Here is a 72,089-nt window from a genome sequence, read left to right on the forward strand (position 1 = left end):
GCTTGTCCCCAAGCAAGAACTAGACTCGATCTAATGACCTAATGGAACGAGTTCAATCTCAGAGCGAATTACAACATGTAAAGCCTAAACCAATTTAATGCACTAACCAACAATCAATTAGCAATGCGAAATATGCAAACGAGTTATGGAGTCGTTAAAACTACTGAACCGTCAACTGTAGAGACTCATCAAATTGGACTCTCACGGGTCGCTCATATCACTCAAACAAGCACAGGTGAATAATGTAAAGATAGAAAGAATTGGTTTTATAAAGACTCTCACCTAACTACGACCTATAAGAACATGCCTACAATCTAATATGAAAGCAATCTCTACAACCGTACATACGCATTCCAACCAACAAGAGACCATGACACATACCGGGGTATATATGTGAATATGTGAGGTATGGGTAAGAAGAGGCAAAACATTTATGGAAAAGTGGAGGTACAGGTGATCAAGCTAGTACCGAAACGGAACCATATAGCAACATCCAACTTCTTGCTCAAAAACAAATGGAACGGTGCTATAGCAAGCACAAATCTCTCAATCTCCAGGTATAAAAGTAATCAACTAACTCCCCACAAAATATGAATAATACATGGGAGCAAAAATCGCCAAAAGATAAGGATTTTGAATTATGCGAATCGATTCTCTCTCGAACCTCAGTCGATCGACCAAAAGAGGCAGTCGATCGACTGCATGAACAGTACATAACTCTTTTTTTTTTCCTTTTCGAATCATTTTTTCATCTTTTTTTTTCATCTTTTCTATTTCTTTCTTCCCTCCTTTTCATCTTTCCAACAATATCTCAAACATGAGCATATGCTACCAAAAACTAAGTAACAATCCCCAGGACACAGACTACTAGCTTGACAAGGGCAGGCTAAATGTAGGATGTAGTAATGGGACAAAAAGGATATTTTTGGCAGTGTGGAGCTTATGGGTGAAACGAGAAAAGGGAAACCTCTACCACATGTGTCAACTAACCACAGACCGAATGCGTATAGGTATTAAGCAGATTAAGTTCATATTTATGCACATTTATGTGACATGCCTCATAAGGAGTACTACTCACATTCCTAAATAAACTGGTCATAGATGTCACCAGTTATAGGCTCTAAATCTCTGAAATATGATGTAGCTTGCCAATTTTCAAAGTCAAGTCTCAAGTCCAGCGAATAATTAACGAAAACTCGTAGGTATGCATTTACGATTCTACTAATAACTTGTTAATCAAGCCAGGCTCAGGCAAAACAGGTGCAAAATGCAATATCATCCTTGAAATACTACCGTTCCGACTCGACCTATATGCTAAAATAAACGTGCAATTTTTTTTTGGGATTTTTGAAATTTTTCAATTTTTTTTTTTTTGAATTTCGTATATATATAAAATGAAATGAACAATGCAAAACAGAATGTAAACGTGAATGCAAGCAAATGATATGCGACGCAAAACCCTTCCCCAAACCAAATCGCACAATGTCCCCTTTGTGCAAAATCATGTAATGAAGAAAAGAGAAATGGGAATTTGCGGGAAAATAAATAAAAATGACATGAAGTGGAAATTGGGAACTTACAAGACTTTAAACGTAGCAAAGGAAACCTCCCCAAACCAGCGTGAGCTAGGAGGTTTCAGTAGCCAGCAGTGCTACTAATAAGTACCTGAAAGACAAATAAAACCCACGCATAAAATCGAGAAGACAATTTTGAAGCGGTAAATATGTGCACAAATGAGAAAATTAGAAGAAATAAATAATTTGACGGAAAGTAAAGTGGAGTAGAAAACTCCCTTAAGTCCGCATATCGACCAAACACAGCAGGGGAGAGGCCGTGAACAGGTACAACAGCGTCCTTGGTCGATCGAATAGGGACGGTAGTCGATCGACCAATGTGTCAGGAACAGTAGCTCCTGGAAAGTACAACTCAGTCGATCGACCAATGTAGCCAGTCGATCGACTGAGAATACTGATGTACTCCTTATTTCTTCGTATTTGCTCAATTACTTGAGCTAATGAGGTCTAAAAACCTGCAAGTGCACAATAATACGCGCCCAAAATTGCGGAAGAACCCAAAGCAAAGTCTCAAACGCATAAAATCCTAAGCAAGCAAAATAAAATGCGAAATTTCGCGCACACAAAAGCAATAAAAAGTGTCTAACAAAAGCAAATAAAATGTTTGGAAAACATGTGATCAACTAGTAGTTGATCAAGAACGGCCACAGAATGGCCCACTTTGTCGGCTTTTGGCTACTAGAGGTAGCCTCAACGGTGGTTATCTTAGCAGCTGCACCCTTCTTAGCTTCAACGTCCGTATGGCTCAACGGATCAACACTTTCATCATCTCCCCAGTCAATGACCTCTTCTTGCTTATCAAAGTCCAAGTCGGACTTTCGTGCCTTGACCGGTTCGTCATCAACTTCCTCATCAATGCCATAGCTAAGGCAACCAAGACCTCCTCTTTGAATGATCGGCCTCTTTACAGCTAGAGTGACCTGCAGCTCTTCGTTCCCCAAACCAGCTCCTGCATTATCAGAAATAGACAAATCTTCCTCCAATTTGCTCCCAGTCTGGGGCGGAGGGGTTACAACAGGAATAGAGATAGGTAAATCAGGAAGCACAAAGTACGATTTCTTGTCAGAAACCGTGTTACAAGTCACATGCCACATGGGGTCCTTTTTCTTAGATGGCTGGGCAAAAACGATAGAATGCTTGCCTACTTTAAAAGTCAGGGTTCCTAGACCGACATCTATGACTGCACCAGCAGTGTGCAGAAATGGCCTACCCAAAATAATGGGAATATGGGCATCCTCAGGCATGTCAAGTACCACGAAGTCGACGGGGAAGAAGAACTTCCCTATTTGGACAGGGATGTCCTCTAGGACTCCTATTGGCTGGACCGCAGATCGGTCAGCCATCTGTACTATCATATCTGTCACTGCGACCTAGTCAATTTGAGCTTCCTAGCTAGACTCAAAGGCATGACGCTTATACTAGCTCCTAAGTCACATAATGCCTTCTCAATAGAGAAGGTACCTATATTGCAAGGAACAGAAAAGCTACCCGAGTCCTCTAGCTTGTGAGGTGCAGTGTGAGACAAGTAAGAGCATGACTCTTTAGTTAATGCGACACTATGAACATGTTCAAGTGACTTTTTCTTAGACAAGAGTTTTTTCATGAATTTAGTGTAGGATGGCACTTGATTAACTAACTCAAGGAAGGGTACTTGTACATTCAAGCTACGAATAACTTTTTCAAACTTACTGAAAGATACATGCTCCTTTGTCGGCACTAGTCGCTCTGGATATGGGGCTGAGAGAAGTACCTTAGCCCTCTCCTCTAAATCGCGCGTGCCGGTATCCGTGGACTTAGGCTGAAAGTCCACCACCTTCTCCTTGTTGAAGCTCGAACCCTCCTCAGACCGTCTCAAATGTGAGCCATTAACCGTTATCGGATCGAACTTCGAAATTGGGACGGACCCATCAGCACCCGGGTCTGGCCCTAACACTTTCGGAGTTGTCGTGCCCCGAAACAAATGGTCCCTCAAGTTATCGGGCATCGGAGGACGAAAAATCTCGCTATCAGCAGTGATCTTGGTCGATCGACCACTATCCTCGATCGATCGACCGAGGTGTACGATTCGAGAAAATTTCTTTGTAACCAGCGTATCGATCGATCGGCCAAGGTGTATCGATCGATCGACCGATATACCTGTAGACGCCTTTTTCTTTGAATTATTTGTTCTGACTTTCTTTTGACTCGATCCGCCCGATTCTTTTCAACAGCGTCCTCGACCATGGCAGGCCCCTCCAGGGTGGACCCACTCCTCAACGTGATGGCGTTTAGGGTCTCCTTTTGGTCGGTTTGAGTCGGTAAGTGTCCCGGAGCTCGAGTGGTACTCTTACTAGCCAATTGAGCAATTTGGCTCTCTAGTAGCTTCATCCCTACCTTTCTTGCTTGGGACTCCTTCAAAGAACAAGTTCTTGAACTCAAGAAAAATCGAGAACCATGGGGTTGTTGTTGCTGCTGCGGCACATAAGGAGGTTTTTGATATTGTTGTTGCTTTTGATGAGGGGGCACATAGGGTTGCTGCTGCGGAGGTGGAGTTGGATTTAGGACATTCTGGCTACTCCACCTCAGGTTGGGATGAACATTAGGCTCATAGTAGGTGTTTGTCTGCCTATAATGTTGAAAGGCAGCACAAGACTCAAAGGGACTAGGACTATTCTTCAAAACGTGTCCCTCAGCTCCGCACTTTTCACAGACGAAAGGACCGTCTGACACAACATTTACTTGGTAAATACCCCCCTTTGAAGCTCCTCCTAGTTGATACATGTCAAATCTTGCAGTGAGAGCTTCAAGTGCAGCTATAGAAGGAGATTCAGCGCCCCTCATTTGATTCCCTATGGAATTCCCATACTCAGCCTTGTGGGTGGCTAGATCATCAATGATATTCCACCCCTTGGTTTCTCCCACATTCTCGAAGAATCGGCCACTTGCCGCTGCAAAGATCCAAAATAGCCCTCGATCGTCATACAGCCCATTATAGAACTGATTGCACAAGCTCTATTTTTCGAACCCATTGTGCGGTATGGTTCGCACCAACTTCTTAAAACGGACCCATGCTTCGTGGAAGTTCTCGTCTGGCCCTTGTTTAAAGCTCGTGATTTGAGCTCTAATTGCATTGGTCTTTGAGGCAGAAAAATATTTCTTGTAGAATGCCAAAGCCAATGAATTCCAATCGGTGATCCCATGAACGGCTCGGTCCAGATCTCTATACCACTCCCTTGCAGCATCACGAAGGGAGAAGATAAACATAGTCTCCTTGATCTGGTCTTGGGTCACGCCGGCTGGTGGGGGTATGGAACAATGATGGTCAATAAATGTCTCCATATGCTTAGCCGCATCTTCATTTGCGCTCCCCGAACTGTTTCTCTCAACCATATTAATGTATGAAGGCTTTGGTTCGAACTTCCTGTCATCTCACGTAATTCGAACCCCTTATATAAATTTGCATTTGTCGGCTCGAATGACTAGCTATACTTGCTTCCTCAGCCATGACTGGAATTTCTGGAGAAGTGACTATCTCGGCTGAAGAAGTGGAAACGGGTGAAGAATGTGGGTCTTCCTCGAACAGCTCATTCTCGTAATAGCTTGACAGAGTACTCAGCTCTTCCTCTGTCGGTAATACCCTTTGTGATCGTCTCAACTCACGCAAAGATTTCTCAATCTCAGGATTGAATGGTACTAGTTCACCACCCTGTGACCTGCGCATAAGAAGAAACTACAAAAAGAATATAAGAAAAGTTTAAGGAACAGAAGTCCCTTAAACTAACAAAGACTAAAAATAAAACAACTAAAAATAAGAACTATTTCCTCCCCATCAACGGCGCCAAAATTTGGTACCCGTCGTTGTGAGTACCAAAAATAAGATTTATAATTTCCTATTAAGACTAACCTAGGCTAGTGGTAACAGGGTCGAACCACAAGGAGGCAGACGTAATTTCTAGCTGTCTAATTCTAGTCTAAGGTAACGAGTGCAGGGGTTGAGTTGAATTGGTCTATAGCTAAGAATAAATAAAGACAGTAAACTAAAAAGACGGATTAAACAGATAAAGAAGGGGTACTAGGATGGTCGGTTCATTACAGCTTCGGCGGCAGCATACTAAGTCGGTCTGAATCAAACACAAGTGAGGCGGGAAAACAAGAGGTCCTCTCGGTCCACTCTTAACAGATAGCATCTTTCGATCTCGCTATAAGTCCCTAATATCACTAATACTGACTCTCGTCCTGAAAAGTGACTAACGGTCTAAACTATACCTATCTTTCGATCTAATGGGTCAGTTATAAATTAAGCATCTAACTAGTCGCATGCATTCGATTCGTTAACTACAATATTAAAATCAATTAAAATGAAAGGTAACCTCACGTGGTCAGTCGATCGACCAGGTATGGCGATCGATCGACTGACACGCGAATTCAGTCCAAAATAATACTACGCCGCCTATGCTATAATTCGCCTACATCCTAGCACAATTAATTTAGCTACTCATGCTGAAGGTGATAACAACAATAAAACTAGGGCATAAAAGTACTGAATTCATAATTAAAGCGGTAAGACAAACAATTAACATGCAATGATAAAATGATTTCGGGAATCTAACTAGCAATTCTATACTAATAACGGAATAGAAGTGAATTGAAATAGGGCAGAAGAATACCGAGAATAGCAGAAGAATGGTTAAGAATAAGAGCGAAAATTCCAATGCTAGACAATATTCCAAACCCTAATTATTTCGAAGAACCTTATGTAAAACTTAATGCAAAAACTTGATCAAAAACCGGATGCCAAAACTGATGTTTCTATAGGTTACGTTATATAGCAGCTAACGTAACTTTATTTCCTAAACCTAACATAACTTTGGGCTTTCAAGATTCACGGTATTTTAATGCTCGTCTGGAATAGCAGTTTGGTCGATCGACTGCTTGGACTGGTCGATCGACTGAATAGCAATGAACAGTAGCTTCTGAAACCCGATGGTTGGTCGATCGACTGATGCTAGTGGTCGATCGACTGCTTGAGCTGCTACTTGACTTCTATAATCTCGTGGATTTGTCTTTTGGGCCTTGAATTGCGCACCAAGCTCGTTCCTTAAGCGAATAATTCACGTCAAATGCAATGCAAGATACTCGGCGATGGATTTAGCTCGATTTCCGCTGGATTCTTCACATTTCTGCAATAATGTACAAAAATACGAAAGTAGACGGAAATAGGGAGAAATGTAGCATAAACTACATGAATGAGCTCTGAAATGCGTGTAAAATGGGATGTAAAACATCATATAAAAGACACGCATCACCCAACATGGTAAAATCCTCAATCAAAGATCTTAATTCCAAGCCCTAGGTTCCCCGAAAAGGTTCCTCAAATTTCCCTATAAACTAGTGTTACAACCACATTACTTCCAAGGATTTCCTAAATCAACTTGCGCCACTTTACTTCTAAGCTATTCTACGAAACAAAGTACTTCACCACACTTGTGATTCAACAGCTCCCAATCATTAGACATCCACAAACGACTTCCACAAGGACAAGATCAAAACTACTAACAAAGCTATACTCACACCTAACAAATGTCAAAAGACAACACCAATCTATGTGGATGTCTTCCTAAAGGTGTCTTCCTCCAAACTCACGTCACAAACTTTACTCCGTATCTACTCCTAAAGTAGCAACGCTCAACCTACTAAGCTTTTAACTCCCAAATACGATTAACAAAGTCAAGTTCCATAACCCTAGAAAGATATGCAACTCACGCTCTACACAAAGAATTCCACAAATAAATCACACCCACTTGATGTCAAGAAATTAGGTATAAGAATCACCAAGGTATGTCTCACTACACTACCTAAGTCTTTCCCTCAACACAACTTCTCAAAACAGGGGTTATGGGTCAACCACAAACAACCTCCTTAAAAGCCAAATTATCCGACCAAGGTTAACATTCTATGAGACAAAAATGAAGGTGTCCAGGAGGGGTCTTATAAGAAGGAAAGATACGACGGCAGCTTCCAACATATGAGAGAAGAGTAGCGAAAGGTGAAGAAGTACAAGGAAAAAAAGGATATGACAAGGTACTCTAAGAGAGGGAGGAATCTTCGGGAAGGGTAGAAACGTTCTTCAAGAGAAAGAGATCTATATACAAGGTGTTATGGAAGAAGAAACAAGAAACGAAGGATAGGTCGGGTGGGTACCCAACTAGTTCCAAAGGTATCGCGAAAGAGAGTTTAGAAAAGAAATTGAATCAAGTAGTAAAAATATGGCGAGGTTGGTCAAGGATGGAAGACACACCCGAAACGATATTGGAAGGAGGAGCACTCTTTTTCTCAGGGCAAACATTGATGCGATGTCCGAGCTTCTTGAAATAGTAGCATGTCAATCAAGGGTGTATTAAAGCATCTAATTCCCGGGTGGAAAGCTTGCCTACACTTGAAGCACTTGCGAGTTTTATCAAGGTTGTTGTCCGATGGGGGAGTTTGTCCACTTTGCACTTTTTCACTTGACTTTTGGCCTCTAGGTATGAATGTGACACCCTCATTCATTGCGGAAAAGTAAACACGTAAATTCTAGAATAAAACTGCATGGATATGTTTGTAATAGGTTCATTTGGGTAAAAACCTGTAATTTTAAAAAACACCTGAACCTGTTATAAAAATATCCAAATGGGAAGGTGTCAAACATGCAAGGTCCAAAATAAATCTCATAAATAAAACATCGCTAAAGTCGCGAAACAAAGTTATACAACCCAAATGTGAAAAAGGGAGACATATGTCCCTAAAAAGTATATGACATAAAAGGTTTTTAAGGGTCACAATAAAATAAAGCCAATCTAGGTCCCAAGGTTACTTTGCTCTCTAGCTCGTCCAGGTACCCCATATATGCATCACCTACCTGTCAATCGCATTTTATACAAATACGAAAGCCACAGTCAGTGGGGAGTAACTCCGAGTTCTCCCAGCCACGAAATATCATAATTAATATAACATGTAAACATAAGAATATGAATATGAATAACACATAGCCTTAGCATATAGATGCTAGACAATCGTGCCCATCATGTGAACAACAATATAACAACACATAGTCCTAGCATGTGAATACTAGATTGACTCATACTACACTATCATGTGAATCACATAACATCCGGGAATCCAAACTCTATCAACCATAGCCGGCTTGCATCTCACCTTCTATGATTCATAGAATTATCAAACAAGAAAGGACAATATGTTGGAGCTTGTGTCCTCCACAAATTAGTGTGATAACAATTGTAAATCTCTTACAGGTTCACAAGGGTATACTTCGTATTTTAATCAGTTGATTAACGATTACCTAATAACGGTTGGCTTGCTAGAAAGTTTGACGTTATTATCATACAGATGGCGGTGATCAAATGGTCCCTAAAGGTCACACCTATAGGATGTGTTTGAGAGATGTAGTTATAGAAATATAATCACATTGATGCCTTATATGACTAAACAGTTAGTCAATGTGTTGATGAGACAATTATTTAATGAAGATTAAATAATATTAGTTGAGATGAATTAACTGTCAATTCGTAAATTGAATATAATAAGTTATATTTAATTAAATGTATGTAATGTTAGCTTGGACAAATTAATCATTAATTAAGTAATTAAATGTAATCGGTTATATTTAATATCAACAAGATAAATGTGTCATAGTGGTAATAGTGAGGGTACTCAAACCAAGAGGTCATGGGTTCGATCGTCACTAGATGACAATTTACACATTTTATACATTTTTGGAATAACTGAAAAAAAGAGAAATTAACTCTCCTAATTTCGGTAAATGGGCCGAGAATATTAGGAAGAAAAATTCTACCCTAATCTCCTCCTCATACACGGTTAAAGGGGAAGGGGAGTGAATTTTTCTTAACCTAAATTTTCTCACTCATTCTCTTGCCTCTCATCTCTACGAAAAACACAAAAAAAACCTAAAAATTAATCAGTTAATTTTTGGATCGATTCTAGCATAATCAAAGGGCATTTCTCATATCGTCTTGGGTGCAACTGATAGGCGAATATCAACTTTGATATTGTTCTTAGGCCGTTTTTGCTAGGACCGAAGGTTATTTCTTAATCCTTTATGTTTTTGTTTATGCAATTTAATTTTATGACTAGTATTCATCACTTTATGATTCGTTATAATCCTTAAATTAAAGGGATGCATACAGATAAATCCCACAAGTGGTATCAGAGCCAAGGCCACGAATTTTAATTTTGATGATTTTCATAAAATTGTTTGTAAACAATAATTAGGGTTTGCGAAAAAAAAATATAATCGGCTGGAATTTTTTTTGTGCCGTGAAATTTTTTTTTTCGTTTCCGTTACTGTTCATGGATGAACAGTATTTAAAAAAAAAATATCTTCTGTTTTTTTTCTTTCTTTCGGTTTCTCCTGAAAAACCGATTAAAGTTTTTTGCGGCTGTTTTTGTTTATGCCGATTTGAAAAGCATCCGAGAAAAGAATTTTTTTTTTTCATGTTATTGTTCACGTGGTTACTGTTCACAGAGGACATATTTAAAAAAAAAAAACTGTCTTGTTTCGGTTTTTACAGATAAAACCGTGTACAAAATAAGGAAAGTTGTTTTCTGTTTTTAGTTTAGCCGTGCTGAAATTATAAAAAAAAAGTATTTTTTTACTGTTCAGCCGAGACCAAAAAGAAAAAAAAGGATTTTGTTTTTTTTGTTTTGGCCAATTTTGTTTATACATTAAATTTATAATGTATGATAATTTTTGTGAAGCGGTTCACAAATTTTAAAGATACCTAATTATTTTAAAGCAGTTTAAAATATTGATGGATTAAATTCATACTACAAGTTTAATATGAATTAAGTTTGAAATTACTGTGATTAATTGAGGAATTGTCACTTAATTTATTAATTTAAATAGGTGGTTTGGATAAAATTAATCAATATAATTAAGGAATTGTGTCATGTATGTTTAATTTATTTTTAGTTGATGCATTTTATTTTTGTTGAATGAATCGTTAAATGAATTTATTTACGTATTTTTTTTTTGCAATCGGTTGTAATTTGTAATACTTAGTGTGGCCTTAGTTAATTATGTTTTCGTAATGAAGGAAACATAATTTTTATGTAATTATGAGATCTCGAATCTCCTTTATTTTTCTTTAGTTTTGGGTTTTGAAATTAGAATGTAATAAATAGGTTTATTATGTAAATTTTATTTATTGTATTTTTCAAAAGAAGACTAAAGATGGAGATTGAAGCTCATTCCCGCTACATGGATCAAGATGGAACATCAAGACAAGCTTCTCGGGTCCAAGGATGGATTCCAAACTTGTATTTAATGTTCATTTTGATAGGATAGGCCACACTAGGACTTTTATTGTTTTACGTTTTCATTCATATTGCTTTTCATTCACATGATAGTTTATGCATCATATTCCGCCTAAAACCAATCCACCTACTACAAAAATGCATGAAAATTGACTCATATAGGTTGTATGTTAGTTTTCATGGACATACAGATGTCACAGACTTATTAAGCCATCACCTTAGTTTATTCATTCTCGCATGCTAGATATTAGTTCACTTAAAATGAATTAAAATAAAGTTGATGGGATCTTCCTCTAAAACGGAAATTGAGACTAGTCTTTATAAGGGCAAACAACTATGAATCCCTTCTTCGTCGGTAGGCATAATATGACCCCTTCTACGTTGGGTAAGTAGTTTGTGTTGACTTAGTTTACCTCAACATCATAGTCCGAAGAGTTTCTCGTGATTATGATGGACTAAAGATAGAATTTACAGAAATTTATCGACCAAGAATTCTAACGGTAGAATTAGCTAAAAGGTTAGCTTATCAATTTACAGAGAATTGAGTCTTAAGATCATTTATATAATTCTTGAGAGAGGTCAATTGTATAAATGTTTTGAGTCTTCGCGTTATGACAGTAGTTCATTAGACTTAAAAATTATAAACCATGCACATGCTTATTATTTTTATTCTTCTTCTCGCAGTGTAGACCACGTTTATTTTGATAATACTGTTACAACAAAATGTCTGGAAGTATTGCAATCCAAATACCCAGTGCCACACTTGGACGCGAGTCCTGGCTGAAAATATTCATGGACCAAATGAATCAGTTCACACGTCTGAAAAACGACGGGTCCAACTTTGCGGACTGGGAGGCGGCACTACGGAATGCTGCCATTGCTGACGGTAAGCTCAAGTACTTAACTGAGCCAATACCGGTCAACCCAGGTCCCAATGCAGGAGTCAACGAGTCACTCGCCTATAGTGACTTCGTTATGGAAGCGGGTGCGATAAAGAACGTACTCATCTTTGCAATGGAAACCAATTTTCAGAGACGCTTCATTGCTCAGGGTGCAAACAAGATTTTCATCACACTCACTAACGAGTTCTCAAAGGCATCGAGAATCGTTACTTATGAGCATACCTGTCGCTTCTTTGATGCGAAACTCCAGAAGGGCCAACCGGTTAGCCCACACATTCTTCACATGATTGAGAATGTCGAGAAGCTTGAGGCTCTTGATTGCAAAATCAGTGAGAGCATTGTCATAGACTGAATGCTTCATTCTCTTCACAATGGTTTTGCCCTTTTCAGGGCGAACTACTACATGAATGACTTGAAAAAGAGTTCTCATGAGCTACACTCCCTTCTCGTACAGACCAAGAAGGATATGAAATTGAGTGGGAGCATGAAGCAAGATGTTCTCACGATTTCCAACAAGGGTAAAGGTAAGGGCAAGGCTCATTGCGACCTAGCTGTAGGTAAGCCAAAGTTTAAAAAGCCAGGAAACGGTAAGAGTGCGCCTGGTGAGACTAGTGGCTCACAGGGCAAGGCTAAGAGCAAGGGCGGTGACATTGAGTGCCACCATTGTCACAAGGCTGGACATTGGAGGAGGAACTGTCCTGTCTACCGTGAGGACATCAAAGCAGGCCACGTCGTTCCTGTTGGCATGTCTTCTTAAATTCATATGATTGAGATTAACCATGCAAGTTTCGGAACTTGGGTACTAGATACTGGTTGTGGTTCTCATCTGTGTAATCATTTGCAGGGCCAAAAGAACATCATACCTCTCGAAAAAGATGATGTGGACATGCGAGTCGGGAATGGAGCACGAGTTGCTGTTGTCTCGAAGGGAACATATGTAATCCAACTCCCTAGTGGTTTTGAGTTATTTTTAAATAACTGTTACTATGTACCCAGTTTTTCTAAGAACATTATTTCTGTTTTCGTACTTGCTAAAGACGGTTTTGCATTTTCAATAAAGGATAATAGCTGTATTTTCTCTTTCAGTGAAATGATTTATGGTAAAGCGGTTTCCATGAATGAAATTTACATCTTAGATCAAACCACGGAACTATTACATATGAATAATAAGAAGTTAAAGGTTGGTGACAAAGATCAAACCTATATATGGCATTGTCGAATGGGACACATAAATGAGAAACGCGTGAAGAAACTCGTCGATAATGGGACTATTCCCGCATTCGATTTTTCTACATAAGGCACGTGTGAATCATGTCTCATTGGCAAAATGACTCGAATTTCCTTCAAAGGTGTTGGAATGCGCGCTAGTGACCTAGTAGGACTCATACATACTGATGTGTGTAGACCTATGTCAATTACCGCTAGAGATGGCTATAGATATTTTATCACTTTCACAGACGATTTAAGTAGATACGGATATGTCTACTTAATGAAGCATAAAAGTGAGTCCTTTGAAAAATTCAAGGAATACCAGAACAGGGTGCAGAACCAAATGGGTAGAAAGGTTAAAGCACTTCGTTCAGATCGGGGTGGCGAATATCTTTCAAATGATTTTGATCAACACCTTAAAGACTGTGGAATCGTTATACAGTTAACTCCACCTGGAACACCTCAATTAAATGGTGTGTCCGAACGGAGAAATCGAACCTTACTTGATATGGTTCGATCAATGATGAGTCACACGGTAGTGCCTGATTCATTATGGGGTTTTGCTCTTTTGTCAGCTGCTCTTATACTTAACCGAAGTCCGACTAAAGTTGTCGACAAGACTCCATATGAAATGTGGAAGGGAACGGTCCCTAACTTGTCCTTTATTCGGGCTTGGGGCTGCGAGGCTTATGCCAAGTGGAGACACGGGGATAAGCTCGGCCCGCGATCAGTCAAGACATACTTTATAGGTTATCCAAAAGGAACATTTGGTCATTACTTCTATTTGCCTACCGAACATCGGGTTTTTGTTGCGGCTAGTGCGACGTTCTTAGAGAAAGAATTTCTCGAGAACAAGACGAGTAATAGAACCTTCGAGCTGTCAGAGATTCCAGAACCAACAACCGAGGAACGGATGGAGGAAGTTGTTCCTCCAACTGATGATACGGTTAATATTCCTGAGGAACCTAGGAGGTCTGGTAGAGTCTCTCATCCTCCAGACAGTTACATTGGTATGGTCTAGGAGAATGACGTTTTACTCCTAGAGAGTAATGAACCCGCTACCTATAAAGGTGCTATGGCCTGTTCCGACTCAAAGTTATGGCTCGAAACCATGCAATCCGAGATGGACTCCATGTATGAGAATGACGTATGAGATCTAGTTGATTTGCCTAATAAGGTAAAACCTCTACAGTGCAAGTGGCTTTACAAAATAAAGCGTTCTGTAGACGCGTAACCAGATATCTATAAGGCACGACTAGTGGCAAAAGGTTTCACTCAAGTGCACGGATTGCATTATGATGAGATTTTTGCACCTGTAGTCATGCTACGTTCCATTTGGATAATCTTAGCGATTGCCGCTTTTCATGATTATGAAATTTGGCAAATGGATGTGAAAACCGCCTTCTTAAACGGTTATTTGGAGGAAGAGTTGTACATGGTGCAACCCGAAGGTTTCATAGATCCTGAACATCCTAAGAAAGTATGCAAGCTTAAGCGCTCCATTTATGGACTTAAGCAAGCTTCTCGGAGTTGGAATCATCGTTTCAACCAGGTGATAAAAGAGTATGGTTTCACTCGATCGGTCGAAGAACCATGCTTATACATCAAGTCGAGTGGGAGCAAGATTATATTCTTGATATTGTATGTCGATGACATACTCCTGATTGGGAATGACATTCCTCTCCTATCTTCGGTTAAAGAATGGTTGAAGAACCATTTCCAGATGAAAGATCTGGGTGAGGCACAGCGCATTTTGGGAATCCGTATCTACCGAGATAGATCATGACGGACGTTATCACTTAGTCCGGAGTCTTATTTGGATAAAATTCTTGAGAGGTTCAGCATGACCAACTCCAAGAAGGGGAACCTTCCCATGACGTCTGGGATGAAGTTGAGCAAGTCTCAGTCACCCACGACGCCTGAAGGGGTTGAACGCATGAGTCGTATTCCTTATGCATCTACAACAGGATCGATCATGTATGCCATGATATGCACAAGTCCAGACGTGGCATATGCATTGAGTATGACGAGTTGGTACCAAGGCAATCCAGGTTAAACACACTGGATTACTGTTAAGAATATCCTCAAGTACCTACAGAGGACTAAGGATTGGGTATTGACTTATGGAGGAGATACTAAGCTATGCGCAATCGGTTACGCAGATGCTAGCTTCCAAACGGATCGAGATGATTCAAAATATCAGTCCGGGTTCGTCTTCACTCTTAATGGTGTTGTGGTCAGCTGGAAGAGTTCCAAACAAAGTGTTGTAGCAGATTCTACTACTGAATCCGAGTATTATGCCGCTTCGGAAGCAGCTAAGGAAGCGATATGGATGCGTCAATTCTTACAAGGACTTACGATAGTTCCTAGTTCGAATGACCCGATCACCATCTATTGTGACAATAGAGGTGCCATCTTCCAGGCTAAGGAGCCAAAGTCTAGCAACAAATCTAGACATGTACATTGGAAAGCTCACCTGATCCGTGATTATGTGGAGCAAGAGGAGATAGTGATAGCCAAGATTGCGACGGATAATAACATCGCGGATCCTCTCACTAAACCGTTGAATTATGATAAGCATGTAGAGCACGTCATTTCCATGGGAATTAAATGTGTTCCTGAGTTGTAGTAGTCGATTATGGATTTGATACATTATATTTTTCATATACTATTTATAACTTCATCGTTTTATTATAATATTTTGTTTTTCATGTGGATTGTACTGACAACTTTGAACGCCACAAAGTGAACTGAATTACATTATATTTTGTTTTGGTCCGTAATCGCCTACAAGAGCTGATAACTCTGGCTATTATATTGTGCAGTCGATTGATGGTGGGTTCAACGAGCCATAAGTCAAACTGTTGACTGATCGATCACAAATGCGAGATTATGACGATACCTCGTAGGACAAATTTTTGTGACAACGTAATGGAGTCCTGAATGTTTAAAAACATTTGGTGCCAGGTCGTGGATAGGACATCCATTGTGTTCCTAGAGTCGATTCTTTTGACTATCGACTGTCTCTTGAGATTAAGGCAGTTTTTGGGTGACTTTGGTTTCTTTCTCACGATCTGCCGTAACTTGAGGCTAAGTAGATTTTTTCTGGGTCATTTCATACTGTGCTTACATCTTCAGGATTCAAGTTGAGGAAAATATCCAACCCTTATCAGGTATAGTTATTTTTCAGGGCCACTCGAGGAGTTGTAACTGAAATGCATGCCCATGCTCGAATGTTGATTCGTTTATCAGTTAAGTTACTCTCTAGTCGGGGAAACCACTCTTGATGATGATCGCTTGTAAAACACGACCTTTGTGAATACGGATTTGCAAATTGTTTTACATTGAGTGGGAGAAATTTTAGGATATGAGAATCGGTTATCACACATACACTTGTGAGGACAAGTGGGTGTTTGTTGGAGCTTGTGTCCTCCACAAATTAGTTTGATAACAATTGTAAATCTCTTACAGGTTCACAAGGGTATACTTCGTATTTTAATCACTTGATTAACGATTACCTAATAACGGTTGGCTTGCTAGAAAGTTTGACGTTATTATCATACAGATGGCGGTGATCAACTGGTCCCTAAAGGTCACACCTATAGGATGTGTTTGAGAGATGTAGTTATAGAAATATAATCACATTGATGCCTTATATGACTAAACAGTTAGTCAATGTGTTGATGAGACACTTATTTAATGAAGATTAAATATTATTATTTGAGACGAATTAAATGTCAATTCGTAAATTGAATATAATAAGTTATATTTAATTAAATGTATGTAATGTTAGCTTGGACGAATTAATCTGTTAATTCGTAATTAAATGTAATCGGTTATATTTAATATCAACAAGATAAATGTGTCATAGTGGTAATAGTGAGGGTACTCAAACCAAGAGGTCATGGGTTCGATCGTCACTAGATGACAATTTACACATTTTATACATTTTTGGAATAACCGAAAAAAAGAGAAATTAACTCTCCTAATTTCGGTAAATGGGCCGAGAATATTAGGAAGAAAAATTCAACCCTAATCTCCTCCTCATACACGGTTAAAGGGGAAGGGGAGTGAATTTTTCTTAACCTAATTTTTCTCACTCATTCTCTTGCCTCTCATCTCTACGAAAAACACAAAAAAAAAACCTAAAAATTAATCAGTTAATTTTTGGATCGATTCTAGCATAATCAAAGGGCGTTTCTCATATCGTCTTGGGTGCAACTGATAGGCGAATATCAACTTTGATATTGTTCTTAGGCCGTTATTGCTAGGACCGAAGGTTATTTCTTAATCCTTTATGTTTTTGTTTATGCAATTTAATTTTATGACTAGTATTCATCACTTTATGATTCGTTATAATCCTTAAATTAAAGGGATGCATACAGATAAATCCCACACAATATATCTAGAGACAGGCATAAGTTCTTAGGACAGTCAATAATCACTTTGTAACTCGAGTCTATACCACGAGGTAAGGTAAACACCCTAGTCCTGAACCTGCGCAGACCTAGCGACATGCGGAAAGTACCGCATCCAAGACCCATGATCACACACATGAGTACCCCTAAGGAGTCCACCAAAGGGTTGGCTAGTACTTAAGCTGACCACATGCTTCTAAGAGTACGTCAGGAGGTCATGCCCTAACTTGGATATAAACCCACCAAGCTAAGACACAAGGGCTTTTAAGCGGTGAACATATACTCGTCAAAGACTATAATGGCCTATCTATGGCGAAGGCCGAAATACTCACCTAGGACCTAGTCCCAGCTTGAATACTTTAGCCCACACCACACAAGCTAAGACAAGTAGGACACCCACTTAACCAGCAGAGACGCAAAGAGTCTAAACTTGCACACACAAATGATCATACACACCCTAGCATATGAAAGGCTACGCAAGAGCATATTCAGCTGACAAACCAACAATATCTTCAATATCAATAATAATCCAAGTTCCAGCTAACCAATAGTACCGTAATCCATGAGAACAAGCTAAAATGGCAAAGAGGCAACAAGACTCAAGCATAAGGCATCCAAAGCATCCAACAACCAACATGTGAAATGATAATCACAAATATCAAGGCATCAATATAAAACATCCAATACAACCAATCTCACCTCAAAGACAAACCCTCGACCCGAGTCCCGCGACGGGTCATTGGTCAAATCGAGGCTGACCGGTTTAAACCTAGTTTGACCAAACTCATTCGGTCAAACTGGCCCAACTCAGAATCTTGGCCCATTTTGGCCCACATCACGGTAAATTAGTACTCCCATGATAAAAGAGTCTCAACACACCATACACAAGTGTTAGGACCAAGGTTAAGATGCATACCCAATAAGAAACTTAAAACCCAATCTATAACAACAAGTTTAGTACTTGACTATAACAAGGGTCAACTTCAAACGGTCATAACTTGAGTTCTAAATATCTAAATAAGGTGAAACTAACTGGAGATGATAGCTTATCCTCTTACGGTTCTAACGGTAGGTGATAAGCCTCAAACAAACAAGTAACGAAGAAGTTATGGCCATTTTACGAAAACTGGTCAGGCTTAAACCGCAGCCTGCGATAGTGGCCGGAGCCTGCGGTGGGTGCCGGAGCCTGCGGTTTTCCCCTGCGACCGGACTGTTTGCACGACAATTTCCTGATCTTTCCCAAAGTCGATTTCTACCAATTTTTCATCCCAAATTCCTCTTAAATATACATGTTACAACAATAATGCCTAATAGAAACCACAAGAATGTAATTATCACACATCTTGATGGATTCAAGCACTAGATTTTGACCCAAAATCGAACAATTAATTCATCCAAACATCACAACTTTACCCAATTGAAAATCAATGTAACAACATGCTTAAAACTCTTCAACCAACCATGAGATGGTTTCTCATACAAACTCATTCAACAACAAACATGTGAAAAACGAAACTAACACATTATCAATCACCTAAACACTTAACAAACAACAAACACAACATCTATGTGACATTAAATCGTCGAGTAACTCGGAATAGTTACCTTAAGCTAGCAAATTGACAAGTAATAACTTGAGAAAGCTTCTAAAACCCAAAATTACTCTTCATCTTCAACAACATATGAGTCACCTAACTCATCTTCAAATTCTTCACCTATCAGAATAACAAAAAACACAATTATTAAGCTTAAAATCGAAACCCTAGAAAGATGAGCCTTAAAACAAAACTGGAAGAAATGAGAATAAAGCTTACTAGCAGATGAGGATTGAAGAGAGGATTCCAAATATATAATTTTTATGAGATTTTGTGGAGAAATGAAGGATTTATGGTAGATTTAGGGATTGTAAGGAGGATTTTTGAGATGAATTTGGTGTTTGAGAGAAGGAGGAGATAGATTGAGAATGGAGGAAATGAAAGATGAAGAGGAGACCCATGGAGGATGGAGGGTGCATGGTTTGGGGTAGGGTGTTTGGGTGAGTTTCAATTGTTTACGTTGTGGACAAGGCCCTCGGGAACTGCGTCCGCGGGATCCACACTAGGCATAATCGACTCGAGGTTCCTTCGAATCGAATTAAGACAAATTAGAGTCGCCACCAAGTTTTATGGGAACTTGAAACCGTTCAAGTCAACTTTACACCTTTCATCGAAAAGCATAAAGCCAATCGACTACGAGTGATTAAAGATAAAGACTTGTACCCTATATCACTCGATTTGAATGACTCTCGTAATCCAATGGTATTTAGACGGATCCACAAACCATAGATCTTGAGTAAGGGGTGAGGGTACGTGTTAGGAAGCCCATAAGGACACCTAACCCCGCCCGTCGATAACGGCCTCTACTAAGTCATGTACCGGATTTCAAACAAGGTCGTAGCTACTGCGATATATGATATGCAAACATCGTTTTAAAACCCTAACATGTGACAACAATTTCTATGTCGTTTTAGATGCAACTAAACTAACTTTGTCAAAGTTGTAATTTAGCATGTGGGTTGATTGATCTAACAACATACAAAGCAAACAAGGCTTAAGGGGAATGGGGGAGCCGTTGGGATCTACCCTATTACAACCCAGGCATTTCATGCCGACACAACAAGAAATTAAAGATACAACTCGATCTAAAATACAACGCTATACGCAAAACCATACACGACACACTACACGACCAATTCGGCCTAGGGAAACGTGCACAAGGGGGTGGCCCACGGCTTACATGACTCACGGCCTTGGGTCACTCCTCGTAATGCGTGCTTTCACTTAATCTTATCGAATTAGACATAGGGCCACACACCAAAGCATGCATTAGCATAAATCGGGCCATGTTGCTTTAAACAACATGCGATAGACTACGCTCTTACATGCATTGGGGCACAACCATCTAACCAAACAAGACTAAGGTTTTTGAAGAATTTTTGACTCGATAAAAGTAAAACAAACTTGAAAATTACAACTCGATGAACAAACTATAAATTACAATCTACGAAACGACAAAGAACAAATGATATAAAACAAACGAAGCAAGAAAAGGCACGGCCACCCTCACGGCCTAAAGCCACGTCCACCCTAGTTCCTAGGTTAAATTCATTAGGTTAGATAGATTTGTGAAGCGATGCGGGATGTACATTAGAAAACGATGATAAAAGAGGTCAGAAAGCTTTGCCTAAAACCGGGTGCTCTACACGGCCTAAAGGGTCAAATTAGGTCAAGTTCGCTAATTAATTTAACTCATCGAGTGTTAATAAGAAGGTGCTAATCACGCACTCTTATACTAGCGAGAAACCACGTGGAAAGAGAGATGCATTCAATTAGATTAGAGAATTGTTGATCGATTTTAAAAGCTATGTCGATGCACCCTAACATGTCTAATTAGGTTATTAAAGTGATCTAATGTCGTCTAAATAAGTCATATGTTAACAATCAGAGGTCGAACTAACATGCAACGGGTCCTAGGGTAGTTCGAATTCGTCGAAACAAACGCGGGATCAAAAGCGAGGAACGAAGTTAGAAATCGTTTTATTAATGCCCTACCATGAACACGAGGATATGTAAGTGAGACGGGGTGTACGACCGACCGATGTGGCGGATTTCTTTCCCATCTCAAGTCAACACGGGTGTTCATGGTGGTACTTTAACTCATACTCGGACTAAACTAGTTTCATAGTTAATGATATTAAACGATAAACAAAACGATAAACAATAAAAAAAACAAACATAAAAGAACGAAATAAAAAGGAGAAGAGGAGGATTTGATGCACCCTCAACCTACATGTATCGTTGACACCGTCTTGGGTCGTAATCTCTCGTAGATTTTATCTCGAGAGGCCGTCGTCGACGAAGGAACAAAGTAAACAACACGTTTTTTGCAAATCTGGACAGCAACTTTCAAACTGCAATTTCTCACTCGTTTCACGGTAAAAGTTAGATTTAAAAGATGTTTTGAAAACTAGAAAGAGAGGAGAACAAAGATATTAAAACAAGCCCTGCTCGTTTTGGATTATTGGGCACGAAAAACGAGCACAAACAGAACTGGACAGACAGGAAAAGCCGCGAAAACAGAGTGTATGTCACTCTGTTTTTCGAGGGGATTCGTGTACTCTCAAGGGCAATTTGGCTCGTGAATCTTTGTCTGAGATGTAGATGGATGTTGTGTGGTTAATTAGGAACAAGAAACTCGAATTTTGATGGAGGTTTGAGGGTTGAACGAAGGGTTCCAAAGAGGACACACAAACTGATTCTCAGTTTTGTATGTCGGTTTTGTCGAGGGTTTTTGAGAGGCAATTAGGGTTTGTTTCTGGAGTTTAAAGCTTGTAAGTGACGGTAGTATGTATGGAGAACTTAGAGTAATGAAAGTATGGCAGAGGGGAGGTATTTATAGGGAGTTAAAGTAGGGTAAAAGAGAGCAACAAGCAGTCGGGCTGCTCTGTTTTGCTGCTCCTGTCCAGCAGCTATTGTGAGCTCGTGTAGGGTTTTGGAGGGGTGTTTCTTGGTGGTTAAGCTAGGGTAATATGGGTAAGATACTAGATTATGGATTAGGGTTAATGGAAACGGGTTTAAGTGGTGTTTGGAGCGGGTTTGGGGCTGTTTAGTGGACTCGGGTTGAAGGGTGACGGACTGGTTTGTGCTGCTGTTTGGGGCTCGAAAATAAGGAGGTATGGACGTGTGTTTGCATAGTATTAGGGCCTGGTTATGAGGGTGAGTGATGGTTTGGGTTATGGGTCAGGAATTGGTTCGAGTTTGCTTCGAAAATCGTGCCCAAATCAAGTTGAAAACGAGCTCAAAATCGCGTATAAAATCGTCGTAAAAAACGAGTTCTTCAAATACGATTTATAAAACGATTTATAAAACGATTTAAATTGATTTTTCAAATCAATTAACTAAAGAATGATTTTTCAAATCAAAAAATATATTTTATTTTCAATAAAATAAATTTAAGAAAATAAATTTAAGTTAAAACAATAAAATGAATTCACTCAAAAAAACATTTAATTTAAATATCATTTAAATTAATAAAATACTTCGTCGACAACGCTCATTCTACATCGTAAAACGAGCCCAAATAATGACAATGAAAACTAAAGAATACATGTGTCCTATCATCATCGGGTGTTTGTCGGGTTCTCTATAAATTCCAATATCGACGGATACGGGTATCTACAGAGCCCCCACTTTGACTGAGGCTTGGACAAGGCGAAAGTCAAAGTATACCCCAGTCCCTCTCGACCCGAGGATTCTCAAGGGGTCGTTTATAGTCCATTAGACTTGCGTATATAAGCTCACCAGCCATAAGAAGAGATCATACCTGAAACTTCGTTGGGGATTAACTCTTACTTCTGTTGTGTCAAATTATCGTTGTTGGTCGTCGACCCACAAAGTTGCATATATGATGGATTGAGCCTTATCCTTAGGCGCCTACGTATCCGTTTCTGACGGAATCAAACCCGCGTCGTAGTTCGGCCACCGCTGACGCATGCCCAAAGTTTATCATCTCGTCAGGCGTTTGTCCAAAATTCATCATCTCACCGACCTTTGCCCAAAATTTATCATCTGCTGGCGTTTGTCCAAAATGGGACGGGACTTTCCGAGGAGGTTGCCGCCGCTTTCATCATTTGCTTTCAGCTACGGAATTCTTCCATTTATTACTCTTGTAATTGAATTGAATTCCTGGTGGATGTCATCTTTTACATCTTGATAATGGTCTCTGAAGCCAACGGCTTCAGAGCCCCCAGTTTGTGATGGCTCTAAAGTCGAAGACTTTAGAGCCCCCAGTTGAAGCATATCCTGCTATATTTGAAACATAGAAAATGTACGAGCAATAATCATCACATAAGCACATTTGGATCATCGATCCTAAAATTAGATCATTTGAAAGATTGGGTCATCGACCCGAAAATTGAATTTGAAAATTTTGAATAATTGGGTCATCGACCCGAATTTTGAATTTATCATCACTTAGAAATGTTGGGCCATCGACCCGAGGTTTGAAGTTGAAGTGTTGGAATGCTGGGTTGTCGACCTGAAATTGAATTTGAAAGACTGGGTCATCGACCCAAAATTTGAACCTGTTGAAGATTTTGAATAATTGGGCCATCGGCTCAAATTTTGAATTTGACATCCCTTACGATGTTGGGCCATCGACCCGAAATTTGAATTTGAAACGAATCATTTGGATGTTGGGTCGTCGACCCAAAATTTGATTTTGAACTTTCAGATTTGAACCTTGACTTGAAATGTACCACTACTTGGATAATCTATCCATAATTCGCAAAAAGTTTTGAAATTTCGGAACTCTGAAATATTTGGCACTTTGAAATCGAACCTTGACGGGTGAGCAGGAAATACGACTCAGACATTCTGTATGACCCGTAAATAACGTGGGCGTAGCCCGCTACCGCAAAACAAAAAAGAAAATAAAACCGTAAGTGTGCACGAGTTTAAATTCAATTATTGACTTGTTGGGGGTAGAAATGTAAATTGGCCAATCCGGCGCACCAAAATGGCAAATGAGAATCACAAGGTCGTCAACTTGGGATTGAGACATCGTATAACGTAGGCGTTCTCCCGAGGGCACCCGGGAATCAAGATGATCACTTGGTATTGACAAGGTGGATTAAACCCACGGAGCAAAAACATTGGCTTCGCCCAGACACTAAACACAGACTGATTTTATGAGAACACTTAGACATCACACATCACTCTTGTTGGGAACATTTTGTCACTCTTCTCCTCGCCTCCTTTCTTTTCAGCGAGTATTCATCATTTCTTGCCACCGCCTTCTTTCTTTTCAGCGGGCTTTTACTATTTTTGTTCCACGCCTTCTTTCTTTTCAGTGGGTTTTTCATATTTTATGTTCCCAACACAAACCTACATCTATATGACTCGGCATCTTTGCCTAAACCGTTCGATAAAGCTCAATCTGAGACTTGATACTATTCATCTGAACCTATATCCTCATCCTAGCCTACATCGAGTGCTAAGACCGACTCAAACAAAGGTGGCTTCATTTGGACTTTGTTAGGACCCGTAAGAAACCGACAAGATGACAACTTGGTTGATGAGTGGATTGAATCCCTTATTCTGAAGGATTGCCTACGTATTCCGCGTGGAGCGAAATCAAATCCGACGTAGTTCGATCTTGGTGCATAAACATGGCATTTTGATTGTGTGTACACACTCAAAAGTTTCACCTAAGGTATCATGTCATATCCTATTCTAGCTTGTACGGTATCGTTGTATTCCGTGTCTAGGGTTGGTACAAAAGGTTTTGATTCTTTGGGATGTGGAGCTTGGTAAAAATAGGTTCGTAAGTTAAACCATCATTCTGAAGGTTCGCTTTGTGGTGCTAAGGCCAACGGCTATGGCTTATAACGTGGTTGGAAATGGTGTCTCAGGTTTGATGAAACCCGAGTACAAATCGGTTGGGAATCGATGTGGGTTCAAATTTCCATATCTGGACCCTAAAGGCTGGGTGTAACAGCACAAGCGGAATGATTCTCAAAATTCCTGACTATCCCCTTGTAACAGTCTCAGGAAGGACTTAGAGGATAAAGAGGTCACTACTTACGCTTTTGGGCTTCGCCCATTGAACCTCAACTATGGGTACTTGACTTAAATTCTGGCTTCTGTAATTTCAACATCTTTTTTCCTTTTTTCTTTTTCTTTCATCTTTTTTTCATTTTTCTTTTTTGTTTTTTCATTTTTTTTTTTCATTTTTCCAATTTTTCTCTTTTTCTCATTTTTCATTCTTTTTCATCTTTTTTCTCTCTTTGAAAATGATCTTCTATTCATTCTCTTAGTCATAAATGGATACACCTTGAAAACTGGGCTTCGCCAACTAATTTGGGTAGGAACTAACAATTCCTTGTTAGAACGGGTTTATATCTTCTCTCTTCGAGATGGGATGATTTTGTTGGGGAAAAGGCTTGCCTTCCATCATCGATAGGGGAAACAAGGAGCTAGTCCGGGTTTGTCATAGAATCATCTAAAAGCTTGTCACAAACATTGGTTCAGATGGAGGTTTTCTACCACCAGACATGGAATAGGTAAAGGAAACAGACACGGGATCCTAAAGTATCCTTACATTTTGAAACGGGACATATTTCTACCCCAGGGATGCCTTTGAGTGTGTTGTGCATTTAATCATGTTTTCGGAATGATTGAGGATTGAAAACAAGAGATATTTGGAATTGAAACTGTAACTTTTTATTGGAAAGGCAATTGCTTAACAGACTCAAAGGAACGATTCCTAGGACACACCCTAGGTCATCGCGGGACAAATGACTCAACTTCAAGAAAAGAAAGTCCAAGACTCGACTCGACTAAGAAAAGAAAACAGATCCCAACTCATAATTTTTCAAATCTGGTCTTGAGCTTTCGCTTGTTCAGCCGTCAGCTTAGATGCTCGGTTCTAGTCCTTGATCCCTTCGATGGTCTGCCTCCATCCCGAGGTAGTCCTCTGAGGATCTACGCCAATGATGAAGGTTGGTGAATCGAATTGTCTTTTATTAACTTTGTTAACGAGAGGAGTACATTCTAGAGCAAGACTCCCGACTTGAATTTCATTCTTCGGGTTTGGCAAGAATTCAAAGCAATCCATAAATATTTTCCCGATAAACACTCCTTTCAAGTGACATGGGTGGATAAGATGGGAATAATCGACATTGTCTTCGACAGAAACAAAGTTGGCGTGATCGCCCAATGGATTCGTGATGTTATTGGGTTTAACAGTTGGGATCGGGAGTGTTCCATTCTCAATCATGTCCTGGATTTCGTGCTTCAGTCGATAGCACCTTTCAGTATCATGGCCTTTCCCTTGATGAAAGACACAGTAGGCATTTGGTTTATACCATTTACCTTGTTGATCAGCGGGAGGGTCCGGAGTTGGACCAATAGGCTTCAGCTTTCCTTGGGCTATGAGCCTTTGGAGCGCGTATGTATAAGTGCATCCGATATCGGTGAATGCCCTAGGTGTTTGGCGCTGCGGCTTCTTCGATTGCCTTTTTAAGAGATTGATGGCTTCATCAATATGGGTCGTTGCTGGGGCTTTTGTCTTAGATGACGAGGCCCCTTGGTACCCTTTTGGCTTTTCAGCCTCTGCCCTTATGACATCATCTTCTACCTTTATCCCGATTCTTATCAATTCTTTGAAAGATCCAAAATTCTGGTATTTCAGAGCATTACGGTAAACAGGTCGTAGATTCTTCACGAACTTATCTACCATTTCAACTTCATCAGGCTTCTTGGCTAATTTCACGCTTTCAGCGCGCCATCTTGCAAGGAATCCAGTAAATCCTTCTTTTTCTTTCTGTGTCATCACCTCCAATGTTCTTATGTTGGTTTGAATCTCGACATTGTCGATAGTGCTTGCGAACTCCACCGTAATATCTTCGAAAGTAGGGAAGTTCTTAAGGTCCAGATTGTAGAACCACGCCTTCGAGTGTTCATCCAGAGATTGAGCGAAAATTTCAGAGAGCATGTCAGCAGGTACTCCCTTCAGTGCTAAGTACCCCTTATAGGCCTTAACATGGTGGACCGGATCTTCTGTGCCCTTAAACTTTGGGATATCAGTGAGTACCATGTTTGTGGACAACTTATCCTGAACTGGGGCATAGGCCCTAGCATTTTCATAGTGGATGTTCTTCCCCTGGGAGAGTTTCAGACGGTCTTCGATGAACTTGAACCGTTTCTCCAGATCAGTCAGAGGTGGGGTAGATGAAGAGGAATCTTCACCCAGCTTGGATTAGATCACATCCATTCTGGCCATCATAAGGTTCACGGCCTTAGTGAGTTTGTTAAAAGCATCTTCCATTGCTTGACGTCGGGTTTTTGGCGGCCTTTCTACAAGAAAACCCTGAACTGAGTCAATATTCGAATGTAAGAGCCCCTGCACACTTAAGGACACGACACCAACTTGACTCAAACAAAAACTCGACTTGAGACGGATTAACCAAAAGGTTCGACTCACGGTTGGATTTAGACCTTGATTCATTTTGGACTCGACAAACGACACGATCCGAACCATCATAATTCGGTTCTAACCCGGACTCGGTGTGACTAAACCCGTGATTGGACTAACATAGCCCATAGGTTCACATGAAACGTCCACAATGGCCTAGCTTGGGCGTTTCTGTGGACTATCCTAGACAAAAAGGTGGACCAACATGACTCGAATCCCAAGAGGTGAGCTTGGGCGACCCAACAAGGTCGGGTTCTAGACTCTCGGGGCAAAACACGCCTAGCCTACAACGGCCAGGGCCCGGACACGACTCGACGCATTTCATGCTTGGTTAAGGTTCGAGAAATATTTTGGATTGAATTTGAGAAAAAAACGAATGATCGATTTGAAAATGAGATTTGAAATGGGCAGCATGCCGGCTATAAAAGCTTATTTTGGGCCGAAAAATCTAGTCCTACTTGGGCAGCATTCCGCGTTTTTAAAACCATGCTATTTTGAAAGTAAGTTGTTCAAAAGTTCGGTTTTGAAATCGATACGGAAAATTTGAAAAGACTCGGGAAATTCATTTCGCACATTGTCATTCTCATGTTAGAAGGATGTATGCTCCTAGACATCTTTAAGTCTCGGCAAGTCTTCTACAAGAAGGTCTATGCCCTCCATCCTTTTTGGGTTTTATAGAGCAAGGGCCTTTAGGTAGAGTACCTAGAAGAGCATCCCCACCATCAAGAACCACGACGAGGAGGAGCGGAAGCAAGCAATGTGCAAGTTCCTGGCATAGTGGGACGTCACCCCCCACGCATCACAAAGAAATGCTGGGACGGCCCGGGAAAGTCCTTAAGGGTTTATGCATGAATCGTAGCACTATGAGTAATGTTTTACTTTCCAATACTTTCTTTTCAAGTTTCACCTCGGAGGAAAAGACCCTAGAAACAAAGTGTAACTAGTCCTCTTTTCCCCAGCGGAGTCGCCAAACTGTGGACAAGGCCCTCGGGAACTGCGTCCGTGGGATCCACACTAGGCATAATCGACTCGAGGTTCCTTCGAATCGAATTAAGACAAATTAAAGTCGCCACCAAGTTTTAGGGGAACTTGGAACCGTTCAAGTCAACTTTACACCTTTTATCGAAAAGCATAAAGCCAATCGACTACGAGTGATTAAAGATAAAGACTTGTACCCTATATCACTCGATTTGAATGACTCTCGTAATCCAATGGTATTTAGACGGATCCACAAACCATAGATCTTGAGTAAGGGGTGAGGGTACGTGTTAGGAAGCCCATAAGGACACCTAACCCCGCCCGTCGATAACGGTCTCTACAAAGTCAAGTATCGGATTTCAAACAAGGTCGTAGCTACTGCGATATATGATATGCAAACATCGTTTTAAAACCCTAACCTGTGACAACAATTTCTATGTCGTTTTAGATGCAACTAAACTAACTTTGTCAAAGTTGTAATTTAGCATGTGGGTTGATTGATCTAACAACATACAAAGCAAACAAGGCTTAAGGGGAATGGGGGAGCTGTTAGGATCTACCCTATTACAACCCAGGCATTTCATGCCGACACAACAAGAAATTAAAGATACAACTCGATCTAAAATACAACGCTATACGCAAAACCATACACGACACACTACACGGCCAATTCGGCCTAGGGAAACGTGCACAAGGGGGTGGCCCACGGCTTACATGACTCACGGCCTTGGGTCACTCCTCGTAATGCGTGCTTTCACTTAATCTTATCGAATTAGACATAGGGCCACACACCAAAGCATGCATTAGCATAAATCGGGCCATGTTGCTTTAAACAACATGCGATTTACTACGCTCTTACATGCATTGGGGCACAACCATCTAACCAAACAAGACTAAGGTTTTTGAATAAGTTTTGACTCGATAAAAGTAAAACAAACTTGAAAATTACAACTCGATGAACAAACTATAAATTACAAGCTACGAAACGACAAAGAACAAATGATATAAAACAAACGAAGCAAGAAAAGGCACGGCCACCCTCATGGCCTAAAGCCACGTCCACCCTAGTTCCTAGGTTAAATTCATTAGGTTAGATAGATTTGCGATGCGATGCGGGATGTACATTAGAAAACGATGATAAAAGAGGTCAGAAAGCTTTGCCGAAAACCGGGTGCTCTACACGGCCTAAAGGGTCAAATTAGGTCAAGTTCGCTAATTAATTTAAATCATCGAGTGTTAATAAGAAGGTGCTAATCACGCACTCTTATACTAGCGAGAAACCACGTGGAAAGAGAGATGCATTCAATTAGATTAGAGAATTGTTGATCGATTTTAAAAGCTATGTCAATGCACCCTAACATGTCTAATTAGGTTATTAAATTGATCTAATGTCATCTAAATAAGTCATATGTTAACAATCAGAGGTCGAACTAAGATGCAACGGGTCCTAGGGTAGGTCGAATTGGTCGAAACAAACGAGGGATCAAAAGCGAGGAACGAAGTTAGAAATCGTTTTATTAATGCCCTACCTTGAACACGAGGATATGTAAGTGAGACGGGGTGTACGACCGACCGATGTGGCGGATTTATTTCCCATCTCAAGTCAACGCGGGTGTTCGTGGTGGTACTTTAACTCATACTCGGACTAAACTAGTTTCATAGTTAATGATATTAAACGATAAACAAACCGATAAACAATAAAAAAACAAACATAAAAGAACGAAATAAAAAGGAGAAGAGGAGGATTTGATGCACCCTCAATCTACATGTATCGTTGACACCGTCTTGGATCGTAATCGATCGTAGATTTTATCTCGAGAGGCCGTCGTCGACGAAGGAACAAAGCAAACAACACGTTTTTTGCAAATCTGGACATCAACTTTCAAACTGCAATTTCTCACTCGTTTCACGGTGAAAATTAGATTTAAAAGATGTTTTGAAAACTAGAAAGAGAGGAGAACAAAGATCTAAAAACAATCCCTGCTCGTTTTGGATTATTGGGCACGAAAAACGAGCACAAACAGAACTGACAGACAGGAAAAGCCGCGAAAACAGAGTGTATGTCACTCTGTTTTCCGAGGGGATTCGTGTACTCTCAAGGGCAATTTGGCTCGTGAATCTTTGTCTGAGATGTAGATGGATGTTGTTTGGTTAATTAGGAACAAGAAACTCGAATTTTGATGGAGGTTTGAGGGTTGAACGAAGGGTTCCAAAGAGAACAAACAAACTGATTCTCAGTTTTGTATGTCGGTTTTGTCGAGGGTTTTTGAGAGGTAATTAGGGTTTGTTTCTGGAGTTTAAAGCTTGTAAGTAACGGTAGTATGTATGGAGAACTTAGAGGAATGAAAGTATGGCAGAGGGGAAATATTTATAGGGAGTTAAAGTAAGGTAAAAGAGAGCAACAAGCAGTCGGGCTGCTCTGTTTTGCTGCTGCTGTCCAGCAGCTATTGTGAGCTCGTGTAGGGTTTTGGAGGGGTGTTTCTTGGTGGTTAAGCTAGGGTAATATGGGTAGGATATTAGGGTATGGATTAGGGTTAATGGGCACGGGTTTAAGTGGTGTTTGGAGAGGGTTTGAGGCTGTTTAGTGGACTCGGGTTGAAGGGTGACGAACTGGTTTGTGCTGCTGTTTGGGGCTCGAAAATAAGGAGGTATGGACGTGGGTTTGCATGGTATTAGGGCCTGGTTATGAGGGTGAGTGATGGGTTGGGTTATGGGTCAGGAATTGGTTCGAGTTTGCTTCGAAAATCGTGCTCAAATCAAGTTGAAAACGAGCTCAAAATCGCGTATAAAATCGTCGTAAAAAACGAGTTCTTCAAATACGATTTATAAAACGATTTAAATTGATTTTTCAAATCAATTAACTAAAGAATGATTTTTCAAATCAAAAAATATATTTTATTTTCAATAAAATAAATTTAAGAAAATAAATTCAAGTTAAAACAATAAAATGAATTCACTCAAAAAAACATTTAATTTAAATATCATTTAAATTAATAAAATACTTCGTCGACAACGCTCATTCTACATCGTAAAACGAGGCCAAATAATGACAATGACAACTAAAGAATACATGTGTCCTATCATCATCGGGTGTTTGTCGGGTTCTCTATAAATTCCAATATCGACGGATACGGGTATATCTACATACCCTCTCTTATTCACTATATTCTTCCCCTTTCCTTTTTGCACAAGAAATAAGAAAGTGAATTTGGACCACACAAAACACACTACCCCACATGCAATTTAATTTGGACCACACAAATCAACCCAAAAAAGGAAATAGAGAAGAAAACCCGAATAATCCGAATAAGGAAATAGGGAAGAATATAGTGAATAGGAGGGAGTACGTTTTAGTTCGTTTCGACGGAAATTAGAAATATTCGTCGAACGCGATTTCCGAGAATATTAAAGTTCTTAAACACGATTTTACAAAAAGATTAAGTACTCATATGCCCAATATCCAAACTCACTTACCCAACGACCGTAAGAAATGGGAAAATCTCAATTTTACGACTTTTATCCGAAATCTATTTTATCAAAGCGGAAGGTTTAAATATAGTTTAAATCACTTTTAAACATTTCTAAACTATCAAAAATAATTACATTTCTTCAAAATAAAATAAGATTATATTTATCAAATAAATTTTATTTCAAATAAATTAATATTAAATTAAAATAGATTAAAATATTACTTTTAAAATATAATTAAGGTCTTTAAATTTACGGGGTGTTACAATGAACCTCTTTTTGTTAGCAGATGAAGAAGATGAGGGCACAAAGGGTCTCTTGCCAAGGGATGGTCACACCATCTTCTCAAGGCACAAGAATCAAACAAGTTAGAACCTACCGAATAGCATGTACAAAAAGACTACCAACTTAGGTCCTTAATTATACCCATCTCTCATTCATTATTCAAGGTCAAGTTCAAATTTAATTTGGGGTACACGTGTGTGCGTCAGGAGCAACATAGGCTCTGATAATAATTGTGACACCCCGCGATAAAGCGGAAAACATAACTAATAAATTAAAGTTGAAATTATGAAATTTTTACAAACTTTTTATTACTAGTTAAAGTTTAACATGCGGGAGTCACTAATACAACAAAACAAGTTTAACGGTAAGAAAACTTAGGTCATTACAAACCAAGTCTAGCCAAAAAAGGGAAAATATATCCCTCGAATGACAAGACGAGAATGGGTGAGTCTAAGCAATTCTACTAAGTAGACCACTAAACCAAGGTACTCGCTAGCTCACACGTCTAAACCCCACAAATGCATCTTCACAAACCTGTCATTGATGTAAACATGAAAAGCACGGTCAGTGGAGAGTAACTCAAGGTTGTCCTAGCCACAAATTGTCGAAACAAACATAACAAAGAACTGTGGACGCGGGCCCATGGGGTTCGCTCGGTGAAAACAAGTGTTTGCATTTGTGGAGTCGCCACCAATTTATTGTGGAAAACTGGAAACCATTCTAATACCTCATGTCATGTTAAGACACAAAGTAGTGACATGAACACCAAGAACTCATTACTCTTAGCATTCTATGTCTAGAATGACTCTCGTGGATGCCAATGAACACGGATGTTCGCAGAGATCTGGAATAAGGGGTGAGGGTACGTATTAGGAAGCTCTTTTGATCGAACACCTAATCCCGCCCGTCACGATAGCGGCCTCTACTAATGATTAGGGAAGTTATTCATACTTGATATGTTGATGAGGATATGAAAGGTGATCCTCGCTATTTGAGCCTAGTTGAGCAGATGGAGCTGCGCAAGAGCCCAGCTTGCCTATGTTTAGGAGAGATCCTATTGAGGTTAGATAACAGGAAAGGCAACCGCGACCTTCCTTATTCAGGAAGTCCCATCATCTTGTAGGTAAAAGAATACAACTTGTTTTTCTTTCTTTTTTTTTCCGTTTTGGATACTAATACCTCCTTTGGTAGGTTTGGCTTATGGAGCGTCTGCGATTGATCGTGCCCCCAGTTAATTTCCCTGCTTATCATGCTCGCTCAGTTGCAATGAGGACCAGGCTTTACATGGTGGATTTTACTAGGGTTTGCAACTACTGGGAGAATAAGTTGAAGAACAAGGATGGACCCCTAATTAGATGGATTGTACCATGGTGGCATCTCAAGTCTGTTACCGGAGTATCGTCTCTGGATCCTACCCGATCGGTGCGTATTCCTGGCTTGGAATTCATGATATGCATCTTCCCCGAGAGGCTGATGAGGCAGGTTGGATTAAAGCAGACGATTCCGAGGCTTGACACTGTTCCTCAGACTGCCATGGCACTTATTACTGAGAGGCGAAGAGAGTGGGCCATCAAATGGACTCAAAGAAACATGTGGTTCCTAAACTCTTCTGTCAGCGCATTATGGGTATCAGATTCCTACTTGCATTGGAGGAAGGCTACTACTCCTGAGGAGTGCGAGAGACTAAGGAAGCGCGAGCCTGTTGACTACAAGGTTCGTGACGTAGAGAAGGAGAAAGAGAAGCACTTGACCGAGGGAGGGGAAGAAGCCGGATTTCGAGTTGTTCATCCGTCGAAGAAACCGAAGACTTCTTCCGTCTCCGAGAAGGTGATTGATAAGAATGGCAAGGTTATACCACGAGAGAGACCATTGGTGATTATATCTGAGATAGCGCAGGAGCGCCCGGCTCGTGGTGGAGATAGGAAATATGATAAGAATGACAAAGGCAAAGGAAAAATGGAAGAATGGCCTAAGTCTTAGTATTATTTATTATTATTATTATTGTTTGTAATAAAAAAGGTGGGGTTTTTAGAATCCTAGTCTATTTATTTTAGCATTTTTATTATATGGCATACAATTATTATTATGGAAGGAAATAAATAAAAGGTTAATTGGTTATGCAACCGTTGTGATTTTCTTTTATTATTCTTGTCGAATTCCAAATGCATATGCAAATGTCCTTCTATTTACAATTAAAATAATAGTGGGTTGTATCCTGTGAAGGATTGCCTACTTATTCACTTTAAAAAAATGAAATCAAACCCTTGCGCGTAGTTCAAGTAAATGTAAAAGAATAATTGTTCTAAGCAAGAGCTTGTAATGAACTTAGAAAATAAGCATGAGCTTTTACTTACTCCTAAAGCACAATTCAGTTCATTTGATGATATGAGGATGACGATTTGTCAAAATGCAAGAGCAAGGTGACGTAAGCTTTATTTCAGCTGGCCAGGGGCCGTTTTTTATTCTGTGCCACAGGAGCGACAAGTGGTGTTACGCGAGGCGCGTTTTTGTTCCTATTCTAGGCATAGTAACGTTTCAGTTCGTCGAGGTCAGTTGGGTTGGCAAATTCATTCCCATATAGGTCTGTGATTCTAACCGCACCCCCCGGGAGTATGGACTTGACTAGAAATGGTCCGGCCCAGTTGGGTTTGAATTTTCCTCGTGGATCGACAGGTAAAAGAGCTCTAACTGATTTGAGAACTAAGTCTCCTTCTTTGATGTTTCTTGGCTTAACCCTTTTGTTGAAGGCCCATTTGATAAGTGCCTGATATGTTTTCACATTATGTAATGCGCGCAATCTTCGTTCATCCAGGAGGATGAGTTCTTCATAACTATCTCTCTTCCAATCGGCTTCTAGGATTTGACTTTCGAGTAGAATATGCAAGCATGGTATTTCGAGATCGACTGGTTGTACGGCTTCCATACCGTAGGTCAAATAGAAAGGAGTGGCCCCAGTGGGTGTCCTAACAGATGTGCGATATTCCCATAAGGTAAATGGTATCTTACTTGGCCAATCTCGATAATTGTCAATCATTTTCTCGAGGATTGTGACAACATTTTTGTTTGCTGCCTCTACTGCACCATTAGTTTGTGGTCTACATGGCGAGGAATGGTGATGTTTAATTTTGTACTTGGCTAGCAATTGTTCAGTCTCAGCCTGGAAATGTGACCCATTGTCACTGATGATCTCATGTGGGCAACCGTATCGACAGATGATATTGGTTTGTATGAATTTTGCCATGTTCTTGGCTGTGAGACTAGTATAAGAAGCCGCTTCTACCCATTTGGTAAAATAGTCGATAGCCACCAAAATGAAACAGTGACCTCCTATTCCAGCTAGGGTGATCTTTCCGATGATATCGATTCCCCAAGCAGAAAATAGCCAAGGAGATGTCATGGTGTAGAGTAATGAAGGAGGGACATGTTGCACATTCCCGAAGATTTGGCAGTTGTGACAATACCTAAAATATTTGATGTAATCGGATTCCATTGTGGTTCAATAATACCCCAAACGCATGATTTTCTTTGCCATCATTGGTCCACCCATGTGAGGGCCACATTCTCCATCATGGACTTCTTCCATCACTTTCCGTGCCTGTGAATGATCAAGCCAACGCAGGACTACACCAAAAGGTGTTCTTTTATATAATTCTCCTTGTATGAGGACATATTGGGAGGCTAGTAAGCGTATAGCACGTTGTCCCCTTTTGTCCATGTCTGGTGGATAGGTGCCATTGAGTTTGAAGTTCAGAATTTCTTGGAACCAAGGTTCCTCTGGGTTTTCTTCTTCATCTGTAATTTGTTGCACATAAGCTGGTTCTGACCGTCGTTCGATGCATAAAGGCATTTCTACCATATTATCCGGCATATTAATCAAAGATGCAAGTTTTGCTAGAGCATCTGAAAATCGATTCTCTTCTCGAGGTAGGTGTAGGTACATTACTTGATCGAAGAATTGGGCAACTTGGTCTATCCTAGCTTGATAGGGTGCTAGGCTTTCACTCCGAATTTTCCAAGATCCCGTAATTTGGTTGATGATCAAAGATGAATATCCATGTACCCAAATATTCTTGATGCCTAAACCTACTGCTGCTTGTAGCCCAATGAGGCAAGCCTCATATTCTGCCGCATTATTTGTCACCTCGAAGTGGAGTTTGACAGAGAGTGGTATATGCTCGCCTTCAGGATAAATGAGCAACACTCCTATTCCAAATCCTCTTAAGTTCGACGCTCCATCAAAATAAAGGTCCCGGGAGTCTACATCTGTTTGGAGTATGTCCTCATCCGGAAACGACCAGGTGTCTTGCTTGTGCAGCGTTGATGGGATTTTCTGCGAAGAACTCGACAACGGCGCGTCCTTTTATAACTTTCAGAGGTACATACTTGAGATCAAACTCTGAGAGCATCAAAGTCCATCTCGCTAGGCGTCCATTGAGAACAGGTTTTTTGAAGAGGTATTTGACAGGATCCATTTTGGAGTATATTTTGACGAAGTAGCTAAGCATGTAATGGCGTAGCTTCTTTGTTGCCCACACAAGAGCGAGGCATGTCTTCTCGAGTGGTGTGTACTTGCACTCATACTCCAAGAACTTCTTACTAAGTTAGTAGATAGCTCTTTCTTCTTTTCCCACGGTTTGGGCCAACATGGCACCCATGGCTGTTTCAGTTATTGTGAGATATAAACCAAGTGGTTGATCTCGTTGGGGTGGCATGAGCACTGGTGGTTTGGCTTGTATCTCCTTGATTCGGTCAAATGCCTTTTGACAATCGTCATCCCACATGGTGTGATCCGTTTTCTTTAGCTTTTTGAAGATAGGTTCACAGATCATGGTGCGTTTCGATATGAATCGACTTATGTACTGCACCTTGCCCAAGAATCCTCTAACTTCCTTTTCTGTTTGAGGCTGCGGCATTTCGATTAGAGCTTTGATCTTGGAAGGGTCTATTTCTATCCCTTGTTGGCTAACGACATATCCCAGGAGTTTGCCGGATGTTACCCCAAATGCACATTTCTGTGGATTGAGTCTCATATTGTACTTTCGTAGTCTTGAGAAGAATTTGCGAAGGTTCGCAATGTATCCCTCTCTATCTTCGGACTTGAAAATCATATCATCTACGTATACCTCAACTTCTTTATGCATCATGTCATGTAGTAGTGTAGTTGCGGTGCGTTAATACGTAGCTCCTGCATTGATTAACCCAAACTGCATAACCATGTAGCAATAGGTGCCCCATTGAGTGACGAAGGCGGTATTGTGCATGTCTTCTATGGCCATCTTGATCTGATTATATCCTGAATATCCATCCATGATGGATAGCAACGCGTGATCCGATGTATTATCCACCAATATGTCGATATGTGGTAGAGGAAAGTCGTCCTTGGGACTTGCTTTGTTTAAGTCTCTGAAATCAACACAAACACGGATTCTCCCATCCTTTTTGGGTACGGGTACTATGTTGGCTACTCAATCTGAGTATTTGGATACTTTGATGAACCCAGCTTTGAATTGCTTATCGACTTCTTCTTTGATCTTAAGAGCCCATTCTGTCCTTATTCGACGAAGCTTCTCTTTTACGGGTTTGAAACCTGGTTTGATTGGTATTTTGTGCTCTGCGATATCCTTGTCGATCTCTAGCATGTCTTTGTAGGACCAACCAAAAACGTCTTTGAACTCGTGTAGGAGGTCTATAAAACTGGCCCTTTCGGCGGGGCACAAGGTCGTTCCTATCCTAAGTTCTTGGGGTTCTAGTTCGGTTCCTACGTTGATGGGTTCGGTGTTTTCTATAACCGGTCCCCCTTCCCCCTCTTGTAGTATTTCTTTGGCTATGTAAGGAGGTATTTCGATTGAGTCTGGGTCTGGGTCATCCTCATTATCATCGTAAACAGAATTGCATTCAGAATAACAAAGAGTAAGCAGAACGCAATTTATTCATATTAAAATTTGAAAAGAGTTGAAACAAAGAGGCCATATGTTCAGTAGTCAGTGGCGGTAAAGGGACAGCTGTTGGGACATTTCCCAAACTGCTGTTACTACTTGATGCTAATCTAGGAGGAACAAGGGGAGTGGGAGTGACGATAGGAGGAGACTCTCTAGGGACTTCTCTAGACTCCGACTCCGACTCCGACTCTGACTCTGACTTGAATTCATCGTCTTCTGATTCTCCTTTGAACATTTCTACTTCTCCAGTGGTGAGCTTGAAGAGTCTTTCTTGGTTGTTCGTCCACTTGATCGATTTTCTCCATCCTTTCTGTTGATTCGAGCAAGTTTCTGTAAGTAGCGTGGTAATGATCTCATCCATGATGTGTTCGGCTTCTTTGATTAAGGGAAGATCCTGGACGTAGACATGTTCCTCACTATCTGTCCATATCTCATTGATTACCTCCTCTTTTGGGGAGATAAGATGTGAGCAATCTAAAGTAGATTCATCACCGGTAATCATCAGAACTCCAAGAGGATTCTGAGTATTGTTAGGCTTACCTACATGCGGTATTGGTAGGCGACCGTCTTCAATCATGTCTTGAAGTACATGTTTTAGCTTGTAACATTTTTCTTTATCGTGTCCCTTACCTCTATGATATTCGCAGTACAAATTCTCGTCCCAGGACTTGGATTTCTTTTCTGGTTCAGGTGTAGGCCCTATGGGCTGAAGCTTACCCAGTTTCATCAATCTCTTCAGAGCATTGGAGTATGTATCCCCAATATTTGTAAACTTTCTTTGTGGGATACTCTTCTTTGATGGTTCGAGAAGGTTAACCTCATCAGTCTTGCTAGTAGAGCCGTAAGAACGACTTGTTGAGCCTTGATATCCACGACCTACCGTTTTGGACAAGAGTCCTTTACGGATGTCATCTTCGCTCCTTGTCCCTAGTACAGTTAAGTCTTTGAAGGTCTTAATGTTTTGGTACCTCAAATGACTTGCATAAATGGGCTTTAAGTTGTCCACGAATTTTTCCACGAGGGTAGCTTCATCTGGATGTTCGACAAGTTGGGTACTAGTCTTCCTCCACCTACTTAGGAAGTCGTCGAAGCCCTCTTTATCATTTTGGGTAAGAACCTCTAAGGTGCGCATATTGACTTAGATCTCAGCATTATCCGCATATTGCTTAGCAAACAAAATCGCGGCATCATCCCAGGTGGCAATCTGCTTGTGTTCTAGGGAATACAACCATTGCTTCGGAATGGTGTCAAGATATGAAGGAAAGATCTTTAAGAACATCTCGAGTTTAATGCCTTTGATAGACATATAATCCTTGAAAGCACGGATATGGTTCAAAGGGTTTTCGTACCCCTGGAATTTCGGGATATCCGTCATGTTGAAGTTGGTTGGCAATTTGGAACTCACGGCCTCATACTTGCGATTGTTTTCCCTATAGATATCGTCCCCTTTGAGGTACATCAGTTGTTCCTCCAAATATTGGAGTCGTTTTTCAGCTTCAGTCAGACCTACGGGAGGATTGACCTCTTGTGCTCCCACAAAAGGTGGTGGATTTTCATTCGCGAAGTCATTCACAAATTCATGAGGCACTTCATTTTCTGCAGGAGGCAACCTAGTTTCTACAGCAACAATTCGGCCCTCGATCGTGTTGAGGCGATTATACACTTGGTCTTGGCTAGCTTGGAGACGAGTTAACGCGGCTAGGATTAGATCATTACCTTTCGGTGGTTGTCCATTGACACTTGCGTAACTAGTTCCAGGCATCTTGAAAAACTGGATAAGAGACCGACGACGAATCAGAACACGATCGACCATTCTAGCACACTTACTCAAAGAAAAGGTTCGACTTGTGAAGTGGGAGTGTGCCACTTGTGTCAAGTGAGGTTTGAAGAAATGACAAAGTTTGGAAATGTTGGTCCTAGTCAACTATAGTGTAGTTGTAGGAGTGGACTTGAAGTGAGGTTTTGATTTTACAAAATTCGTCATGGTTTCGTTTAAAAAATGGTCATTACATATAATACAAGAATTTATACAGGCATTATAACGGGATGCTGAGTGCATTTAAAAGGGTTTTGATTTAAAGGGTGGGTTGCCATACCGAACAATCAAACCCGGGGTCTGTGGAGAGGCTCGTACCAAACAAGAGTAAGGCCGATTCCTAGTCCGTTTCCTCGAGTAGTGAAAGCCCTTGATACAAAGAAGAGTAAGCACCATGGTATTGTTGACGTCAATCGTTATCCATCCTTAGGCCCAAATAAGAATTTGGACCGTCTAGATGGGACGATTGGTTGAATGGGTTGGGTTGGGCCTAGGAAGGCCTAATAAACGATCTAGGAAGACCGAGTTATGAAAACCGACAACTTTTTTGTACAAACTATTCCCTAACCTTGTTGAAGTTTCACCCTGGGCTACACGTAAGTGTATTATCCCCAGCGGAGTCGCCAAACTGTGGACGCGGGCCCACGAGGGTCGCTCGGGTAGAGCGAGCAAGCTTTGCATTTGTGGAGTCGCCACCAATTTATTGTGGAAAATTGGAAACCGTTCGAATATCTCATGTTATGTCACGACACAAAGTAGTGACATGAACAGCAAGAACTCGTAACCCTTAGCATTCTATGTCTATAATGACTCTCGTGGATGCCAATGAATACGGATCTTCACAGAGATCTGGAGTAAGGGGTGAGGGTACGTATTAGGAAGCTCTTTTGTTCGAACACCTAATCCCGCCTGCCTCGATAGCGGCCTCTACTAATGATTAGGGAAAATCGTCTATACTCGATATGTTGAAGGTTATATGCATGCATCGCAAGATCCATTAGATTAATCCTAACATGTGAGAATTAACTAAGTCGGTAGACACGTAATTTAACATGCATTAATGTCAAGGTAAAAATTTAAGTTGGTTGCATGTGAGAGCATACAAACAATATGATAAAGAAATAAATAAATAGAATTACAATAATTACAACGGGTTAATTGATTTACGTCGAAAATACACTTAAAACGGATGGTTTTAGAAAAGAAAGGGAAAATAAATAAACGAACAGATTATTAGGTGATAATACGAGTAATAGTTAACTAATACGTAAGCTAATAACTAGGTCAAAGCAACAACGAAAGTTCAGGGGCAGAATTCAACCCGGAACAGGCGCAGCACTGCTGCGTCCTTTGGAAGAGGCGCAGTGCTCACTGCGTCTGTTCCTGAGATGAATTATGGCTGTAAAGCCGGAATTGGATATCGTTAATGTTCGTTGGTGAATTAAATGATCGATTATTGATATTTGACTCGGATAGAAGTGGATTAATATATTATTTACATGCAAATTGGTCGTAAAAACAATAAAACATGAGACAAAACTAATTAGGACAAGTTAATTACAAGATTAATTACAAGGATTAATAATGAATTAAATTAAATAGGTTATTATGCTAAACTATTGATGATGATGACGATAATTAACAGATGAAAATATACAAAAGAAGAATTTCGGAGAGTTGATATTGATGAATCGAATCTCTAAAACCTGGATTGATTTTAATGACGAAAACCCGCAAATATGAATTACTTGGGATTTAAGTCGGGAATTTAATGATGATAAATTATTAATGATTCATAAGCTAAGATTATTATGTTAAAATTATCGTGTTAATGAAATAAGAACAAACAAAGACAAAGCAAAGAATAAACGAACGAACAAAAGACGAAGGAAGAAGAAGGAAAGCAGGAACTGCGGCAGCCTCAGGAAGAGGCGCAGCAGTTGCTACGTTCCTTCTCGACATTTGTCTCTCGTTAATCCGTTAAAAAGGGTTTGAATAAAGGTTTTGTAAATCGGTTTTGAATATATTTTCGACGTAAATCTTACAATAATGATTACAAAAACAAAGTACAATAATAAAAGATGGGATTTACACCCTCAGACTTACATGTTTGACGAAACGAGATTAACTAAGTTAACGTTTAGTGATGCTCGACTCGAATGTACGACGAAAGTGCCCTCTAAGAGGAACAAGATTGATTAATTTGATTGATGTGGAGTTGGTCAAATTGGTCGGTCATGCAAAACGAGGCTGGTACTCAAAAGGATCTGAGCTTACGTGGTCGAAAGTTCAAGCACGTAGATTCCAAATAGCAAGTCCATGGTCTTAGAATGCAAAGGGAGAAGAGAAGGGCGGACACTCGCGTGAGAAATATGAGGAACGAATGTCCTTATTTATACTAATCACGGACTTAGGGTTTAGGAAAGGAGAGAAAGATCCGGAAACAACCGACTTAGGTTAAACACGAAAACTTGGACAAAAAGAAAGCCTTGGGAAAAGGCGCCGCAGGTGCTGCGTTCCTTGGAAGAGGCGCAGCACTTGTTGCGTCCTTTCCCAGCGGTTTCCTCCTGCGCAAGAAAGCGCGTTTGACAGCCTGTCGTATTTTACGCATAACTTTCTCTACAAGACTCGGAATAAGGTGATTTTGGTGGCGTTGGAAAGCTAAAAGAAATATCTAGAACTTTCTGTGAAATACGCCTAACCCAAAAAAGTCGTTATCACCTCGTAAAACGGGCCTAAATGTCGGGTTGTCATTTTAGCTAAATGAAATGCACATTTTGTAATGTAAACTTTAAGATTAGCCCAAAGAAGTGACATGTGACTATAATGAGGTATACCCCACAACATTTTATGACACCCTAACCTTAGGTCGACAAGCACATTGCTTTGACTCGGGATTTGACGGTTTTAGGAAATGAAGACGATTTTTTGACCCGGACTCCGAATGTACTCTAATTACTGTCAAAACGACCGTAATGACACCTACATGACAACCAAGGGGAAGACACAAGTATTTGAGCCATCACTTGACGATAAACTTACGAATTATCATAAATCGTTCCGTGTACCAAATATGCGGCCCAATCATCACTGGGTGGCTTGCGGGAGGTGCGGAAATGAGGTATCTACAAGAACTCAAATAAGCAAGTAGGTCTAAGTATTAGACAAGACGTAAATGTTGGAGTTAGTGTTCTTCACAATAGTGCGTTTACATAATAAATCTCATTAAAGGAATATCATCAGATATTTACTTTTTTTATCATCGTCAGTTGATTAACGTAAATCGATAACGGTTGGCTGACTAGAGTTTGACGTTATAGTCGTTAGACGGCGATGATCAACTGACCCCTTTCGGTCACACCTAAAGGAACGAACCCCAATTGACAACTAATTAATTGTATGAGATACAATTTATTTAGTCCCTTGATTTATAGACTAAAAGGTTAGTCGATTATTTTTAGAGAGATTTTGAGTTGCGAACTCGAGGAGCGGCAGTTGTTATTTAATTACGCGATAATTAAATAATAAATTTTATGAGACAGGTTTTAGTTAATTAATTGTTAATTCACTAAAATTGTTCTAATTGATTAATGTGATTAATATCAGTACGTAAATAATATGTGTAGTGGTACACGTATATTTACGGAGTGATTTGGACGAATTAATTATGGAAGTATTTAAACATGAAACAATGTTTAAAATAAAATTACACGTATTTGTGCGACAAATATAAGAACCAACATGGACCCGTAAATGGGCAAGTGGACCGTGTAAAATAGCGTTATGGATGATTAGGAACATAATCATTTCATCTTACTTTATATTCTTCCATAAGTTATTTTATAATGATTTTGCATGTGATGTAAGATTGATAAAAAAATAAGAAATTCACTCCTACACACTACCTCACTCCACCCGCTACTTTTCCCTCCTATATACTCCATCGTATGTTCATTTCTACACTTCTCCACTTATGTTTTTTGCATGTGAACAAAATCTATCATCTCTCTAAAATTATTATTCATCCTTTACTAAGTTGTTAGTAAACTAAAATAAATAATTACTAAGAGTGTTAGTATTATTTACATATTATCAAGAGAATAATTCTAATAAGTTACTAGTAAATACTTGTTAGAATAATTGGGTTGAGTTCTTGGGTGCATATTGTTAGGAGATCTTCTCTTTGAAGATTTGTTAGGAGGATCATCCTTTTGTTATAAGCTCAAGAACAATCAAGGTAGGAGATCTTGATTGTGCCCATTTTACCATAAAAATCAATGTAAGGAAATTATTTTTCCTTTAACTTTCATTTTTATGCTTTTATATTTGCATGCATGTTACATTGATCATCAAAATGATAAATTATGAGATAATTTAATTTTATTAGAGAGTCTAATATGGATCTATGATCTTTCAAGTGGTATCAGAGCTTAGGCTTGTAATTTGCATGTTGATTTTAAGCATATTAATGAATTATGAGATAATTTATAAAAACTCAAAAATTGTGTTAGAAGAGGTTTTAGCACGAAATTTTTGGGACATGTATACCTACTGATCTTAAAATATTTGTGGTTAAGTTTGGTGATTTATGAAGTTATTTTGCTATTTTTAATGATTTTTGGTAGAAAACCGAGTCAAAATGCCGTATTTTAGTTAAAAATTGACTAAAAATAGTTAAAAGTTAATTCGGTCCATGGAATTTTTATGGTATTTCATGCATGTTTTCTAATGATTTTATGCAAAAGGTTGAAGGTTGGTTTGAATTTTTTGCATGTTTATTGATTTTATGAGATAAAAGTCGATAAAAGTGAAATAATTTAATCATAATTTCGAAACAATTGATTCTGCCCTTGATAAATTTATGTACATTTGAAAATATTGTTTAAATGTTAAAAGTGAAATTTAAAATGTGATTTCACCTTGTTTTGATGTTTATTGGTTTTAGTGCTTAAAACCGATAAATATCGATCTTTTTCTTCATAAATTTTATCCGGATTTTTGGGGCAATTTTTCTGACATTTTGGTGTTCTTGGGAGTGTTCCAGAATACTCAAAATTTTTGTTTCAATTGTTTGGGTAATGTTTCAATTATTTTGGATTTTTACTTAAAAGTTATGATTTTACCGATTAAATTAGCAAAATATCACCAAATCAAACTAATTATTCATCATAAAATTAGTGAGGACTAATTTTGAGGTTCAAAACAGTTAGACAATTAGTTTGGACTTAAATTAGATTTAAGAGTTGATTATTGATTTTTACAAGTTAAAAATCGATTAAATCCACAAAAACCGAGATGGATACCAACGATTGATTGATAGGGCAATTTTGGCATCTTTTTACAGAATTTTAAGCATATTTATTTAAGTTGAATGAATGATTATAATTTATTTAAAGTATTTATCTTGTTGTACCTAGTATGACCTAGTTTAATTTTAATCGTTATTACCCGAAATGAATGAGAATATCGATTTGTTTGTAATTAAATACGATCTTGTATCGTCGGTTTGTAATTAATTAATATTTTAATTTATTTTATTAATTAATGTATAATAGGAATAGCTATGTAATTCAATTGGAATAGTTATTTGTACCGGCGTTTCCAAAAGACGGATTACATCGAGACGGAGTCTATTTTTGGAAGGTGTTCCAAATCCCACAAGAAGGAGCCACTTTTGGAAAGAAGAGGCAAGGGACCAAGGAGTTTGTTTCCGAAATGTAATAGACTAGTTTTTATTAACTAGGTGGCCATACTAGGATTTATTTATATGCTTACTTGTTTGCTTATTTTTATTTTTCACGCATGTCAAAATCGCCATTCACATGCATTTTATTTTCGCGATTGTCAATTCACGTCATTTACATTCACAGACTTAGTTCACTTATAGGGAATTTATGACTAAATTGACAAGATCTCTCACATAACTAAAATTGAGATTAGCCTTACCAATTAGTAACACCTATGAATCTCTTGTTCATTAGAGCCACGCTCGCCCAAGCGGGGTGTTCTCTTTTTACCTTGAGTAAGTAGGGTGGTAAGCTGTTATCATACGCCAAAATTGGTTGGACTCAACGGGATATAAGACGGTCTTGTGTTCCGGAGCTAGTAGATGGATTTAAGGAAATTCATCGACCAAGAGTTCTAGAGGTAGAATTAGTCAACGTGACTTACCGAATTTACACAATTATGGGGTGTTTCGCCCAAGCGATGCTCATTTTTTTTTAATATTTGGTTCTTGGAATCATTTATATAATTTAGTGGGAGATCATTATATAAATATTAAAACTTGTTAAAGATGTTTCACAAGTAAAAATAAAACATTGAATGTTAATTTTTCCTATTTTTCGTTCATTCTCATAAATGTATGACATCGCGCACTACATCCACCTTTCTCTATTTATTATTATACTTGTTTCATTCTTTCATAGAAAGCGGTTTCTTTGAAGGAATTAATGATTGGTAACATGATTTACCAATTCACCTACATAAGCTTACAACGATTTTTACGGTTATTATACAACTTAATTAACGTCCATACATATTAAAAAGGGGTTTCATGTTGCAAACTCATATTAAGAGTTTAAAAGAAGTCACATTTTATCAAGATAGTCTTGATTTCGGAAGTGACACCTCCGTCATGATGATGACATATTAGTTTTAATTACTCAAGAGTAATTCAAAAGTTTGCGAAAAGAGTTTTCAAAAACACTTATAATACTCCAATATGATACCGTCAAATGGCTCACTTCGAGAAAGGCTAAATCGATTGTTTATGCGCTAAAGCGTTTAGGCATATGATAACAATTGAACGGTTAGGTAGTCCAATTTCGCAAGAAATTGAGATTTTGTCACATGTTGCATTCACTTTATAGTAATTCACTCTTACTAAGTGTATAAAATATCACGAATGACATGAAGAGAGGTCTTCATGAGATTCATTTTTGCTTGATTGAAGGAAAGAGGAATGTGAAAGTGAGTGGGAGTTAAGAATTATCAACCCTAGATGTATGCGATAGAACAAAGATGAAAGAGACATCTACTCAATGGATAGGCTAGTTCCACTATCTTGGTATGAGATACCAAGTACGGGTCATTTCTTTGTAAAGAAGTTTACATGAATTGACAAAACGTAAGACGTCTAGCATAGGACATTTTTGTATCGAAATGGTGCTAGAGTAGCAATGATTTCGATAAGGACAAATGTACCTAAATTTGGTTTTAAAAGAATGTAATTATCTATGTTTATACATAGAAGGCATCACTCATGTGATTTAAAATAAAATGTTGTACCTACTCCTATGATAACTTGGTGGTTGGTTTAGACCACTTAAATTAGAGGAATTTTACATTCTTCACGAAAATTAAATGTTATACTATCTTGTAGATTTTAAAGTCTCTAATCTGGGGACCCCAATTCATCAAACCTTATGTAAATTCGTTTCAAACAAGTAAACGAAAAGCACATTGAACAATCATTTGATTGTGAGTCTTATGATATGTGTGCATGTATTATGTTTTTCTTTTGCAGAAAAGAAACACAATAGTGAGGTGATTGACCATATACATACGGATGCTTAAGGTCGATAGTTGGTTATATATATATATATACTTCGTTACTTTTACCGTAATATTAAGTAGATATGAAAACCTCATATCTATTTAATAAGACATAAAAGTGATTTTTGAAATGTGGAAAAAGAAGTAAACCAAAAGCACGTCAAGATCAAGATGTTGATCGGAAGTTTCAAAGTAATGACTTTGAAGATCAAATGGGTAATATCAAGTAATGACCTTGATAATCGCTAAGAAGATTGTGAACCAGTTCACATAATACCTTCTCCTTGGGACACCATAGAGTATGGTGTAGTCAAGTATATAAACCGAACTTTATGAGATATAGTGTGACACCCCGCGATAAAGCGGAAAATATAACTAATAAATTAATGCGGAAATTAGTGAGATTTTAAGAACTTTTAAATTACTAGTTAAAGATTAGCACGCGGGTGCCAAAAACGAAATGAAACAAATACTACAATAGACATTAATAGGTCATTACAACCCAAGTCTAGAAAGCGGGGAAAAGATATCCCACGAATAAACAGATAAAAGGGTTTCTAAATTAGAAACTAAGGTCCAAGGGTTTAGTTCTCGCTAGCCCACACGTCTTCCCCACGTAAGCATCTTCAAAACCTGTCATTCATGTAAACATGAACGCCACAGTCAGTGGGGAGTAACTCAAGGTTCTCCCAGCCACAATATGTCGAAATGCAGGTAACAAACAACATTTAATCAAACATATTAATCATGCAACATATACGAACAATAAAGAATAAGGAGATATAATGAACAATCATGGTGAAACAGGCATAATACTTTCTTAATAGAATAGGCATGGTATATGAGGATGAATGTACAATCAAGGAATAGAATCACCAAGTCAACCCACTTATGTTGACACGACTCAACAAGTGTAAGACATATACTTAGTATGAACTCAAACAAGACAACCCTCTAGACTCCAACCTCTTGGTAGGACGACGATCATAATACGGTCCTAGTCTAAACCTGGCCAGACTCTCGGGATGGACGACACCCGATTCGACACACGATACCAAATCGTATCCAAGACTCGAAACATGGTACACCTAACCGTGCCCGAAGTCGAGTAACCCCAAATCGGAACCTTGTCACCTAACCGTGACCCCCGGTCCGAAGAGGCGGAAGGAAAAATAGCCCAACTCGGAAACAATGGCACCTAACCGTGACCCAATGTCCGAGGGCGAATAAATAGGGAATGTCAAGTAGTCACACAATGTAAAATGTCACACTTGAGTCACAATAGGAGTAAGAATGATCATGCAAACATCATATGATACGGGATCCTTAATGTCACATTCATACTCATGGCTTGCATCTCACCATGAGTACAGATGGGAACATTAATCCCAACGATCATATCGCAACTAGAGGGCTTATAGCTCACCCCTAGTATCCGATAGGACCAAGACTCTCACAATCGAACAATACAAGGCATTATCAAGAATATGACTCTCACATATAACCATTTAATAATAATGACTCATACTTGTCTTAAGCAGATAAATATTTCATTTTATAATTTGTCATGCCGGTTAAATAAAATATAATGAATGACAACGAATAATTTACGTTATATAAGATTACGAAATAAAATGGAACGAGCATAAGCGGCTCATTCATGAGCCCACTACAAAACTTGAGATTGGCCCAACAATTAAATCATATGATAAGTCCAACAAATCACTCATGTAAAAACCAACCATTAAATCATGTGAAACCCAAACAATTGATCATGAGAGAAATATATGTATAAAAGTAGTGTACAACATTTAACGGATTTCATTATATAAAATACAAGACGGAGATTTAAACGAATCATACATACTAAATTTGGCGCCGAGAGCACCCATAATATGAGTATGGCCCAAACTACAAGTCAAGCCCAATAATTAGAATATAATGAGCCCGACTTTTAATGTCAAATAAGCCCAATTGAAATAATAAGTAAACTAAATATAAACGAGTTGTGTTATATAAATATGAGACGGAAATTAAATTAATTCCAATGACTAGCATTGCACCAAAAGCGGACTATCTCCACGACTCAAGGACCCAATCCACGGCCCAACTATGAGCCATCTAAACTATCCATTCCAGCCGCTCTCCCCCCCCCCTCAAAACAGCCACCAACCAACTCCTACAACCACTCCCCCACGGCTAACACTCAACCCGTTTAACGGTCCCAAGTACCGTGCCAAACACGTCCAACCACACTGTCAACTACAACCACCACGACTCCAAACCCGCAGCCATACCCGGACTCGATCATAAAAACGCTACCCTCGGCTAGACCATTTCAAACAGCCCACCGAGACCCGACTCAAGACTCGCCCGCAACCACCATACTAATCGCTCATAACCACCATATCAACCCTCCCCAAAATAGAGTCCAAACCCGTCCAAAATGAAACCAAGACGCATGAAAACCGAACCCAAAAACAGTCCTAAAGCGTGTAACAGAGACCACCCCAAAACTGGACTCAAGCAGCCACAATCACGAATCCATATGAGCCATAAACCGAGCTCAACCACACCAGGCTCATAACGGAATCTCGGGCTCAAAACAGTCCCGTTTCAAAACACCATTCAAGACGAAAAACATCATACAAACGCCAAACAATATAAAGGTTTAAACTTTAATAATCAAGAACATTTAAAAGGACAAATAAGACGGAAATTTCGACGATTGTCGAGTAACCTATCACCGTTACCTGTCTTTGATCTCTTAAACGTCCAAAAGTACGAACCTTTCTTCAACCTTCAGCTTAAAAGAGGGAAAAACGAGTCGATTAAGACAAGAAACCGAGTTGTCATTTGAGACGGTATTTTCGAACTTCTACAAAATCAAGACTTTATTACCTTAAAATGAGGAGGAAGAAGAGAGGAAGCTAAAGGTGTAAAAATCATGAAATTTGGTTGAGAAACGAGGGAGATAACGGAGGTTGAAGGAGGCGGAAATGGTGGTTGGCGTTTGATTATTCTTCTTCTTTGCGTTTTTGTTGTTGTTGCTGTTTTACGCAGAAAGGAAGAAGAAGGGAAATGGGGGGTGGGTCATACCGATGGTACTACTACCAACTACACTATATATAATAATAATAATAATAATAATAATAATAATAATAATAATAATAAGAGATATTTTGAATGTGTTGTTGGTTTTTAATTGGTCCAGATTAAAGTAGGTACAACATGAAATGTGACGGTCTAAAGTTTAGACGGAAATTAAGACGGAGGTTAAGATTATTACAGTCATTATTATTATCCGACCAAAAATACGTATACATATATTATTATATAAATTGTGCCTTAAAAATATAATTTAATCGTACGTATTTTTATAAAAATGAGCTTTTATATAATACGTTTATAAAAATCGTGTTTGACATAAAATTAATTAAATTGAACAATTCAAAAATATTTAATAAAGTAATTCAAATGGCTTAATAAATTTTAAATGTAAAAATGGGAAATTCGCGGGTGTTACAATCACCCCACCTTTTAAAAAGTTTCGTCCTCGAAACTTGAAAATAGAAATGAAAGGTTATAAAAATAAAAATAAAACTGAACTTTTAAAATTAGTAACCAAAACATTAAAAGTTTACTTATCGTAAAGATTAAAATTCCTTTCAAAAGATTCAAATAAAATTCTCCGACAAAACCAGATTCTCATCAAAGGAACGGAGGTGTTCTCGTTACGTATTCAAGAACATCACATTCCAAATCAAAGATAAGGTCAAAAAGCAAATCATTTGTATAAATCAAAGATCAAAATACTTTCAAAAACATTATCGAAGGGTTTTCAAAAGTATAAGTCTCATTCGTGGAACGAAATTGCCCTCGTCGTGCACACAAGAACGCTAACTTTCCAAGTCAAAGACAGATTTAAACCAAAAATCATTCGCCGACAAGCGTAGAACAAGTTATCAAACGTCTCCAATAACGAGTTCTAACATCCGATCAACGTTAAAATCAAGAGAAAAGGTAATCTACTCAAATTTTCCTTTGCAAAAGTCCAAATAGAAATGAAGATTTCACTTATAAACTCAAAAAGGAATCAAGTTCCTGAAATATAACATTATACTTTGACAAAGAAATCATAAATAGGTCAAAGTTAACAGAAATTGGATAAAATTTAAAGAAATCTCGGGTTCAGCAATTAAAATCATGTTAAAGAAGTCCACGCTCAAGGGACAATTATGGAATTAAATCAAATTTTCATTTTCAAATCCTTAAAATAGGTAAGGTTTTTCAAAAGTAATATCAACTTTTAACAACGAATCGAAACTGGTAGCTTGAAGGTTTAGAAATTGGACAAAAGAAAAGTAACTTAGATATCATAGATACAAGTATGCTAACAGGACTCAAACTTAACTAATCAAAAGAGCTACGACGAATTTCATAGAGCAAGAATTGAAGTCAATTTAACAAGGATGTCAAAGACAGAGTTTTTATAGGCCACTAGCATCAAACTTAAGGGAGGAGCAAGATGAAGCGAGGAAATGAGGTATGAACGGTAACGCTTATGATCAAGGAGAAAGGGAAATTAGACAACTAGGAAACGCCAGATATTCAAACCTCAAATAACAACATCATCCAAACGATTCTGAAAACCTCCTAGTAATAAAACTTATAATCACAACACTCCCAAGAATCTCCTCAAATCACTCATGTTACTTCATCTTAAGCTATTCCTTGAAACCAAGTACTCTACTATAAGTGTAATCTCATCACTCCAAACCCTCAAACATCTACAAACGACTTCCATAGGATCAGGATCAAAACTACTAAAAGAGTTACACTCATAACCAACTATCGACCACTAGGAGTCCTCACTATGGTAAAATCCTTAATCAAAGATCATAATCCCAAGTTCTTTATACATTTCTAACACTCCAAACAAAATCTTATTCACACCCGAATTCACAAGCATAGATGATCACATTCCCCAAATTATAAAGATCACCAACCCAAAAGATAAATAGGTATCTCATACGAATTTTCCTACTCAACCTAACTTAAGTTCTACTAATCCAACTTCGACGAAAACAAGACTCACAAAGAATCCTCAAGGAGCATCTCACTCACTCTACAACGTAGCCAACAATGCCATCACTCCACTAAGGAAACAAGAGTAATAACCGGAGTTCGGAAAGGATAGGAAATTCCAAGAGGGATATATGAACATGTCAAGATGTGAGACTAAAAGAGTCGAATCATAAAGATAACTAGTTAACAACCAGTAAGAGATATTAGAATTAGGGAGGTATTCAAGACAAGGAAATAACGAGTAAACTTTTATACTTAAGAATTAAATCCAACCAAGATATGAATGAAAAGGAGGAAAACGATTAATGGTACGAAAGAGGATTTTAAGGCTTAATCCATACGCTTCCTAAAACCTAAGTATCTCTCTAACAAGGTCACGCCTATTAGGGTGTTGTACTTTCATAACAAAACGATCAAATCTCAAAACAAGGGTTAAGGTAAAATAAACGCTCGCTTAAGGGTTGATAAATTGGTTAGATACCTCTTCCACCCATCTGATCACATGTTAGGATTTCCCTAAAGCAAATCTACCACTCAAGTATAAAAGCATCTCTTTATCTCAAGTACTCGACACAACCATCAAGGTTTAAAAACCAAAGAATGAATTAACGAAGACTTCTCAACAAAATTCTTAAGGAACAACTAACATCAGATCACATCACCAATCTATACGGGATCATTAACATCAAAAAAATGGGTTTTACGCAAATTCATATCCTAAACTTATCTCATGTTTACTCCTAAGGTGACGGCACTCAACCTACTAAGTTTTCAAATCCCATACATGAACAACAAAGCCAAGTCCTATAACTTTAATCACATAGGCAACTCATTCCTAACACAAGGAATCCACCAATCAATTCTACTTACTTCATCAAGGAACTAGGTATAGGTATCACCAAGTATGTCTCATCATACTACCTAAGTCTTTCTAATATCACAACCTTTCAAAATCAGGGTCAAGGGTTAACCACAAACAAACTCCACAAAAGTCAAACTTTTCCAATCAAGGTCAACATCCTTCAAAAGGAAGAGTACTATCAAAAAGGCGTTAAGGAGAATTTAACAGAGAACAAAGGACAAGGTTAGGAAATACAAGAGTGACTTTCAAAGTAGAACAGAGGAGAGTTTAGAGAAAGGATAAGCAAGGAACAAAACGCAAGTTAGGAGGGTACACGAGTAATTCCAAAGGAATAGAAAAGAGAGTTTAGAAGAAGGATGAGCACCAAGAGATAAGGAATAAGACAAGGTACACTAAGAATGAGAAACATCTTCGAGGAAGTAGAAGCATTCTTCAAAGTTGGGCAAATCCTCAATTTCTTGCAATAAGCACCAAATCTTGATCTTCTCGTAGGTAAGTCCACAGTCATTGATCCAAGGACACAACAATTATTAAATGACAATCAACAAACAGGTTAGAACCTAACAAAGAGCAAACACACTACAGACTACCACCTTAGGTCCTTAAGTCTACCCATCTCTCATTCATTATTCAAGGTCAAGTTCACATTTAAATTTGGGGTACACGTGTGTGCGTCGGGAGCAACATATGCTCTGATACCAACTGTGACACCCCGCGATAAAGCGGAAAATATAACTAATAAATTAATGCGGAAATTAGTGAGATTTTAAGAACTTTTAAATTACTAGTTAAAGATTAGCACGCGGGTGCCAAAAACGAAATGAAACAAATACTACAATAGACATTAATAGGTCATTACAACCCAAGTCTAGAAAGCGGGGAAAAGATATCCCACGAATAAACAGATAAAAGGGTTTCTAAATTAGAAACTAAGGTCCAAGGGTTTAGTTCTCGCTAGCCCACACGTCTTCCCCACGTAAGCATCTTCAAAACCTGTCATTCATGTAAACATGAACGCCACAGTCAGTGGGGAGTAACTCAAGGTTCTCCCAGCCACAATATGTCGAAATGCAGGTAACAAACAACATTTAATCAAACATGTTAATCATGCAACATATACGAACAATAAAGAATAAGGAGATATGATGAACAATCATGGTGAAACAGGCATAATACTTTCTTAATAGAATAGGCATGGTATATGAGGATGAATGTACAATCAAGGAATAGAATCACCAAGTCAACCCACTTATGTTGACACGACTCAACAAGTGTAAGACATATACTTAGTATGAACTCAAACAAGACAACCCTCTAGACTCCAACCTCTTGGTAGGACGACGATCATAATACGGTCCTAGTCTAAACCTGGCCAGACTCTCGGGATGGACGACACCCGATTCGACACACGATACCAAATCGTATCCAAGACTCGAAACATGGTACACCTAACCGTGCCCGGAAGTCGAGTAACCCCAAATCGGAACCTTGTCACCTAACCGTGACCCCCGGTCCGAAGAGGCGGAAGGAAAAATAGCCCAACTCGGAAACAATGGCACCTAACCGTGACCCAATGTCCGAGGGCGAATAAATAGGGAATGTCAAGTAGTCACACAATGTAAAATGTCACACTTGAGTCACAATAGGAGTAAGAATGATCATGCAAACATCATATGATACGGGATCCTTAATGTCACATTCATACTCATGGCTTGCATCTCACCATGAGTACAGATGGGAACATTAATCCCAACGATCATATCGCAACTAGAGGGCTTATAGCTCACCCCTAGTATCCGATAGGACCAAGACTCTCACAACTGAACAATACAAGGCATTATCAAGAATATGACTCTCACATATAACCATTTAATAATAATGACTCATACTTGTCTTAAGCAGATAAATATTTCATTTTATAATTTATCATGCCGGTTAAATAAAATATAATGAATGACAACGAATAATTTACGTTATATAAGATTACGAAATAAAATGGAACGAGCATAAGCGGCTCATTCATGAGCCCACTACAAAACTTGAGATTGGCCCAACAATTAAATCATATGATAAGTCCAACAAATCACTCATGTAAAAACCAACCATTAAATCATGTGAAACCCAAACAATTGATCATGAGAGAAATATATGTATAAAAGTAGTGTACAACATTTAACGGATTTCATTATATAAAATACAAGACGGAGATTTAAACGAATCATACATACTAAATTTGGCGCCGAGAGCACCCATAATATGAGTATGGCCCAAACTACAAGTCAAGCCCAATAATTAGAATATAATGAGCCCGACTTTTAATGTCAAATAAGCCCAATTGAAATAATAAGTAAACTAAATATAAACGAGTTGTGTTATATAAATATGAGACGGAAATTAAATTAATTCCAATGACTAGCATTGCACCAAAAGCGGACTATCTCCACGACTCAAGGACCCAATCCACGGCCCAACTATGAGCCATCTAAACTATCCATTCCAGCCGCTCTCCCCCCCCCCTCAAAACAGCCACCAACCAACTCCTACAACCACTCCCCCACGGCTAACACTCAACCTGTTTAACAGTCCCAAGTACCGTGCGAAACACGTCCAACCACACTGTCAACTACAACCACCACGACTCCAAACCCGCAGCCATACCCGGTACTCGATCATAAAACGCTACCCTCAGCTAGACCATTTCAAACAGCCACCGAGACCCGACTCAAGACTGCCCGCAACCACCATACTAACTGCTCATAACCACCATATCAACCCTCCCCCAAAACAGAGTCCAAACCCGTCCAAAACAGAACCAGAAGACGCATGAAAACCGAACCCAAAAACAGTCCTAAAGCGTGTAACAGAGACCACCCCAAAACTGGACTCAAGCAGCCACAATCACGAATCCATATGAGCCATAAACCGAGCTCAACCACACCAGGCTCATAACGGAATCTCGGGCTCAAAACAGTCCCGTTTCAAAACACCATTCAAGACGAAAAACATCATACAAACGCCAAACAATATAAAGGTTTAAACTTTAATAATCAAGAACATTTAAAAGGACAAATAAGACGGAAATTTCGACGATTGTCGAGTAACCTATCACCGTTACCTGTCTTTGATCTCTTAAACGTCCAAAAGTACGAACCTTTCTTCAACCTTCAGCTTAAAAGAGGGAAAAACGAGTCGATTAAGACAAGAAACCGAGTTGTCATTTGAGACGGTATTTTCGAACTTCTACAAAATCAAGACTTTATTACCTTAAAATGAGGAGGAAGAAGAGAGGAAGCTAAAGGTGTAAAAATCATGAAATTTGGTTGAGAAACGAGGGAGATAACGGAGGTTGAAGGAGGCGGAAATGGTGGTTGGCGTTTGATTATTCTTCTTCTTTGCGTTTTTGTTGTTGTTCTTTGTTTTACGCAGAAAAGGAAGAAGAAGGGAAATGGGGGGTGGGTCATACCGATGGTACTACTACCAACTACACTATATATAATAATAATAATAATAATAATAATAATAATAATAATAATAATAATAATAATAATAATAATAATAATAATAATAATAATAATAATAATAATAATAATAATAATAATAATAATAATAATAATAATAATAATAATAATAATAATAAAATTAATAATAATAATAATAAGAGATATTTTGAATGTGTTGTTGGTTTTTAATTGGTCCAGATTAAAGTAGGTACAACATGAAATGTGACGGTCTAAAGTTTAGACGGAAATTAAGACGGAGGTTAAGATTATTACAGTCATTATTATTATCCGACCAAAAATACGTATACATATATTATTATATAAATTGTGCCTTAAAAATATAATTTAATCGTACGTATTTTTATAAAAATGAGCTTTTATATAATACGTTTATAAAAATCTTGTTTGACATAAAATTAATTAAATTGAACAATTCAAAAATATTTAATAAAGTAATTCAAATGGCTTAATAAATTTTAAATGTCAAAATGGGAAATTCGCGGGTGTTACATATAGTTTGAGGTTTTTCGAAATTTTTGTAAGCTATTTTCTCACTAAAAGTGTAAAACCCGACTATAATAGCCTAAATGACTCCATATGAGATATGGATACGGAGAGTCCCTAACTTGTCTTTTTATACATTTGGGATCATAAATGTTTATGTTCAGAACCAATTTGTGTATTTCTGAGGGTTATCCAAAATTGAACCACTTGGTTTTTACTCCTCCAAAACGAGAACAAACAGTTTGTGGCTCATAATACTGTCTTTCCAGAAAGATTTTCATTTTCTGGAAGACAGAGTGGGAGAAAGTTTGAACTTACGGAAGTCCAAGACCCACAAACTGAGTATAATGCAAGAAGACGTTCTATATTGTGGCTCAGTGGTTATAAGGAGATAATTTTTCGATAATATTGCGTTACTTTTCAAAAGTGACGAATCTTAAACCCTCATCAAAGGCTTTTCTATAGTATGAACTCTATGTGATGGCGTGTCACCATGTAATTCGAATTGATCTCCTTGCACACGATGCGATAAGGAAGGAAACACGAGATGTTTTAGAGACTTGATTTAAGGTGAATACTTTGGTTGGTTACCTTGATCTTGTCATAAAGGTTACATAAGATGTTTAAAATTTGGGCTTGTTATAGAGAGTTTGTGACAACCCAAATGCCTTTATCAATCAGTATGGTGTTAGCAAAATAGCCTCTCATGAGGATGAGTTTAGGCAAAAGGATAACGAAACTTTCTCCTTGAATGTATCTTATGAAGGGAGAAGTTTTGTTGATGTTGTCAATGCTAAGAAGCCAAGCATGCTTGAAAGATCCCTTTTGTGATCTATATACGTCAAAGAGTTGGAACTTTGGGTTCAATCATGTAGTCTATCAAAATGGTATTACTCGAGTGTCGAGATTACATGATGATACATGGAATTTAGTGGGAGCTAAAGTGAGTTTCTTAGTCTAAAATATGTGCTTGACATATTATTGACTAGAAATGTAGCTAAGGTGATATTTCTTAGACTAAAATATGTGTTTGACATATTAGTGACTATAAATATTCTCGGGTAAATACTTGAGAGTATCATGGCGCATCTTAAATATCCGGATCTAATGAGATAGATCTCCATGGATACTAGCATCTTAATCAAGAGACTTATGTGATAAGATTCTTGACTTGTTTAAGTTGTTGAACAAATTAATATGATCTTTTTGCTTCCGCTGCAGGATCTATTAAATATGCTAAAAGCTACTCTCGTCGGGACTTATCATATTGATAATATGAGAAGTCATTACCAATCATTTCCTAGTGAGTGTCACTAGATAATTATCAAGAGCAACCTTGAGTACTTGAGAAGCACTGAGAATTTACTCTTGTTGTTTGGAGGAATCATTCCTATGCTTATAAGATGTTATGGGCCTCGTTAAGGAATGGTTAGCATGTAAGAGTGCTATGTGCATAAAGAATAATATGTATAAGAAGTTATACATATATGTATAAGAAATTATACATGTATAAAGCAAACATGTATGAGGAGTCATGCATAAAAGATGTCATATGAAGGATGTGTATGTATAAGTGTTATACGTACAAATCATGAACTAAAGCTAAGTACATTACAACATCCGATGTTGTAAGAGAGATAGTTGATAACCGGAATTTAATGGGATAAGAGTAGTTCCGTTAGCCGAATATTGTATCCCAAGAGACTGTAAAAACAGTAGGAGTGTTTGACTGGCTTTAGAACTAGAGTCTAAAAACTTGTTTAGACATGTACTTAGAAAGGCTCTATGTGATGAAAATATTGCATAGAACAAAGGAAAATAGAAATGGAAATTAGAGTGATGCAACTGATGCTTATCCTCTCACCAAAGCCGTAGACATGATGGTTATGTCATCTCAATGTGAATTGAGGAGTATACCTTAATTGCTAAAGATTGTTATGTAAATATTGGATAGAGTATTGATATTTACATAAGTGATGATCGCATTCATTGTTAGAGTTTCTTTAAGAACTCAATTATTCAGTTTGACTGAAAACATTGAATACCTTGTTTATCTGAATAAGTTGTGGAGACAATGTTGAACACTATTCAAGTGAACAAGATGAACATTGTATTTTGTCCCTAGTCACTTAATGAGGTGACGTCTCGGAGTGACTAGATTGTAAGTCTATTGATGGTTGTTCAACACCATAAGGTCATACGTGATGACTAGTCGATTACATAGGCAGAGTGTGTGACACTTTGCCGGACAGTGACCATTTAGAGAGTCCCTAAGTTCTAATATAGACGCCTGGTCGTGGCGGGGATCTCTAAGATGTTCTAATGAGTCGATTCTTTTGCCTGGAGACTATTATCTGAGAAAGTGCAGTTTCCGAGTGACTTTGGTTTTTGTCCTAGGTCGTGCCGTGAAAGGAGGCCAAAAGGGCATTTGCTAGGTCATGGTGATCTGTATTGTGCAATAGGATAGATAGGGGATACAGGAATTTTCCACACACGTTGGGTAAACTATATCTCAAGGCCACTCGAGGAGTTAATGACTACAAATGCGTGGCCACGCTCGGAAGTAATCTGTGAGAGATTTTTCCGGTCAGGTAGTCACACTCCCGATCGAGAAAACCATTCGCAATATGTTCATGTGCAAGTGCGACCTGAAAGACACCTTGTATTGAGTGGGAGATTAAAACGGACAAGAGAATTGGTAGCGCACATCTTGTGTCGGACAAGTGGGAGATTGTTGGAGTTAGTGTCCTCCACAATAGTGCGTTTACATAATAAATATCATTAAATGAATATCATCAGATATTTAATTATTTGATCCTCGTCAGTTGATTAACGTAAATCGATAACGGTTGGCTGACTAGACTTTGATGTTATTGTCGTGAGACGGCGGTGATCAACTAACCCCTTTCGGTCACACCTAAAGGAACAAACCCCAATTGACAACTAATTAATTGTATGAGATACAATTTATTTAGTCCCTTGATTTATAGACTAAAAGGTTAGTCGATTATTTTTAGAGAGATTTTGAGTTGCGAACTCAAGGAGCGGCAGTTATTATTTAATTACGCGATAATTAAATAATAAATTTTATGAGACGGGTTTTAGTTAATTAATTGTTAATTCACTAAAATTGTACCAATTGATTAATGTGATTAATATTAGTATGTAAATAATATGTGTAGTGGTACACGTATATTTACAGAGTGATTTGGACGGATTAATTATGGAAGTATTTAAACATGAAACGATATTTAAAATAAAATTACACGTATTTGTGCGACAAATATAAAAACCAACATGGACCCGTAAATGGGCAAGTGGACCGTGTAAAATAGAGTTGTGGATGATTAGGAACATAATTATTTCACCTTACTTTATATTCTTCCATAAGTTATCTTATAATGATTTTGCATGTGATGTAAGATTGATAAAAAAAATAAGAAATTCACTCCTACACACTACCTCACTCCACCTGCCACTTTCCCCTCCTATATACTCCATCTTATGTTCATTTCTACACTTCTCCACTTATGTGTTTTGCATGTGAACAAAATCTATCATCTCTCTAAAATTATTATTCATCCTTTACTAAGTTGTTAGTAAACTAAAATAAATAATTACTAAGTGTGTTAGTATTATTTACATATTATCAAGGGAATAATTCTAATAAGTTACTAGTAAATACTTGTTAGAATAATTGGGTTGAGTTCTTGGGTGCATATTGTTAGGAGATCTTCTCTTTGAAGATTTGTTAGGAGGATCATCCTTTTGTTATAAGCTCAAGAACAATCAAGGTAGGAGATCTTGATTGTGCCCATTTTACCATAAAAATCAATGTAAGGAAATTTTTTTTCCTTTAACTTTCATTTTTATGCTTGTATATTTACATGCATGTTACATAGATCATCAAAATGATAAATTATGAGATTATTTAATTTTTATTAGAGAGTCTAATATGGATCTATGATCTTTCAGTAAACCATTGGGATTATAATAGACATGAGGACATTCATGTTAGCGTAATAAGAAAAAGCAAGATAGAATAATGAAAGAATAACGATAGGACAATAAATAGAACAATAATTGAACATGTCATTGGCATATTCAAACAAATGAAATTAAGGAAAGTATATGGATACAGCTAATTAATTACGAGCACGAATTCTAATGAAACTTGACATAAATATGAGATTAGAACTCGAATCATATGAAGTAGGTAAATAAGGTGGGGTCAATCAATACAAAACACGTGAATGGAAACCATAGCAATTACATTGAAAATCCTTTAGCAAACCTTGCGCGGGACGTGGCTATTACTGTGACATGTGTACTTATGCCTTGCATCTCACCATAAGAATAGATGGGAGCATCAATCCTGGTGATTATATCACAACTAGAAGGCTTGCATCTCACCTCTAGTATCCGATAGGACCAAGACTCTTATACTTAACCAAATACGATGAAATCCTCGTGTAGAAACACATATGCAAATAAACATAATCAAGCAAGACCTTTACTACTCTTAGACTCAATTTTCCCTGGGTAGGACTACGATAATAATACGTTCCTAGTCTAAATCTACAGATTCTCGGGTGTACATCTTTATTCGACATGCGCCAGATTAGCACGCACCCAAGACTCGATTACAAAAGGAGACTGAGTACCCCAATCGCTAGCTCAGCCCGAAAGTGGCGAAAAGACTAAGATAAAACTCACTTGCCAGCACAGCATAAGTGGGTCAGACCCATTCTTGCCAGATCAGCACAAGTAGGGCATAAAGATAAGTCAAGCATGAAAGTATAGCATTATGGTATTTCCACAAGAGTACGACCTATTACCAAATAAATGCGTAAAAGGGCATGATTCAACTTGGAATGAGAGGAACAAATGAAATGAGCAAATAATAACCCAAGGTAAGACATTCCATGCCAATTTCTACTCATAAATATGAATAAGTAACCCATTTCTTAAATACTTGTCATTTAAATAAAAATGTAAATAAATGGAAATGGACCATTTATATTAAACAAAAGAAGAATTGAACTATAAATGACCCAAATGCAAGACAAATCATTTATTACTCACAAGACATGAATAAATAAATTGAACTCATATTATAATGAAAACATGTCCTTTCATATATATATATATATATATATATATATATAGAGTCGGAATCCGGTGAGAACTCCTAAATATTTGAGGATTGAGGATTAGTGAATACAATATCACATGTTCTTCAATACAATATCACGGAAAATTTGACCTTTGCCAAAAAAAATTTTTTTTTTTAAAAAAAAAATTTATAATTTTTTTTTTCACAGGTGTTTTTTGTGTGTGATATTTTATCGAATAACTTGTGATATTGTATTGAACAACCTGTGATATTGTAACGAAATCCTCAATCCTCAAAAAGATAGTGTATCCTCACATGATCCCATTCCTATATATATATATATATATATATATATATATATATATATATATATATATATATATATATATATATATATATATATAGAGGCAAGATCCGGTGAGTCCACCTAAATATTTGAGTCCCGTGAGTCCACTTATGTATCACAGCCTATACACAAGAATATCACGAACTTAGGACGAGTACTGAGACCCGACAGAAGAAAACTATTGAGTGATGAATACAGTAAAGTGACTTTGCTGTCGTCTGATTACAGGTTTTGTTTGACGGTGGCTGTATTTGGATTTGTGTATTCAGCATTCCAGGCATATGATCTAGGCCGTTATATGGCCACAGGAAAGCATGTTATAGAGCAAGCAAAATAAATGGCATCCCATAAAAGTGTTGCACTAGGTAGGAGTAGAAGTATGTCTTATATTCCATTTTCTGTCTCAAAACTCACGACGACGGTACAAATTTTCCTCCTCCTCCTATTATCACGTGCGTCTGCCAACCACAAGACCACAAATCACGTGACCAGCTATCCTAATTACCAACACTTGAACGTACTCCATGCAATTGCCTCCACTAAGCAACACCCATTTTCTGATGATACAAAGCTCAAAGGTCATGAAAACCAACAATCTAAAACCGTAATTTCAGCATCTCATGATTATAATAATGATAATATCAATAAGCAACTAAGAAACTCATCAAACTTATTAAGCCTCAAGCTCAAACTCGTCCACAGGGACCACCTTGAGCTAGCATCGAAACTAAATAATCATCGTAGCCGTGTCGCACTTCTACTCCGTAGCTAATAGATCTGATATGCCAGCATATCGTAGGTTTGTCTGTTCTGTCCTATGTTACCTTCATTCATGATTATGATCCCGCCCTCAAACTGCTAGATGCTGTGATTTGCAAAATCAGATTCATCATTTATTGATTACTGTTAATTGACTATTTGCTCAAAGTTAAGGCCTTAGAAGTTAGACCTGAGTGGTCTGAGCAGCATTTACATCATCCTGATATTATGCATAGGCAAAAATGTGCGCAAGACCATCCTATAGGAGTATGAGTTAAGGATTTACATCATACATGTCGCCATGTATGATGTGTATTACTCATTTTTCTTTCCAACTTTCGGGATTAAATCAGGCTTTGTCGGGTTTTTGTTGTCATTATCATTGTTGTATCTCTATTCAACAAAAATAATAAGGTATCCTTAGATTCAGTGGTGTGATATTGTATAGTATAACCCGTGATATTGTTTAGTACAAACAGTGGTATTGTTTATTGTAAGGTGTGATATTGTTTTGTATAAGTTGTGATACTCTTTTACTGGACTCACAGACTCAGATACAATATCACTGGTTATACTAAACAATATCACAGGTTAGACTTTAAAAAAAAAAAAATTATAAAAAAAAAATTTATAATTTTTTTTTTATTCATAAAAAAAATCGTGATATTTTTGTGTAGAGCGTGTGATACATAAGTGGACTCACAGGACTCAAAAAGATAGGGTGGACTCATGTGATCCTAATTCTATATATATATATATATATATATATATATATATATATATATATATATATATATATATATATATATATATATATATATATATATATAATTAAATAATGAATTCTACCTTCATGGTTCATGTGAGGAAAATATATAAATGAACGACATTTAATGAATTACGTTATATAAACTACAAGACGGAGATTCAAATAAATTAACCCAACATGAATATTGGCACCATATTCAAGTTATGCAAACATGGTTCAACTAGACGGAACACGGCTACGACAACACCATATCACTACTCGTGACCAATGCCGCAACTAGCTAGCCATGGCCACGCTGCCAGGCCACTGTCCATGCCCAGCCAGGCCACTGCCCAGGACAGGTGAGCCAAGGCCACGGTCCAGCCACCATCATAACCCAAAATCAGCCGTGACTAACCAGTTCATAGGACGGGTTCACAAACTTCAAACACAACTCAACCCATTGGAAAGAAAACATGTATATAGTGGGAAAGTTCAAATGTATTCTTGAGAAAGAAGTTCAATAATTTACACACAACAACAACACCCAACATCATCCAAAATGACCTCCAAATACCGTTCAAAAACAGCCCATACAACCCCCCTTTCGACTGCCCAAAAACATTCTCAAAAGGCTACATAAAACTGCACCACAATGGCACCAAAACAGTCCCAATTTCAGTACAAAAAGCGTCTTTTATGGCTCCAAAATCAACAACAAAAAAGTCCACTTCAACCCATTTTAAGACAACTTGTAAGGCGAGGTTAAGACGGAAATTAAACACAACTAATTCATGAATAACAACAAGCGAATTGCACCCAACATTTCTCGAAATTACCATGTAAGAAAAGCCCATTTCAATCAACAGTTTGAGACGGAAAAATCACCATATAAACTTGCACCAATCATACACAAAAACCACATGTGAATGAAAGCTACTAAATCCCTTCAAATGGCACAGAAGAGGACCAACAAATCAACATATCGAAGCACACATATGAAGGAAAGCATAAAGAACCAAACTTTATCATATAAATAAGCTAAAAACGAGTTAGTATAGTGTAATTTCGACATTTTGTCGAGTAAGCTATCACCGTTACCTTGTTTGCTCTCTAATCTTCAAGTGAGTGGTCTACAATGTAGGAGTCTCCTTCCGGGTCTTCAAATTCTTCACCTAGAAGCAAGAAAACGGAATGTTTAAGCTAAAATACCGAGTTGTCATAAGATGACAATTTTCGAATCCTCAATAAGGGTGCAACTTTCTTACCTAGAAAGATGGAGGATGGAAAGGGGAAGAGAATGGCGCAAGAATTAGCTAAAATGGTCGAGAAACGGAAGAGAAATCTAAGATTGAAGATAGAGTTTTCATGGAGCTTTCATGGTTTTGTGTTTGGTGTTTGTGTCGTACGAAATGAAGGAGCAAGGAGAGTAGGAGGGTGGAGTTTGTGTGTTTGAGGAAAAAAAAATGATTGTTTAAATTATAAAGTGTAAAGTGAGTAGTGTTTGTCGATTTTTGATTGGTCCATACTAAACCTAGGCTCAAAAGAAAAATGTGACGGATTTTTACTAGACGGAATTACGTCTCAAGTCTACTATAACTCAAGACGGAAATTATTATTAGTATCATTATTATTTTTATTATCCGACTAAAAATATATATTTTTATATAAAATAAGCTTTAAAAATATAACTAATTAAATTAAGCAATTTAAAATATAAATGAAATAATAAAAGAGGTAATTAAATTATAAATTCCAAGGCGGGAATTTAGCGGGTGTTATAATTTGATTGAAAAACATTATGTGATTTACATATTCTTGCTGAAAAAAGATTATTTTTACCAAATTACTTGAGTTTTCGATGTTAATCTCCCGACTAATGATTCTGAGATCATTTTTTGCCCAAGTCAGCAAAACCATTTTCTCCAACCTAAATTTAATCGCGTTTTCCTAATATATTTTTTTATTTTTCTTTAGTTTGTCGACATTCTTATTTTAATTTCTTTTTTACCCATCTTTTCATATATTTTTCTACGCAATTCTATTGTATGACCATCGTAAGTGCAACGAGAATAATGTGATCACTTTTTGCTAAATAGTCATCACTTTTGGTATGAATGACCACTTTTTATTACTAAAAAATGATGAGGTCACTATTAACCAAAAGGTGGCCACTATTTGCCAAAAAATATGGAAAAGATCATCGTATAACAGAATTTTTGTTTTATCTAAATTGATTTTTCTTCGTTGTTCTGGATCGTTTCTTTCATCAAAACTTTCCCATTATTTACACATGTGAATTTATTATTATAATCTTTATTTTATTTTTTCATGTGATGCAATCATTTTCAATAAAAACATATTTTAAATATTGATTTCTTTATCGATTATTTTTTCAATATCTGTTTTTTTTCTTTTCTTTAATGATTTGTTGGAGATCATTTTTTACTTTCATTTTTTTAGCGTAATTTTTTATTTAGTCATTTTTTAATCTAATTTTCTTTTCTTTTTTACTCCAAAAGAAATTCCCCAAATTTTATTTTTTACCAAGTTAAATTTTATCTCATATTCAAGTTTTTATATAAACATTTTACAAATAAAGTTATAAATCAGTTTTTGAATGAAAAGTTTGACAATATATTAGTATTTAGACTTCTTAATGATAAGTGATAATCACTTATTTATTTAATCTGATGTATTATATCTTTAATTGTGATGCGATCTTTTAAGAATGTATTCAATATTATAAAGTTCAACAAAAAAAAGATAAATTATGAGAAATTCACAATCTAATAAACAAAATTATATATTCAGACTCATTTATTAAATTATCAGTGTTATGAAAAACCACAAAAAAATACTCTAATTTGTAAAAAAATCGAAAATTAAGTCGATAATATTTTTTTTTGTTTTACTTGTGTATGATTTTATAAAAGTTTTAAATTTATTACTAAACTAAATAAAATAATATTTAAATTTATTTCTATATTATCTATCTTTGATTAAGTTTCATTCAGCTTTTGTAATTTTTTTTTACTAAAAAACGCAATTTTTACGTTTGCTTTAACATGAAATATCTTTATTTAAGTCTGAAGAAATTTTCGCCACAGGTGTTTGTTAATAGCGCTTTGTCACTAAGCAAATATGTTGCCATGGATAAGATGTAAGTCGTGGTTAAAAAAATATTTGTCACGGAATGATCTGTTGCTAAATATAATTTTACCACGGGTATGACATAGTTCTTGGCAAGAATGATTATTAGCCACGGCCGTAGCCTAAATCGTGGCGCAAGTTACTTTTTGCCACAAGAAAAGTTTTCCCGTGGCATAAATTTTTCCTAAGATAGAAAATGAAATTTTTTCCGTGGCTAAGTAAAATTTCGCCACGAATTATAAATTCTCGTGGCCTAATTCTTGGCGCAAAGGTCAATTTGTAGTAGTGAGTGTAATATAATGTTGTAAGTTACTCGTCCGACTTTTCTGAAAATATTATGTTCCAAGTTTTTTAATTGCTTTCACAATATCTTTTATAGAATCGAAAGTAGAAGGATTGCGAAAATGAAAATTGTTTGTAATATAAAGTAGATCGACGGAGTATTGTTGATGTACTATATGAGAAATTAGATTCAAATAAGGGTGAACACGGGGTTTTGAGGTCGGTAAACGGGGAGGAAATGCTATATACTCGTAAATTATATTACAACACTATGTTTTAATAACTATGGAAAAAATGTAAAAAAAGATTTTGAAATGAAGGAGATAAAAACAAGTAAAATTTAATATTCAAAATTAAATTTCAATAGATCAGAATAAGAGATAACCATAATCATAAAATTATTTGTTGTAATCGAAGATACTTGATGTACACGGGGTGTACAAGGCTTTTGTACACGGGACAATCTCAGCGCGACACGTGAAATGGTTAAAAAAGATTCCATTTTTGTTTAGAGGGAAATTAGGCGGGGAAATTTTAGTATATTGAAGGGAAAATTTTGGTTAGGAGGGAAAGTTAGAGGGAAACATTTCATTAGGAATATTTTATAAATTTCTTTATGTCAAAAATAATTTACTAATTTAATAATTTTATCAATCTTTTTATTTTCCATATCATTTGGCCTATATCTTACGAAAAATAAACTTATTCACAATTTCACCCTTTGAACTTCCCCATATATAAACTCAATACAATGCCGGCCTAACGTCACCATCATCACCACCACCATCACCATCCCATCGAGCAAAGCCGACTGTCCAAACTAGCACTAATAGCCATCACCATTAACGAACCCATATAAGAACTGCTCCAGGGGACACACAACCACCACTTTCTGATGAGTACGACAACCAGGAGAACGATGCCGGAGGAGTTCACTGCAGCCCAACAAACGCCTCAATATTACAAAGGCCGAGGGAGAAATATGTCGGAGAACGGTGGAGGCGTCGGAAACGGTGATGATAAATTAATAATAGATCTGAGTTTTAGTTTGAGTTGGAGTTTGGTAGATGGGAGTTGGTGTAATTAAATCATATAACAAGATGTTGATGAAATACTAATCGACATAAATGGTCTGATGCAGCAGAAACCAACTTCATGTTGTCATACAAGCACATGAACATTGAGGGGATAAATTGAACTATGAAGCATTAGAAATCGGAAAAATATAGAGACGATTTAGAGCCAAACTTGTCCATATATATAGCACAATCTTTCAACTTTCAAGTTAATTAATTACCCATGAACCAGTGTCTCTCTCCTTGCAAACTAAATTAAAAAATCAACTTTTACTCGATACGAGTACGTCATTACAGATGCTGTGTCTAAATAATACTTTATTTAAATTTAATTAAGTTAAATTGAGTAAATTTTAGTTGATTTGAGTTTAAAAAAGTTTAATAAAGTTAACTTCATTTAAGTAAATTTTAGTTAAGTTTAATTTTTAACTTTTTTTGAATTAAATTAAGTTAATACAAGTTTTATTTTTGGCTCCTATTATTTTTTTATTTTCTCAAAATTCTTTCATAAATATACGATATTGTTGTATTAAGTTAAATTTAGTTAGTGCCATATATTTAATCAAAATTACCTTATTTGAACTTAACTTAATTAAATATCTAATACTCCTTTCGTATTTTAATTTTCTTCCCACTTCTCGAATTTTGTGGAAATTCTGAAAAATTGGAAGAAATCTAACATATATAGATAATATATAATAATATATGGTTTTAGGAAAATAAGTAAAGTTAACTAAACCGAAAACAACTTCATGATACAATTGGAGTGACTTACTACTTGAGTTTATTATGTATCTCGAATAATCCCGTCATACGATACATGATTTTAAGTAAACTTGGCAAACAGATCAGACTCATGTTCGTGTCACATGTAAACGGGTCACGAACCCCTCAATCCAAATCCGACCCAATTAAATATCGTGTCCGATCCAATTACATAAATGAGTCATCAAGCCTCGACCTTAACCTGCTAATAATCTCGTGTAACGTTTTCGTGTCATTACAATATTTGAAATATATAAGTATAGGAACAATTTATTAAATAGGTGATTCATGTTGGATTTATGTTTAGGGGGCTCAACCCACACATGACCCAATTAACTTCCGTGTCGTGTTCGTGTCGACCAAATGAGGTTAAATTGAATAATGATTAATGACAAATAATCTTATTATTAACTACAAGTAAACTAAGTTTACCTAATTAACTTAATTTAACATAAGTTAACTTAATTTAACATTACTTAAACTTTATACATAATCTAGCTAAGTATAATTAGGTAACTTAATTAAGTTAAATTTAGTTTAGTTAAGTTAAATTTAATTTTGTCAAGTTAACAATAAAAAATAGCGTAAGTAGTCAAAGAAACAATAGTAACCGCAAGAGTACTGAAAGGAATAATATTAACCAATATGATAATAATTAACGTAATTAAATATTACTTTGCTATAGTTACCATAATTAAAGTTAATTAAACTAAAGTTCACTTAATTCACCTTACTACTAACAGAATAAAATTTCTCTTAGTTTTTTCTCAAAAATGCATCCGTCTTAATAAGAAAACAATTAAAACTTTCTTTTATTATACTATTATCTTTTCTTTAAAATATAATGTTATTATAACTATACTCTAATATTTTAATTAAATTCAAATTTATGATTTTTTTCATTATAACAAAATCAAACACTACTACAAATACAGGCAACTACAACGGCCCTTTAACAACGCTTATTCACGAAAAGCACCATAAGACGTTGTAGAATGGATGGCGCGAATTTTACCAAACTTAATTACAACGGTTCTGTGTTGTTAACCGTTGTTATTGGTTTTAACAACGGGTCATACTTTCAAAACCGTTGTTAATATAAAAACTAATAACAACGGTTGAATCTGTAATACATTTTAACCGTTGTTAATAATTTGGCGCAAAATTAGTGAAAGTAATTACAATGGTTGTTTTAGAACCCGTTGTTATTAGGTTGTAACAACGGTTGTATACTGAATAACCGTTGTTATTAATGTTATACATATCTTAATAACAACAGATTGCTTTATTCTGTTATACGCTACAAAACACAAACACAAGCTAATACTGCTACTATATACACAAATATCATCCTCCATTCCTCCCTGATCGTCTCTCTGTCTTCATCTCCGTCATTGTTGTCACCGTCTTCTCTCCCTCATCGTGTTTATCAATCAGGTATATATGTTTCTTAGCAACGCTTATAGATATAATATTGTATGTTCAATTTCTTGGCCTATAAATGTCGATGATTTTTGAATTTGTGATTTTTTTGGGTTATTATCTAATTTGTTGATAATTTAGCTTAATTGCTTTCCTGAATTTTGTTTATTTGTTTGCCTATTATTGAATTTTCTGAATTAGTTGCCTATATATTACGAATGTAGAAAAATGGCCCGAATTTGGATGATTGATGCAAATATGAGTGTCCGCAACTATAAGGATGGTTTTGCTGAATTTTATGAAGTCGTTTCGAATAATTTGAAAGGTTCTTCTAGTATTGCATGTCCTTGTGGAAGATGTGGTAATATTAGGTATATGGCTTTTCCGGACGTTAAAATACACCTAGAAAAGTGAAGATTTAGTCGATCCTATACACGTTGGATTTTTCATGGAGAACCATTAGAGGACGAGAATAGCTTTGAAGAAGATGATGTTGAGGTACATGAAAGGCTAACTGATGATCCTGAGTTTGCCGAGTTTTTTGAGTTGGAAGAGTTGGAAGTAGAGAAGTTGAATGTTGGGTCTACAGATAATGAAGAGAATGATGATGAGTCGAATGCTTTTCAAGATGTAGGTGATGACACTATTAATTGGGATGACCATAACAAAATGTATGAGAAGTTGTGTGAGTCTGAAGCACATATGTATCCTGGTTGTAAGTTCACAAAAATGTCGGATGTGGTGAAGTTGTATAATATCAAGGGGGCAAATGGGGTGAGTGACACGTGTTTCACTATTTTTTTAGCCTTGATAAAGGAGTTGCTTCCAGATGGTAATGTTCTACCTGTTAAGACATATGAGGTAAAAAAACTAATAAGAGGAGTGGGTATGAAATATGAGAAAATATATGCATGTCCAAATGATTGCATATTGTATCGGAAATTATATCAAAACTTAACCAATTGCCCTAAATGTTTGGAGTGGCGTTATAAGGAT

The 72,089-nt window shown here is 37.5% G+C and overlaps 2 long non-coding RNA genes across 2 annotated transcripts; both read right to left on the minus strand.

Moving 5' to 3' along the window:
* Window positions 1-47,876: 47,876 nt before the first annotated feature.
* On the minus strand, window positions 47,877-50,476 carry LOC141626612 (uncharacterized). Its single transcript, XR_012536209.1, has 3 exons — window positions 50,374-50,476; window positions 50,226-50,278; window positions 47,877-48,105 (listed from the first exon to the last, which is right to left on the minus strand). It is a non-coding gene; the product is annotated as an uncharacterized LOC141626612 (long non-coding RNA).
* A 3,605-nt stretch (window positions 50,477-54,081) lies between these two features.
* On the minus strand, window positions 54,082-56,788 carry LOC141626613 (uncharacterized). The gene is made up of 3 exons (XR_012536210.1): window positions 56,686-56,788; window positions 56,538-56,590; window positions 54,082-54,415 (listed from the first exon to the last, which is right to left on the minus strand). It is a non-coding gene; the product is annotated as an uncharacterized LOC141626613 (long non-coding RNA).
* Between the last annotated feature and the right edge of the window lie 15,301 nt (window positions 56,789-72,089).

The sequence above is a fragment of the Silene latifolia genome, chromosome Y (genome assembly GCF_048544455.1).
Source record: "Silene latifolia isolate original U9 population chromosome Y, ASM4854445v1, whole genome shotgun sequence".
In the NCBI taxonomy this organism is placed as follows: domain Eukaryota; kingdom Viridiplantae; phylum Streptophyta; class Magnoliopsida; order Caryophyllales; family Caryophyllaceae; genus Silene; species Silene latifolia.